The sequence below is a fragment of the Phoca vitulina genome, unplaced genomic scaffold (genome assembly GCF_004348235.1).
Source record: "Phoca vitulina isolate PV1807 unplaced genomic scaffold, GSC_HSeal_1.0 scaffold2, whole genome shotgun sequence".
NCBI lineage: Eukaryota > Metazoa > Chordata > Mammalia > Carnivora > Phocidae > Phoca > Phoca vitulina.
The window spans coordinates 77,152,138-77,213,545 of record NW_022589705.1 but is presented as its reverse complement, the minus strand read 5'-3'; the positions used below and the strand labels follow the sequence as shown (position 1 = coordinate 77,213,545).

Here is a 61,408-nt window from a genome sequence, read left to right as displayed (position 1 = left end):
ATGAAATAAAGAAATGTAGCAGGACTGTCAGATGGTACTAAGGCCTATCTGAGGTCATGACTAAACACAGAGACAGAGTCGGCATGTTCAGTCGCACAAGTGCAGAGAAGGTGGCAGACTGAACTTAACCAAAAATGCAGTTTAGCCAGGCAAGTATAATGAAGCAAGAGATGGGGCAGGGCAATTTGCTGTGTAGCCAAGAGTGAATTTAACAACAGTCCACTGAATCTAAGGTAGGTAATGACCGGGAGGTGGGAAATTTAAAATAGGGAAGAGGACCAATGAACTCTAAGTCACACATGTATTGTATCCGCTTACTCTGTTCTTAACATCTACAGCTCTAACTCCTCTTCCAGACTAAGATCCTCCAAAGTGGGAAGTGTCTTCTCTTCTCATTCTTAGTACCTTAGCAGCTAAGCTTGTTTTCTGAATGGATGGATGGATGCTTACCCTTGGTCTAAGAGAAATTCCCCACACCCCAGTCCTATGATATATAAAGTTCCTCCTTTCTCACTGTTCTCTAAGAGTTTGAGTAAAAAGGTGCAATGCTTCATCAAAATCTATGGTATCAACAAATCCCTTGGAAAGGGACGAGATGCCTAATTCCTACAGTGTTGTGTCCAAGAACTAAACCACAAAACGTACCAGACATATCCCAACTCAAGTTTACCCTTATTGAACACCTGGGTGGCATGAAATCTTTGAACTTCCCAACCTCTAATTATTTCACCTCCTTGCAGTAATTAACAGATCAGGCCTTGAGAATAGCAAGTTTTCTAAGGAGACATAAATGAAATTCAACCTGGGGTGGAGAACGATACACAGACAAAGAGCATGTAAAATAAGTTTTATTGTTCTTTAAAAGGGTTCAGGGTTTGGTTTTAAATCAGGCTGCACACCTTTCATCAGTCTGACATCTCTCTCACCATGTCAAACTGGCTTCAGCTAGCAATACTTCATTAAATCCAAAAGAAAAAAAACTTTTAATTTTGAGGAAGAAAATCCAGTTCTGAGAACAATTAACATTAGTATGTAATTTAAAACAAAATGAGGGATAATGTTTCGTGTCGCTTTATACACCCTTCTCCTCATACGGAACCAGGAATGTAATTCCCCTATCTCAGGCAGGCACTGATACTGCTGGATACCACACACACATACACACACATACACACACACTCCCCACAAACAAAAATCAGAGCATGTCAAAGGGAAAAAGTTTGTTACTGTATTGATCAAAACCCTTGAAGTCAACAGACGTCTGAGTTTAGAGGGTATGCTGTTTTGATCTTGAACCTATGTTAAAGGAATCTCTTGTCATGTTCTGAAAGAATTTTGGAGAGTACCATCATTTTTCACTTTAAAATTCTAGAAACAGTTTCAAAAAGCATTATTTTGTTTTGTTTTCTGGGATGGGAGAGGAGAGAATCTACAGATATTTATTTAGTTAAAAATCAAAACAACTCCGGCATAGGAAAGAGGCAGTTCACACGGCCAGCCAACGTCTGAGGTATCGTCAGTGTGAGACAAGGTCCCAGTCCATTCCTACTGGCCTAGCTGATCCTAAAACAATGGGAAGTTTATGACTCTGCATAGCAAATCCCAGCAAGACAAGATGACCCTAAGCCTTTATTCAAATCCTTAGAAGCAGAGCACTATTAACATTTAGATGTAGAGTGCAAGAGCCCCGATGGTCTCCTTCAACTTGCTTTGTCAATGCAGCCCGGTCACAACTGCCTTCTGCGAAGGAGCAGAACAGCTTCTCTAGATCAGCACATTGAACCTGGCAGAGAATCCGCGAAAGTAACAGTACACCATTTCATTAACAACAGTCTCTTTGCTGCTCACTGGGTTGCTTTACGTCTCTCTTCTACCCCGTATGGCCTGTGGACACATACTCACTAGGCATTGTTGGTTTAGAACCAGCAATTTTTTTTTTTTAATCTCATAAAGAACCTAGTAAGAAAATAACAAGGCAATCAGTGGTTAAACTGAACTGTACATAATGGGGCAGTTTGGAAAATACAAATCACAGGCATTTCTCAAGTCCAAAATATCCTATCTTTGCTGTTATTCCTTTCACCATTCCTGAAAATTCATAGTACAAGTCCTAAATAAAAATTTTAAACTACCAGCATTCTCTGACATCATCAGAGTAATGCTACAAACCCACAATGCTAGAAAGTGTAGAAAGTGTGCTAACTCTCTGCCTGGACACTTCTTTAGTGATGGCCTGGAGTGCTCCCCTTCAGAAAACAGAAGTTTCTGGGATACCCACTTAGCTTCATTGGTTGGAAAAGAGAAAAATTCGACTCTCAGCTAAGTTCTTTGAGAAGAAAGACTATGCTTAAAATGCCATTTCCCCACTAATTTACCGAAATAAAAACCAAAACAAAAGGCTCTTGGCTACTTTGCCTAATGCTGAATAGGGTTTTCAAGAAGAAACTAACATGAACACCCCATCATCAGTAAAGACTAAAAACCACCTGGATCATATAATATATATGCCGCTGCTTTTTTTTTTTTTGGTGTTTTTTGTTTCTTTTTTTTGTTTTGTTTTTTGTTTTTTCTAAAAGTGCCCAGGTGGGCTTAAGGCTGCCAGACTGCACACACACCTACAGCAACAAGAGCTTCTCCTATTCCATCTACACCATGTATTAGGGGAAAAAAGAGGGAAAGGGGAAAGAAGAGCAGAGGGGGAAAGTATCACCCACCACCACTGAAAGAAAGAAAGAAAAGAAAAGAAAGAAAGAAAAAGAAATGAAAAGAAAAAAGAAAACAAAGGAAAGGAAAAGACAAAAGAAAACAAAGGAAAGGAAAAGAAAAGAAAAGAAATCCCACAACAGGGAGATCTATGTGCCAAGCATAATGGAAGAGTGTGCTCCCCAAACAGATGGTTCTGCACAGGCTAATGTTCTGCTGGTTTTCCTCAGAGACCTATTTTGAAAAGTTAAAAAAGACAGGAGATTTTGATATAATTCAGTCCTGGCAGAAATTCAAACTCCAACAATTAGGAGCAAAATCATCCTTCACTGAATTAATCCCTTTTTTCTTTCTCTTTTTCTTTTCTTAAACATTTTATTCATGTTATAGAGGGATTTCTTTTTTGTTTGCTTTTTTCCAATCATTAGGAAAGTGGTTGAGGAGTACTGAATCCATCACTACTTTGGTGACACAGTTAAAGATTCCAGATTCACATTTCCAGGTACCAAGAGTTCCCTCTAAATGTACAATCAAGTCAGCCTTCGTTTACACTTCTTTCTACTGAACACAGCAGTGCCCATTGGTGTCTCTGACGCGCAATCGCATCTTAGGTCGGTATTTCTCCAGGTAAAGCAGCTGTTTGGAATTGAATGCTCCCCTTCTTTTTCTGAAAATACAAGAATGACAAACTTGATCATGTAAAAAAAGAGCTGTCTCACTGAAATGCATTATTTATGGCCTAAGGCATTTCTAACTCCACACAGCTGAAAAAGAGCATTATTTCCTATACCGTATCACTTAAGAGAAAGGGCCGATGGGTGAGCAAGCAGTGTGTGAAGCAGCAGGCACAGATGGCATTCCTTGAACTATGTCACCTTCCTAGAGCTGCTACCATACATTTCATGCCCTCTTATCAGTCTTTTTTTTTTTCTTAAAGAAAAGGTTGAAAGGGAAAGGACAAGATAGTGACTGCCAAAGAATTCTGGACAACAAAATAACATGGCCCATTATTCCAGACTGATGCCAAGATTGTCTGAGCAATACCATCCTGATTTTGTGCCTGAACAGGTCACTTAAGAGGCACAGGTGGTTAACTCCTTCTCTATGGATTCTTCCTTGCCTCTTGGTCATAGCTGCATTTGGAAGGTATTTTAGATATCCATTAAAAGAGTCACTAGATCACTTAGACTACTACCTAGCTATTCATTTTAAAGTTTCCTAGATATTCAAGTCATATACTGGACATATTCTACAGTGTCCAAATTTGCCAGCTAAATTAGCAAATCTTTAAATCTGGGAGCCAACAGTACTATTACGAGTCTCTCTACCACTTGTTCCTTTTGATTTCTTCAATCAATCTTTTAAGCCGACAAATTATTCCATACTACAAAGGGTACTTTCCATAATTCCTTCTTCTTGTATGGTCTTGCTTTATGTGTTTCTGAACATAAAACTTCATACTCACTGTCTTATAAACTGAACTGCATCTTCATACTTCATTCCACATTCAATCAAAGCAAGTGCAACCAGCACAGGTGCCCTACAGAGAGAAACTCATTTGTAAATACCCACAAGTCTTTGGAATTAAAGGATTTTTTTTTTTTAAAGATTTTATTTATTTATTTGAGAGACAGAGTGAGTGAGAGAGGGGTGAGGGGGAAGCAGACTCCCCGCTCAGCAGGGAGGCCGATGCGGGGCTCAATCCCAGAACTCGGGGATTATGACCTGAGCCAAAGGCAGACACCTAACCGACTGAGCCACCCAGGCGCACTGAAAGACTTTTTTTAAAACCCAGGATTACGTATTACCAAAACAATGCAAAGCTTGAGCTTTCCTTTTTTCCCTTATATCAAAATATCTGTTTTCCCTATACAGTAAAAATGTCTGTATCATGATAGTGTCTATGGTGTCATCCACTTTTAGTAAAGCACTAAGTTCTACATCTTCATTAAGAGATCTTTATTCTTGGGGCACCTGGGTGGCTCAGACAGTCAAGTGTCCGACTCTTGATTTCAGCTCACATCATGATCTCAGTGTTGTGAGATCAAGCCCTGTGTGAGGCTCCATACTGCATGAAGCCTGCTTAAGATTCCCTCTCCCTATCCTTCTGCCCCTCCCTGCTCCCCTGCGGGCATGCACTCGCTCTCTAAAAAAAAAAAAGATCTTTATTCTTTAAAACATCACATTATTATCTCAAATTTACACATTTTTTGTCATCAAAAATTCATTGGTCTTTAACCATCATCACACAGTAAGGAAAAAAAAAATGACCAAATGTGTCATCTATATTGAGTATCTCAGAAATTTCATTACAAATCCATTTTAATATCTTTTCCTCATCAAATACTAAAAAGGGGCTAGATTTCTTCAACAGATTATCCTTTCTGTGAGCTAGGAGAGTGTCAGAGAATTGGTCATTAGGAACAGTTCTCTATGTAAGTATGTGGGTTTTGTTTTGTTTTGTTTTTACATCTAACAAGGGACACTGAGGCCTGAGCAGGTCTCAACCTGTCTGTGGTTTGGGAATACTATATGCTTCATAAAGCAAAGTAGAGGGTTTGTCTTCTGGGAAGACAAAGCTGTCTTCTCCTCTGAAAGTCTCCAACATAGTTGGATTTGGCATCTTCTAGGAATAGGAAGGCAGGGATTGAGGCCTCATGAGTCTGGGTTTACAGCTGAGGTAGAGAGAGAAGACAGTGGTTATAACCAGAAAGTCCAGGTGAGCTGTAGTTACCTCCAGGACTCGTCACTATTAACACCCACTCTGGGTTTCAGGACAGTCACAGAAATAGATTCCTTAACAATAAAATAACAGTAATACACACACAGACAAAAATCTAGCAAGGGAAATGATGTTTTAACATGTCCACTACATGGCACCAACTTTGGACTACCTGCTAGGATAGCTACCAGTTACCAAACTGCCCAAGTCAAGTTAGAATACTACCTTCACCCTTCAGAATAAGGACTGGAACTTCTGACCCTGAAGAAGAAACTGTACCATACTAAACTGCACAAAAAGGAAAAGAGCAAACAAAAGGGCTGAGCAGGGGTAATAACCTGAGTCACCACCACCTTGAGGCAACAGCAGCCTGCACTAATGTTCTGAGTCAAAGTGCACATCATAAACTGGCATTTAATCTGCTCTTGATGAGAGTGTTGCAACACCATTCCATGCAATGCTCAAGGAAAAAGGTTTTAAAATCAAAGTTACTTTTCATTCTCCATACATCTCCTTTCAGAAGTTTAAAGTTCAGCCATCTGCTCTGCACCTATTAACTTCCCATTCATCTCAATCGAAAATTAACCACATATAGATTCTTCAGAATCTAAAATTATTTTAATTTTGTTGCCCATTTCAAAGACCTAAGCCTCTGAATATGTGAAATAATAAGGATAAAAACTCACACTGAATTAACCAATTTTTAGCTCAAATATAAGATAATTACATTAAATCAGTTTCAAAACAATTTCTGAGCCATCATCCACTAAATCTATTATGGGCATCAGAATCAGACAACCCACGAAACACAAAAAGCTGTCTTAAGAAACCATTACACCAGCTTCTGCTCTCATTTTCTTTTCCTTCAGGCAATTTAATATTTGGTGTAATAAATACAAACTTCTACCAAAGTTAAATTTTTGATAATGAATTCTGGGACAAAAAGGTAAGAGCTTACCTTCCCAATCCTGCAACACAATGCACTGCAACACAGCAACCTGGCTCCTCACGAAATTTGGTTTTTAACAGGTTTAGCCAATCGTCTACTATCTGATTAGGGGGTGGTGCTCCGTCATCAAATGGCCAATCCTGGAAAGAAAAGATCTTTTACATTAAATTGTTATTTTCTGCAGGATAGTATCTAATGCAGAATAGCTGCATAGAACACAGGGTGGATCTAACTTAACTATATTCTTCTTTTTTTTTTTTTTAGGGGGTGGGTAGAGAGAGGGAGGGAGAGAGAGAGAGAGAGAATCTTAAGCAGACTCCACGCCCAGCACTGAGCCCAATGCAGGGCTCAATCTCACAACCCTGAGATCATGACCTGAGCCAAAATCAAGAGTTGGACACTTAACCGACTGAGCCATCCAGGTGCCCCTACATATCTATTCTTTTTTTTTTTAAGATTTTATTTATTTATTTGAGAGAGAGAGAGCACACAAGCAGGGGGAGGGGCAGAGGGAGAGGGAGAGGGAGCAGCAGACTCCCTGCTGAACAGGGAGCCCGACGCAGGACTAGATCCCAGGACCCTGAGATCATGACCTAAGCCGAAGGCAGATGCTTAACCAACTGAGCCACCCAGGCCCCCCAATATATACCTATTCTTAATAACACAATTCTCATCACTGCTGAAAAGTTTTTTCTAAGATCAAAATCCATGTGTGCCAAGGAACTCAGCCTTCTCAATGACATGTTGTCAGCACTGTAGGCATCTAATTTTATCTTACAGAAATCTCTTATCAGAGTGATAAGAAACTAGTGTTCTTCAAATATTTTATCTGAATAAAGCAATAATTAGACATTATAGAGAAAACTCTAATTAGGGCCTCGGCAAAGTAAGAGAGAATACAACACCTGTCAATATAATTTAAAGGTCCACTCTGGCAAAGAAGCATACCAACTAGTATCTCATTGATCTCTACGAATATTTTGAGGATTATCCCCCAAATAGTTCTAAGCTATGATGCCTTTTCTTTAGAGAAAGGCTCTCTCATAAGAAATCTCCAGTAGTTAGCATATCATAACAGAAATATACTACCATCTTTGTGCTTGTCTATTTTAAAAAAGGGGAGGGGAGCACCTGGGTGGCTCAGTCAGTTAAGCATCTGCCTTCAGCTTGGGTCATGATCCCAGGGTCCTGGGATCAAGCCCCGTGTGTCTGGCTCCCTGCTTGGTGAGGAGTCTACTTCTCCCTCTCCCTCTGCCCCCCCCACTTGTGCACACACTCTAATAAATAAAATCTTTAAAAATAAATAAATAAATAACCAAGTAGTAAATATTTTTAAAGCTCTGCCTAAATTATACAGATCCCATCTAACAAGCACAAGTGCCACATGATAGGGTCCTGAGCAAATGGAGACCATTTTCTCAAATATCCCTTTCTCTTTTTATATTCATCGATTTGTGTATGTTTGTGTTTTTAAGTAATCTCTACCCCCAACGTGGGGCTGAAACTCACAACTCCAAGATCGAGAGTAGCATGTTCTACTGACTGAGCCAGCCAGGCGCCCCTTGGGTTGTTTTTTAATTAAGACCAACCCCATGTGCATATAGGCAGGGTTTATCTTCCTTTCTACCTGGCAAAAGGGCCTAAGAAACCAACATAAATCAGCTTTAAAGAACGAGGGGAAGGGAATTCACATTTTGCATTCCCTCTCTCCCATCTAGCTTCAAGGACAGAAATGCAAAAACGCTGGGAATTTTTTTAAAACATAAGATTATTCTAATGAGATTGGATGAGGACACTTTAAGATGCTAGAGAAAGAAAAGTAACAAAGCACTAAATTGATTCTCCACTCATTATGGGCACCACTAGAACACTTCATGTAGCCCATTAGCCGTGACAACACATTATGTTTGATTTGTCAACTACACCCCATAATTAAAGGGCTGTCAGTGTTATCATTACAAATGTCACTAAGTTTAACTGTAAATAGCAGTAAAACCAGTAAGCAAGTACCTTAGTTGAGAGCTTACTTCCTCTAATACTCCCTAAAATACACCCAGTTAAGTAACAATAATATGAAACATGCTTCACTTACTCATATAAAGCAGTTTCTATCAAAAAAAATCATTAAAGGGGCGCCTGGGTGGCTCAGTCGTTAAGCGTCTGCCTTCGGCTCAGGTCATGATCCCAGGGTCCTGGGATCGAGCCCCGCATCGGGCTCCCTGCTCCGCAGGAAGCCTGCTTCTCCCTCTCCCACTCCCCCTGCTTGTGTTCCTGCTCTTGCTATCTCTCTCTCTGTCAAATAAATAAATAAAATCTTAAAAAAAAAAAAATCATTAAAATAATTATTTAGAACTGTCTGAACTTCAAAGTGACAACTGAAACCACCGTTAGTCTTTTCCAATATGCCTCTGAGTTGCAAGAACATTAGTCAAAAGATTTGTAAGGTCTTATTTTGGGGACAACCTCTTATAAAGTATTCCAGGGGCACCTGGGTGGCTCAGTCAGGTGAGCATCTGACTCTTGGTTCCGGCTCAGGTCATGACCTCAGGGTCATGAGATCAAGCCCCTCATAAGGTTCCCCACTCAGCACAGAGTCTGCCTGAGATTCTTTCTCTCTTCTCCCTCTGCCCCTCCCCCCACACTCGCACTCTCTCTTTCTCACTCTAAAATAAATAAATAAATAAAATCTATAAAGTATTCCAAACCTTCTTCACTTAGCAAAAGTAGATTAACAATCCACTTAAAATCTCTGGAAAAAGCAAAGAAATTCCAAGGTTAATTCTAAATGTCCTTCTTGTTTAAAAGTTTAAGTTAGACCTTTAATTTTATCTGATCACAGCTACTTAAAACGAAAGTGTAGATTTAAAGGTGTAGAATAAATCCCAGATCTACCATTATCTTTGACAAACTGGTTCAAGTTAAAGCTTTAGTTCATTTCTATCTCATAAAGGTGTTTACCAACATTATTAATTCAAACAAACTACAGTCAATCCACAGTTCATTTTCTCACACATGCCATCTGTCAAAACAAACTGATTTCTCATCTGCCCACTGGAGAACATACTCACAATACAGGAAAAAGAACTCGTAGTCAGCCTAGTTTCAGAAGTTAAAATTTTGTTTTTATATTTTTAAACACAGGGTTACGTTTTATACATGTTTATATGTATCCCCAGTGATTTCCAGCCAGGGCACCTTAAAGTCCTTTAGAAATGGGAATGAAAGCAAATTACTACCATACCATTCTATTAAAATACATTTTTAAAAAACATAATGCTTGGCTATTTAGTTTTTTGTTTTCACCAAAATGGAGGTGAGGAAACTTTGTGGATCAGATATGAGACAACTGCCTTACCAACAGGACATTTATTTTCTTTGCATGAACTGCCTTCCCAACTACTGACCAATGCATAAAGACTACAGAACTACCTCTCAATAAAAAATAGGAACATAACCTTGTACCAGTATCTTATTACTTTCTTCCTAAACAACTACTTAAAAACTCTCCAGTTCTCTTCCTACAACACTGTCTTCCCACGATTAAATCAAAGAACTCTAAGACACCTAAGACTACAAGGTCATTTCATTACATGCTCTTGCGGTTTAGACAACTATTTAGGCAAGAAGGTACAAAATTTTACCTAACCTGAGGCTCCTGTTTCCAATAAATGAAATAGTGTATTTAGGGACTAAGGAGGAATTTAAAATAATTCCAATCACTTCATGTTCAAACTGAAAACCTTCTTAGAACCTACCACAAAGTATCAGAAACTATGCCTTCTCCCTCTCCCTTAACCTCTTCTCCAGCCTTTCTGTCCCCTATAGGTTATCCACGAAATAGTAACTAATTAGTACTTGCAAAATCAGACAGAATACAGCCGACCCTCAAACAACACAGGTTTGAACTGTGTGGGTCCACCTACATGCAGATTTTTTTCCAATAAACACAGTATAGTACTATAAATGTATTTTCTCTTATTTTTAAATAAAATTTTCTTTTCTCTAGCTAACTTTATTGTAAGAATATAGTATATAATACATGTAACATACAAAATATGTGTTAATGGCCTGTTTATGCTATTGGTAAGGTTTCTGGTTAACAGTAGGCTATTAGTAGTTAAGTTTTTGGAAAGTCAAAAGTTATATGTGGATTTCTGACTATGTGGGGGTTGGTGTCCCTAACCCCACATTCAAGGGCCAACTGTATTTCCATGTGACTTAAGAATTTCTGATGGAAATTACTTTCAGTTAGATTCAAACCAGTAGCCTAGATACAAAAGCTAAATATTGCAATAATTTCCTAGAGAAAATAAAATACAAATTTCCATTTTCTTGAAATAAGTGTACACTCAATTTTGCTTTTCATTTGTTGAAAATACTCTGCATATATAAACTTCAAGGGCACAAATGGACAAAACTGCCAATCCAAAAATTTTTAAAGATTGTTATCAACACTGTATCTCCTATAAGCTTAAAAAAGCATACTACTGAGTGCCCAGTTTTAAAAATAGTTAAGTTTAAAAGGTACTAGTTGTTTGTAGTGAAAAATTAAAACACTACACACTCACTAGAACGTGGATTCCTTCTTTTTCAACTGGAGCTTTATCATATGTAGCATCACAAACTCGAACCAAAGTTGTCACTCCATACTTCTTAAGTTCCTTTAAAGAAGAATATAAGGGAACATACTTTTAGAATCTGCAACCAAAACTTTGAAAATGTACTATTATAAACTGAAGCAATGAGACATCATTCTTAGACAAAGATAAAAGTCGTTCTCATGGGGCGCCTGGGTGGCTCAGTTGGTTAAGCAACTGCCTTCGGCTCAGGTCATGATCCTGGAGTCCCGGGATCGAGTTCCACATCGGGCTCCCTGCTCAGCAGGGAGTCTGCTTTTCCCTCTCCCGCTCCCCCCTCTTGTGCTCTCTCTCTCTCAAATAAATAAATAAAATCTTTAAAAAAAAAAAAAATCATTCTCATGGTGGCAACATATAGAATGGACACTCAAGCTCTTAGTGGAAGCATCAACACAATTACCTTTATAAAGGACAATTTGGTAACATATCACAAAAACTATAAAAGCACATATAAACTTTGACCTAGAAATTCTACTTCTGAGAATTTATACTAACAAAGTAATTAAAGATATACCCAAAGATTTAGGTACCAGTGTGTTCAGCATGGGCTGTTTGGAATGGTAAAAAGATGGAAACATGAATGGTCCAAAACAGGGGAACAGTTACAGAGTATGGCACATCCATACAGGATACTATGACAGCTATAAAAATAATATTAAAAAGGTTGGGGGAAGATTTTTTTAAAATATAGTGTGATCCTGGGGCGCCTGGATGTCTGTCGTTAAGCATCTGCCTTCGGCTCAGGTCACGATCCCAGGGTCCTGGGATCGAGCCCCGCATCAGGCTCCCTGCTCCATGGGGAGCCTGCTTCTCCCTCTCCCACTCCCCCTGCACGTGTTCCCTCTCTCGCTGTGTCTCTGTCAAATAAATAAATAAAAATCTTTAAAAAATAGAGAGAGAGAGAGAGTGTGATCCTATCTATATATATATATAAATAAATATACACATATATGCAGAGAAAAACATCCAGAAGCCAGGTATTAAGAGTTAAGAATTTTCAAACTGTCTTTTGTTTATGTATCTTCTGATTTTTACACAGTAAGTACTTATTGCTTTTTTAATTTAAAGAAACAAAAGTAGGGCGCCTGGCTGTCTCAGTCAGTGGAGCATGCAACTCTTGATCTTGAGGTTTTAAAGTTCAAGCCCCACAATGGGTGTAGAGGTTACTTAAAAATCTTTAAAAAAATAAGATAAAATGAAAGAAACAAAAGTAATCTTGAAATTAAGATTAAAAAGTGGTATATTACAAAGCCAACAAACATACCATTACAACAGCCAGAAGCCTTGCTCCTTTAAAAATTTTCCTACTGTAATGCCTAATCCAGTGACCACCTATCTTCAATGGGCCACCAACATCTTTTTATAGTTGCAGGACAGTGGCCTCTGCCACTTTTGGAGTCTATGACCAAGGAATCCACAGGCTGAAAATAGTATCACATAATTCAACCAGGCTTAAAGATGACTGAACAACCTAAGGGCACACAGGCCTGGAATCAACTTGTACACTGTGTACACAAAGTTAAGAAGCTCTGGGAATTAGAAGTATAAAGAGCAGGAATAGTGACATCCTACAAGAAGTGTCCATCCATCATTTGATTATCTAAAGAGTAAAGTTATTTTAATTGCTAAAGAACTTTATTTTTCACAGAAAGGCCTTCTTCTAAAACAGACTCAGGAAAGTTGTTAGTATTACATGCAGTCAGTAATTTTAAAACATTTCAAAATACAGATAAAATCCTATTAAAATGAACTCCATAGTTGCCATTCACGGAAAGGTTATAGAAATTTTTATAGTAGGGCGCCTGGGTGGCTCAGTTGGTTAAGCAACTGCCTTCGGCTCAGGTCATGATCCTGGAGTCCCGGGATCGAGTCCCACATCAGGCTCCCTGCTCAGCAGGGAGTCTGCTTCTCCCTCTGACCCTCCTCCCTCTCATGCTCTCTGTCTCTCATTCTCTCTCTCGCAAATAAATAAAATCTTAAAAAAAAAATTTAAAAAAGAAAAAAAGAAATTTTTATAGTAAATATTTGTGTCCTTAAGCAAGTCAAAACCTCTTCTGAACTCAGTTTTGCCATCTGTAAAATGCGAGGGGTAGATTAATAATCCCTAGGAGTTCATTCAGCTAAGTCTACTCCATAAATATAGCAGAGAAAATGAAGGATCTGACATAAAAATGTTACCTATAAAACAATGAATCATGGAACACTACATCAAAAACTAATGATGTAATGTATGGTGATTAACGTAACAATAAAAAAGTTTTTAAAAAATGTTACCTATAATACCTCTCCTCCCTGTAAGGTTCTGACCCTTGTATATGATGTTTACTATTGCTAAGTAGTTCTGGAGTAGGTTTTTATCAAAACTGGCTAGAATATTTGAGGCAGACACGGGTTTTTGAGTCAAGAGACAGTTCTACCATATGCTGTGTACCTTTAGGCAAATTACTAAATTACCAAACTGCCCTGAAACTCAGTTTCCTCATCTGTAGGAGGGAGATAATACCAGTACCTATACCGCATAGGGCTATTTTCAGTAGTAAATGATACAATGCATAAAACTGCTTATTGCAATGTTGGATACATATACTAAGAGTTCAATAAATGTTAATTATTTTTATTATTAAAAATATGAACTGCTAACTATGTAGAAAGGATATAAAAAAAAAACCTACTAGATAATCTCTAAGGTCTCCCCAAATTCCATAAATGTTCTTTTTTAAAAGTCTGTTGTAACTAATTCAACCCAATTCAAACAAAGATTGGTAGGATGACCATCCATATTCCAAACATGAAATAAATGGCCTTGTGTTAAGAGATTTCTTCATAATACTGTTCATTTGTAACTTTACCTATAAATCAATCCAAAAAGTAGACCATACTACAATCTTACCTCTGTGAACTTGTTGAGGGTAGCATTGGTAGGGTTGTGAGTTATCAGAAAACGCATATTCTCATAGGAGATCTCCACAGGGGCTGGACGGTTCATTATGGCAAATAAAAAGTGTGAGCGTGCGTGTGTGGGTGTGATGGGGAAAATGAAAAAAAAAAAAATCAATAAATCTTGAAATGTTTCACAGCAGAAAACATTAAAAAGACCACTAAAATGCCTAATATTGATCAGTGTTTTCTCTATTCAACTTGTTTATTCTTTAAGAAGCTTCTCTCTTCAAGGTAAGCAGAAGTATTTAGAATCCACTTGAATCCAAATTCAACTTGGGCCTCAATGTCTGCAGATGGATACCTTCGGACTCCAAAAAAATCCAACTACATACAAAACTTAAGTAGCCTTTACTACATTTAGGCACTAGTGAGACAAGTTAAAAGTGTAGGTTGCTTTCCACTTTTGTTTACTTGATGCTTAATTTTACTGGAGTCATTAAAAGAAATATGCTTGCAATAAAAAAAAAAAAAAGCCAACTATTTCTGAGGCCAGTCTCGGTGTCCAGAGTCTTCAAGGCAATGTTAATTATGGCACATAGAACCCCCAAGCTCACTTGTCAGCGAAAACGCTGTGCTGAGCCTGGCAGAAGTCTGCCCTCACGCTCAGAATCGCCATAAATGTGCAACGTATATTCCAACGAAAAACCTAGAGGAGAAAAACATACGTAAAATGAACTGGAGATTGACAGCACAGTAAATATGATGCTCAAAGTCAAGAATACGTTCTCTGTGAGTCCAAAGACATCTGAAATGCCACTAATTCTAAATTACTGTCATCTACGAAGACTAGGATAAAAATGTATACCAAGAGTTTTAAGTCAGAAAATTCAAAAGTATGTCTTTCCTTTTTCAAAAGGGGGTTCAACAAAATTTCTGTTAGGTTATTTGTAACTCAAGTCATTTTTTTTTTTAAGATTTTATTTATTCATTTGAGACACAGAGAGAGAGAGAAAGCATGAGCAGGGAGAGAGGCAGAGGGAGAGGGAGAAGCAGGTTCCTCGCTGAGCCAGGAGCCTGATGTAGAGCTCGATCCCAGGACCCTGGGATCATGACCTGAGCCAAAGGCAGGCGCTTAACCATCTGAGCCACCCAGATGCCCCATTCAAGTCATTTTTAAGTGACCTTATTTTTAAATTCATTTAAAAGATTTATTAAAAGATCCTTAAAGAAACCTTCCCTCCACAGACTCTTCATAAAGTTCACAATGATCTTACTCTTCTGCTGTGATGGTTAAGTCCTTCACATATACACTTTGCTTAAGATAAGATACATCTGTAGGGGCGCCTGGATGGCTCAGTCGGTTAAGCGTCTGCCTTCGGCTCAGGTCATGATCCCAGGGTCCTGGGATCGAGCCCCGCGTCAGAGCCTGCTTCTCCCTCTCCCACTGCTGTTTCCCCTGCTTGTGTTCTCTCTCTCTCTCTGTCAAGTAAATAAAATCTTAAGAAAATAAAATAAAATAAGATACATCTGTAAGTAGATGAAGGGTATTTACCAAAATTCCACTTTGAGGATGTAATTCCTTCTATCCAAAGTATATGCATTGGCCCCCAATTATAACACTAGTCCATAAAGTACTTTTCAAAAAATTAATTTATTTCCCTTACAACTCTAAGTAGTTGTTACTACCTACAAGGAATGAGGAAAGAGGATCAGAAAGTGAAGTGACTTGTCTAAGGTGAATGTCTTCTGTTAGTCCAATGTTCTTTCCAATGTACTGTAATGCCTGCTGCCTCAACTAATGCATAAATCCCATCATCTCATTTCTAGTCCAGTTTACCCTTTTTTTTATTTTTTGAGAGAGACAGACAATCTCAAGAAGGCTTTACGCCCAGCACACAGCCTGATGCAGGGCTCAATCTCATGACCCCGAGATCACCAACCTGAGCCGAAATCAAGAGTCAGACACTCAACCAACTGAGCCACCCAGGTGCCCCTAGTCCAGTTTACCTTTTTACTATTTCTCACATCACATCACTATCTCAAGAGTACAAAAGCATCTAAAGGTCACTGATTCACACAACATTCTCCTACCCATACCAAAAACAAGATGAGAAAGAAAAGTGGCAGAATTTTTAATAGTATTTTGGGCTTGCTGTACTGAAACACAGTAATCTTTATAGTTAGCTCAGTCACAGTATCAACATAATCATAAATTGCTCTGGGGGCACCTAGCTGGCTCAGTCAGTAGAGCAAGCGACTCTTGATCTTGTGGTCATGAGTTCAAGCCCCATGTTGGGTGCAGAGATTACATAAATAAATAAATCTTCATAAATAAATAGATAGCTCTGGAAATAGGGACAAGGTCTAAGTTCTTTCACTTGCCTCTTCTCTAATGCACCAATAAATGCTTATTTAGTAGTCTCTGAAAAGATGATTGTGACCAGATAGAAAAAGACATGAAAGATAAGTACCATAGAACCATTTCAGGAGGAAACTAAAATACAATTAAGAAAGAACCAAGGCTTACAAACTTTCAAACCTATTCTATCCACAAGTCTTTTTATGATATTCTTATGGCACTGTATTTTTAAAGTTACATACTTGTGCCAATATTACCATGGACACAAGCACAAAACTCAAACGTTCCTAAAATATGAAAGATACATAAGAAATTCGAAATTCAAAATGGCATTCTAAGAACTTCAAAACCTCAGGAGAAGTTATACACTACAGTAAAATCATGAAACTTCTAATACTCAAACTAAGAAAAATAAAAATATATACCATCACTTTCCTAAATATAACCCCAAAACAGCCACCTTAGATTACACATTTCATAGAGTACTCCCTGTGCAGTCAAGGAATTTTAAAGCTAGGAGAAACTTAGAGACCAAGGACTCTGATCTTTAAAAAGAAAAGAAAAGAAAAAGAAAAAGGAAAAACAAATTGATATTTGTGAGCAAGAGAGGTTAAATGACTTAACTAAGACCACATCACTAATTAATAGCAGATCAAAGACAAGAACCCAGGTCTCCTAACTCTATTCATTTTTTCCTTCAGCTTTGACTATGGAGGTATCCACATATTTTTCAAGTCATAATCTTTTTCATGTAGCTGTAACTTTTCTTCAAATACTTGCTTGGATGTTGATCTGCAACTCTGTGACCTTAAATAAGGGGAGAAAAAATTATTAAAGTAACCACTCAAAGAACAATGGTTTGCATGCAGCGAAAAGCAAAACATAAGGAAATTCTAACCTGTTTGAATCCCTTTGGTTTAATGATGTTATCACAGCTAATATGTGTGTCAGCTGAGTAAAAGCACTGAAAGACCTGCTTTGTAGTGATGGCCAGGTTTGAAAGGTTACAGCTCTAGCATTAAGTTTTCTACCTACTCTCCAGTGTTTGTCCGCTCAGCAAACAGAACAAGTTTTATCCCATCTTTTTCCTCCAACCTCATTTTGGAAGGACCACTTTCAAGGATAAGGATAATTCATTATTAGATTTTCAATTCTTAACACCATACTGAGATCCCCAGCAAAGGAATTTCCGCCAAATGAAACAGTATGTTCTATTAATGTTAACAGATACATGATAAAAACAAGCTTCTGTTCCTTCTCCCATCCCCAAGAGTTCAATTACTCATCAAAAGTTAAATGCTCTTGGGCGCCTGGGTGGCTCAGTTGGTTAAGCGACTGCCTTAGGCTCAGGTCATGATCCTGGAGTCCTGGGATTGAGTCCCACATCGGGCTCCCTGCTCAGCAGGGAGTCTGCTTCTCCCTCTGACCCTCCCCCCTCTCATGCTCTATCTCAGTCTCTCTCTCAAATAAATAAATAAAATCTTTTTAAAAAAAAGTTAAATGCTCTTGCACCTATAAATTCAGATAAACTAATGTTAATTCCTGTAACAGACATAAGAACACAAAGCAAACAGCCTGTAAAAAAATATCATAACCTACCACAGCTGGAAGGTACTCAAAAGTTAAAGCCCTGTGTTTTAGCATAAACTCAGCACCTATACATCTTACAGGAAAACTTTCTTCTAAACCCGTCTCTCTGACATTAAGTAATTTTATCTTTTATAGAACCTAACTTTTAAAATGTTAAATTTTGGACATTCCCATTTCCTATGCAACATTTGCATTTTTAAGCAAAGAAGATAACTTCACTGCAGGATTAGAAAGAATGGCCTGTGACAGAGAAATCCTTTTAAATTAAGAAGGAAAAGAAGGAATGGGAAAGAGGAAAAAGAATGTAAGAGGAGGAGGCTGGAAGAACAAGCGAGCAAGAAGCCAACCAAGCTAAGATAGTGTACTACCACTAAGACTAAGTCAGTAACACAACAGAGACTACTTAAAACTTTGAAGAGAGGTATGTCAGAGTTTAAATGTCCTGTGTCAATACTCTAGTGCTAACATCTAACCTAGATGAGACTCAAAAACGAAATGCATGAAATAATACAATAACCATCATTTAATCATGATATATTCTTAAAGTGGAACATTATGCCGAGGTTAAAAAGAATAAAACAGGGGCGCCTGGGTGGCTCGGTCGTTAGGCGTCTGCCTTCAGCTCAGGTCATGATCCCAGGGTCCTGGGATCGAGCCCCGCGTCGGGCTCCCTGCTCAGTGTGAAGCCTGCTTCTCCCTCTCCCACCCCCCCTGCTTATGTTCCCTCTCTCGCTGTCTCTCTCTCCACCAAATAAATAAATAAAATCTTTTAAAAAAAAACAACAAAAAACCCCCACATCTATATGAAATATGGAAAGATGGCTAAGAGACACTAATAACTGCAAAGAGCACATGAGAGTATGAACAGTATATATAGAAATATTTGTGAGTGTTGTATAGCTTTCATACCCATCAACTACCTGGAAAATTACAAAGAGGTAACTGGTTGTCGGGGTCAAGGGGACTGGAGCTGGAGGCCAGAAACATGATTTACTTTATCATAATACATCCCTTTTGAAATGTTTTGCTTTTCCCATGTACATGTATTACCTTTTTTTTTTTTTTTAATTCTAGGGTGATAAAAAACCCTACAATGATTTACAATTTAACCACATTCTCGAAAGTGCTATAACCATAGGATTATAAAGAGCTAAGTCACTCTTGGTCCCAGGGCAGGACTATACCTACACAAATCCAGACAGTTTTCTTCTTTGTTAAAGGTATTAAATTATTGGGGCGCCTGGGTGGCTCAGTCGTTAAGCGTCTGCCTTCGGCTCAGGTCATGATCCCAGAACCCTGGGATCGAGCCCCGCATCGGGCTCCCTGTTCCATGGGAAGCCTGCTTCTCCCTCTCCCACTCCTCCAGCTTCTGTTCCCTCTCTCACTGTGTCTCTCTCTGTCAAATAAATAAATAAAATCTTTAAAAAAAAAAGATATTAAATTATTGAGTAAAATTCAGGTTCTTCTATGGCAACTGTAATTCTAAGTTTAAATATACAGAGAATTTGAGGGCAACCCAAACTTATTAGGCATCCTTTTAAAAATCCTATCAATCCACTCACATCAAGTTTTCCACTCAGAAATTCTCTATTTCCAAGTTAAAGTAATTGATACAATAAACTCTCTAATTTGATGGGTTATGCCAGGATTCACTAAATTAAAACAATACATTATAATATAAATACACAATAAAGAAGTCTAGATCTAAGAAAAAAGTCTAAAAGCAAAAGTCTGGAAAAACAAGTTGGCATACATTTACTGTTACTTTTCTTACCAGAAGTTCTACAGGAAGTCATGCAAATTTGAGTCAGCTTGGTTTGTACAAACAGGCAACATGAAAGCATTATACTGCATATAAGGCTAAAACCTTGCAACAATTTTTTCCTAAAACAAATTCATCTCACTTTAACAAAGACACCTGCACCTCTCTTAAAATAAGTATGAATAATCTACCAAGAGTAAAGAATTCATTCTCATGAAGAGTTAAGACATGTTCCTTACAATTTGACTAATTAGGAATTTATTAATAATTCAAGTATTTATTAGACACGTACTATGCATCTTTAAAGTGCAGCAAGAGCAGTAAACAAACAAAAATTCTTGTCAGAGTGGATCTCGTATTTTAGTTAAAGGCAGAAAAAGATAAAATATGCCACTGTTATGGAGAAAAATGCAAAGCAGGGGAATCTAGTGCCAGAAAAGAGAGGGCTTCTAATTTTAAATAAGGCTATCAGGAAAGGCCTCACTGAAAAAAATGACATTTTATCCAAGACCTGAGGGTGTGAGCCAAACAGATATTTGAAGGAGCATTCTAGGCAAAGGGATTAGCTGTTGCAAAGGTTATGAGGTGGGGCCATGCTTGGAGTGTTCTAGGAACAGCCCTCTCTCTGACAAATAAATAACATCTTAAAAGGGGGGGGGGCACTCCTGGGTGGCTCAGTCGTTACGTGTCGGCCTTTGGCTCAGGTCATGATCCCAGGGTCCTGGGATCGAGCTCCACATCGGGCTCCCCGCTCTGCAGGAAGCCTGCTTCTCCCTCTCCCACTCCCCCTCCTTGTGTTCCCCTCTCTTGCTGTGTCTCTCTCTGTCAGATCAATAAATAAAATCTTTAAAAAAAAGAAAAAGATACACTTTAAAGTAGATTTGTCCACAGACTGGATGTGGGGCCTGTGAAAAGAGTCAAGGCCCTGAGTAACTGTAAGAACTGTACAAAGCCTAACTTAATACAGAGATTATTCAAACAACAGACCAATAAAATCCTCACAACTATCAAGGAAAAAAAGTAGGAAAATTCGTCTGTAAAATACTACTGTATCTACTGCATTCCGACCATTTGAGGAAAAATGTATCTTAAAGACTTATTAAAGCGAACTTTGCTAATTAATCTTCTAGTTAACTGGTCTCAAACTGAAATCGTACTCATCTTTCATAACCTACTCCCAACTCATCAGAGCCTTGTGGAAATAATAGTTCTACTCTCTCTGCTACTTATCTTTGTTCATCCCTCTAGTTGCATTCATCAAACTAAAACTGTATACATCTGGCTCTTTGAATTTAGACAATTCAAATTAATGTTAGTTCCCCTCCCCTACCATATACAGTCCCAGGGAGCTGATAAGGAAAGAGGTATCATTAAATTCTACACAAATTAGGATCCAAAATATCTGTAAACAAGCTAAAAATAGCTCTTCACTGCTAAAAAAAAGTTTCATAGTTACTCTCTTGGTTATTCCCACTTTTCCACTTCCTCATTTAAGGAGGGAACTTGAGAATCAAGTTCCAGTACAGAAATCAATAATCACTTATATAAAAAGAAATTATGACCTTGATGGTGGGAAAATATCGTAACATTTCAGAACCAGCATGAGATACATGGCCTGCCACTCAGAAAGGAAAGGAAAGCAATTAACCAACAATCGCACCTGCTTCTGAGAACAGTGACCGTTATTTACTGAAGTCCTGTGGGCCCTGTTCCCACTCAAATGAAAAGGGAGTGGTTTTCAAATTTGTGTGTACCCTAGTGATTAGAAGTACTTGTCATTTTCTAGTAATTCCTACCTCTACAAATAACTATATGACAAAAATTGCATTAAATATTTTCATGCCACACTTGAAAGTATTTACTTTTCAATTCTCTACTGTTCCTCTAAAGATTAGCAATTCTCCAGTTGAATTTCTTGTCCAAAAGTATTATTTTTCCTTCCATAAATAAAATTTAAATGAAGGTAACAGGACTATGGCCAATTTTCACTTTTTCTAAAAATTATTCGAATACCAGTAATACCATTAAAAATCCTACCAGCACAATTCTAATATTGGGCATTAATCTTATTGAGTTCAGTGAATTTTTTTAAAAATTAAGCTAAACACTTAGCTCTATTAAATTGATTCTATTTATTCACACTTTTCATTTCCGGGCAAAGATATCGTGGCTATCCCTCTTTATGGGCTTTATGCTTAAAGATTTTAGTTTATGTGCACTTTAAGATTCCCAAGCTTCTTTATTATAAAGTTTAAGTACATTCTTTTCCTAAATAACTGTGGTAACCTCCTTTATACAATGAAAACTCTCAAATTCAGCAGCATTCCCACATAATTAAATTCTAGTATTTGTTTTCTTCTTTTCTTACATCCTTCCTTTAACCTCAAAAGGCTAAGTAATTTTCCTGGAGAACAATTTAAGTCTTAATCATTTTAATTTAGTTTCCAGCATCACTATATATACATTAATCCAGAACCACTAAATTTATTAGTTCATTAATAAAGAAATGTATTTGAGATTCTGAACTTCAACAGTAAAAAAGCAAATTCAGTGGTGAAAATCCAGAAAGAAAGAAAGAACAAAGAAAAGAAAAGAGGAAAGGAAAGGAAAGGAAAGAGGAAAGGAAAGGAAAGGAAAGGAAATCCAAAAGGACACCTGGATTCATCCTGTCAACACCACTTTGAAATACTTTCTAAGCTATATCAGGACAGTTAGAATGACTGTAACAGCTGTGAGTTCCCTGAGGTTGCAAAATAGATACTTGGGAAAAGGTTATTTGAATCACCTTTCAAAATAACCTACAGCACAGGAGCAGCATGCAAAGTAAGAACTTCCCGGCTATTGTTAGCATTATTTAAAATACATGTTTTAGAGCTGAGCAGTTTATGGGTCAGCTTAACTCTTTCATTTCCCCATTTTGTCAAATGCATTGGGCATTATTTAAAAGTCCTGTTCAAATATCCACCACCACCAAGAAGGGAAGGAAGCGCTCTATGTACAGGATACAGAATAAAAACATTCCAAATTACATCTTGTCAGCATAAATTCTTTTGTTTGAGCCCCAGAAATTTTTCTGCTGTTAGGGCATTTTGGTCCAAGTTTCCCCTAAAACCTGTTAAGTTACACGTCACTTCCTCTCCTAAACTTGCTTTTTATAAATCACATTGTACTTCACAGCCATCTCTCTATGTACTGAGTATAATACAAGATAAAGTCAAGAACCACAAATCATTCTATTTGGAGCTGCTGGTGGCCTTTTAAAATATACTGTCTACCCACTAATTGTCCAATAATGGCTTGATGTTTATTTTCGTAAAACACAACATTCACAATCTTTAAAAAACATACAGTGAAAGCAGTTGTTTCACATTAAAACACGGAAGTGAAGTAAAAACGGTGAAATACCTCTATAATGCCATGTCAAGGGATAATTATTCTTTGCTCACCAGCTTAGTTCAACATGGATTCGCCTTCCTTCTCTTCCCACTTAAAGAATACAAAATTTAATCTTTCTTGTCCTCTTCCTCCAAATACTGAGATGGAGGACAATATGTCACCTCTGAATGATACTAAAATGCAGCATATCCAAGCTTACAACAAGCATTGTGGAGCTCTTTGCGCATACCATACAAACACTATCCAGGATCAAGATACTAGGAGAATCCATGTGAGTGAAAAATGTTTGATGAAGGACATTAAAATTTCATACTAATGCTATATACTTTGAAGACACAAAGTATGAGCAGAAATGGAGTAGGGTTAATTAGGACTTCCGAGGAAAGGTAAAACTTTTATAACATGACTGTAGAAACAGTGAAGGGCCGTGGTAGCCTGATAAAGGAAAGGAGTCTTTGGTTAGATAACTCTTAGGAGGCCTTGACCATGCTGAGAATTTCAAACCAATTCAAATGCAATAAAAGCTCTCAGGAATTTAAAAGTATGAGTAGTAGTCAGGGAGCAACTCTCTGCTCAATGAGAGAAAACAAATATGCCACATTGGTGGGCATCTTCTGATCAGCTCCATAATTAACAACAAGCTTCACAAAAATAGACTCTCAACTTACTAACTCCTACCTCATAGGTGAATTATTTTTCCTAGTAAACAAATATGAGTTTAACTAAATTCTACCTGCTGATAACCTCCAAATGAAGATCTCATTTCACTAGAAAAACAATTCAGGGTATAGTCTATGACTTAAATTTGAAGTGTTCCTCATCTAGAACGATCTAAGTTATTTGAATAATTTAAACCAATCACCAAAAGGAAACTTGTTTGTAACCACACGTGTGGAATGAAGAATAATGTCACTAGAATCTATTGTTTCTCCATCATATCCTTCTCAATTTGCTGACAAATCCTGCCGATGACTCATATCCTTCTGCACTAACCAGTCACTCTGTTCCCTCATGATAGGCTTTTCACCAATAACAGAAAGTAGAAAACACATCAATTTGTTTTGCTACTAAAAACAATAAACATCAATGTATGTATATAAATCCAATTTACAGATACTGTGGTGTTACAACCTAGTGAATGTCTCCTGTAAAAGACTAAAAAAAAGTTATGCTCAAATCTCAACTAAAACTAAAAGACTACAAGAAAGCAGACTGAATTTGAATTCCTGTCAAATGATACATTAGTTAAGAGCCAACATTTTTGACCACTGCAGAAATAAAAACACAAAGCAATTTATCTGATCTGCTAAAGCAAATATATCATGTGTTCATTTTATGCCAAAAGAATTAACATTTTCTGAGAAGAATGAAATTTCAACCCAAAAATACTATGAAAGGAATTAAATATCCCTAAAGGTAAAGACCATTCTAATCGTCAAAATATTTTTTCAAAACAGGCTCAACTAGCAAAAAAAGGGTCAGAGAAGAGCTTAAAATTCTCTAGAGTTTAAAAAGGCAATGTTGTGCAATGTAAATATATACTCAAATGATGAGATTTCGTTTCTAGGCCACTGACAATGGAGTTGATGCCGTGTTACAGAGCCTATGGGTAAGAAATCAGTGCAGGCAAACAAAAAACATTTGTATTCAAATCATATAAAAACTGTTGGTATAATCTGTCAACTCCTCATAGTCATTTTTCCAGGAAAGATTCTGTGCCCTGTCAGTCTATGTTGATTGAAGAGATAGTTCGGGGGAAACCACATTAACACGTGCAGAAGGGTAATTTTCTCACCTGGGTCCTGGTAACTCCACAGGGTAACTGTGAAAATGGACAGAGCCTGCAGGGCTGTGCAGCTTCTTTCTGAGAGGTGCTAGAGTAGTGACAGTTTCTGATTTAGCCTAGACCTCTACAACTCCAAGGAGCAAAAAACACAAAACAAAAGAACATATCTACTTGAGCTCTACACCCAGCAATCCTATAGGGCTGCAAGTCCCAAGACAGTGGCCAGTCAAAGGAACTAGAAAATGTGGTTCAGTCAATAAAACAAAACTAGAGAAAGCTACCAGACACCTCTATACATATACTACCCCTAAAGATGAAAATCGATAAAAGGCTCTTCTAACATCCCAGATTAACAGACTCAAATCACCATTTCCCAAGAAAATTATAATTGCTGGTATCCACTCTTCACTAACAAACCCAAGGTATAAAATTATGTGAACTGCAACTTCAGACTCTCACTTTATAAATTTAGAGAATCATCATCAGTTTCTATATAACCCAACTAGTGCCTTAAGAAAAATCTCAAAGCAACGTCCCCAAAAGACCAAAAAAAAGTATGCAAGTAACTGAAGTATCCTTATTAAAAAAAAAACAAAAACAAAAACCCTAAAAAATTAAAAACTAAATTTCAGACAAAAAGGCCAACTTCTTTAATGTCCACTAAACTCCTATATAATGAGCAGAGTTAACTCAAAAATAAAGTTTAGCAAGAGATTTAAGTACCTTAAGCCCCAAAGAGAAGCTTTTTTTATCTACTGCCATCTATTTACTGATATCTTTAACTTCAATTTCAAAACCTGGAATTCAACAATTGATTCTATAAATCAATCTCCTTATCTGTACAACTGAAAGTGCCACTTACTCAAAGGATTATTATGAATTTTAAATAAGATGCTTTATGATTCAGCATTATAAGACTCAAGGAACAGAATGTTGAAACCTAAAGCATAATGCTGGAGTTCATAAGGTGTCCTAAGACCTCAAGATATCTACCACTGCCCTACTCAATAAACATAACTAAGTCTACCATGGTGAAATTTTGGATCTTGATTTCCAGTTGCTCAAAATTTTTAAAGATCCCCAACTTTTATAAGTAGTATAGCTGATTACATAGCACTTGAACAAACTGAGCTAACTTGGGTTTCACTCTAACTTAAGTTTTGCTCTTCCAAGAGCAACAGCTATAAATTTATGTACTGCTCTTCTGCATCTTATTTGTAAATGCTTTTTCTAGAGGCTTCACTGGTTACCAATTCCACATTCCAACAAAAAGGAACAGTACAAACCCTGTTAAGTAAACCTCTACTAAATTTAAACTTTATGTGTCAAAATTCTATAACTACTACATACAGAAATGCCACCTTTAAAAGACAAAATGTTAAATAGAATGAAGAGTTAAATCTTAAGAAAAGTAAGTATTTTACCTTGCTTCACACAAATGTCTTTTCAAGGAAATATAAATATGGGGCTTTCAAACTTTTTAAGAAAGTTGTATCAAAAGCATTCAAACATTTACTCTTCCCTAGTGCCACCACAGTTCAATGATGTTGTAAATGGTTTCTGCTTATAAATTTGGTTAGTTCAAATTAAATATTACTTGACTGACTCATGGAGGGAGTGGCTTGACTTTTGCTGTTCTGAGTCAGAATAGACCCAGTTCAGCAGTTCTAAACAATTTTTCATTTGTATAGGTGTCCTAAACGCTAGCTTTTTCCAGTTACTAAATATAACAAACTGTTGCCTTACTAAGAAGAAAGGTCTTAGTAGTAATAATACTTTGAATCTGTAGTTCAATTTATAATTAACAAAGTGCTTCCACATCTATTTTCTCACTTGATCTTCACAATCTCCCAAGTATCTCATACAGCTGAACAGAAAGACTTTCACATAGGAGTGACAACTTCTAGTTGACTCTTACCCCAATAAATATACTCTTCCTCTTTCCCCCAAAATAAAAAACATAAAAGGCTGCTGGGTTTCTTTAATCAGACTTTCCTCTCCCAGACATATCCCAGGTGCCTCATAAAAATTATGTCTCAAAGCACACACCCTGGGGCCCCAAGAGTTTCAAGGCAGAATCCCCACCCACATAAAAGCCTAGCTTAGGCCCCAAAGAGCCTCAAGTCAGCATCTCCTAAATGATCCCCTTGCCTCCAGCCATCTAGTCTTCTGCATTAAATTCAACATTTCTCATCTGTACGAGCTGCTAGGTCACTGTGTGGTTGAGAAACCTCAAAGTGAGACAACCTATTGCGAGGGTGGTAATGGTATAGTGGAAAAATCAAGGACTTTGGAGTCAGACAGACCTGGGTTTTTAATCCATCTCCAATTCTTATTATCTTGTGACCTAGGAGAAGTTACTCAACCCCTTTTGAGTCTCTATATCTCTTCATCTCATCACTGTAAATCACTGAGGGCTCATCACTGTATCCCAAGTGCCTAGCAAATAGAAACCACTCAATATGTGCCAAATAGATGCAAATGAGGACCCCTACCACCTTTAGAGTGTGAGAATTATATATAAAGGGAGTGTATAAAAATACCTGGTGCATAGTAGGCCCTTAATACTAATTAATTCAGTATCCCACTAAATATTAGTTAACAATACTATTCAGTATTTCTGAAAGCACAAAGCATGCTAATGATTGAGGAAAAGGACACTCTAGGAAAAACATAATTTCTGACTTCTAATTACATATCAATGTTTTGGCCTATAATTCTATTATGCCTACTATCAGCCATCTTTGTTTATCCCTTTGAAAGACTCCCAACTTCTAAGAAACTTCTCATCATTAAAGTGTAAAATCCATTATCAAGGAACTCTTTATCAAGAACCCCTAATTCCACAACACAAGAATCTGGCAAAAGTCCATAATAATATACATTCACTATCCAATATGAAACAACTTTTTAAATGTCAAGATTAGAATACAGGCAAACAATCTTCACCATCTTCACCAACACAATGGCATGCTGGTAAGTAATTCTGAAGCCTTAAAAATGTGTCATTCTGTATACTTAATTTCCTTTTGCACACTGAATAAGGCATAACTTCATTCACTTCCTGTCTGAAACTACTCTGTAATACAGAGCATGGCAGCAAATAACTACCATATTCTAACCCAGCAGTTTGGGGATTCCAAAGAGACAAGCTTGCCTACAGTGCTGCTAGAACTGCTAGACACTTTTTTTGTTTCTTGACAAACTCCAGGGAATAATAAACTAGCCTCTGGTTCTTCTTCATCATCAACGTTACATTATTTTTGTTTAGAGTTCTTCTCCAGAAGGGTAGAAAAGAGCTAATACCTAATAAATTTTTTTTCCATTTACCTAACGATAGAATACCTTTCACCTGAAAAACTAGCAGTACTTTACAAAAGAGTCTATGCTTCTGAACACTCTACAGGCAAGAGCCTAGGATCCTGGGCAATAGACAAGACTGTTTTAGTTAGCTCTCAGAGCGCCGGACGAGGATGGGATGGCGACCACGTCCTTGACAAATTTAGAAATTTACAGTCATAAAACATGGGGGAAAACATTTACCCTCCCCCCGCCCCCGAAAAAGCATGACCTTTCTTTTAAAAATCCCAGAGCCAGAAGACTCTAGTGCCACTGGCATAGACTCCTATACCGTTTCCTCATACTGGAACCCAAGAACCCAGGGACAAGACGCTCTTGGAAAGAACTCCCTCACCGAGGACACCACCGTACACAGCGATCACGATCAACGCGGAGCCTCCAGGATGCCCGCTCACACACTGGACAATCGCAGGCACACCCTTTCCACGCTCCCTCATCTGCCATTCACCCTCTCCCCAGCCTCCCTCTCTCACACTGCACTCATATTCCCCCCACACACTCCCCCACTCTACCCCATACACTCAACGCTCTCCCCTTCCCACCTCCTCACTCTCCCCCATTTACCCTCTCGCCCACGCGCCCTCCTCCCCACACCCCCACTGTCCTCTCCACTCTGCCAGCACTCACACACACACACACTGCCCCCGGACACGGCCCCCAACTATCTCATCCACACTCCCCCCCCCAAACTCCGTCTTCCCTCACCCCACATGCACACCCAGCCCTCTCCCCAACTCACACTGTCCCCCTCAGGCACGCACATTCCCCCCACACACAATCCACATTCTTCCACACGCACGGCCCCCCCTTCCTCACCCACCCTCGTTCTCCACGCTTCCCGGCCGCGCTCCCCCCGCCCCCGGCCCGGCCCGGCCCTCCTTCCGGGGACGTGTCTCGGGCCTGCACTAATGGCTGCGGCGCCTCCCGCCCTCCCCTTCCCCGAGGCCCCGGGAGCCGGCGCGGGGGCCGCCCGGGAGGAGCGCACTCACGCTGGCGAGCTGGGGACTGGGCATTGAAGTCTGGCGGCGGCGGGAGCGAGGAGGCGCCTCTCTCCTCAGTCACCTCGGCGGCGGCGGCGGCGGCGGTAGCGGTGGCGGCGGCGGCGACGACTCCCCCCCAGCCTCGGCGCGCGACACCCGGCCCGGCCCGGCGGCGGCGGCGGCGCGTGTCCACGAGTCCGTCTTGCTGCTGCTGCGGCCGCCGCTGCGTCTCCTGCTGCCGCCGCTGGCCCCGCTGCCGCCGCTGCCCTGTGGCGTCGCCTCGCGCCGTGCCCGGCCGCCGCTGCCGCTCCAGCCGCTACCGGACGGACGACGGTTACAGCCCGGCCGATCGCGCCGCCGCCACCACCGCTGCGCGCGCAGCCGGAACCAGCTCCCGCCGCCGCAACCAGCTCCCGCCGCCGCCCCTCAGGGGGCGCTGCGGGGCGCGGCGCGCGCGCCCACTGGCCCGCCCCCCGCGCCCGCTGACTGGCTGGCGTGCCGGCTCGCGGGGCGGTTGGGCCCGCCCACCTGCCCCGCGGGGCGCTGACCCACTGCCCTCGGCGCCTCCCCCTTCTCCTCCTCGTGGTTCGTTCCTTTCCGCACTCCCGGCTGCGGAAGGCGCGTCCATGTGACCGGGGAAGGGGGCGGAACGTGGCCAGGGGAGTCGTTCGCCCACGCCGCGGCCCCCCCATCCCATCCGCACCTGGGCAGAGGCGAGGGCCAGCGGCCGCGGTGTGACCTGCAAGGTCGAAGGGCTTTTTCCGGCATCCCGAGCCGTGAGGCCTGGGGCCAGATCCTGATGGGACGGGGCGGCGACCGAGCCCTTTGCTCGGGGATTTCCAACTCAGAAGTGACAACCAGGGCAGCTCAGTTCTTGGCTGCCCTTCCTCGAGGCCCCAAATAAATAGCGTGCGTGCGTCTGCAGTTCTGCAATTGCGAAGGATGTTTCTGCGCCTCTCCCGGTCCCATCCCCGCGCGACACACACACACACACACACACAATTCAAACTTTGGGGACCTAGCTTCTTGGGCAAGTTATTTCCTCTTTCTGAGTATTCTAAACTATTAAATGGAAATAGTTTTCAGCTACCTCATGGGGCTCTTTTCACGTATCAATGACATAATGTATGAGAAATGCCTGATAAAGAGAAAATCCTGAATTTAAAGGTTTCCAACCAAATGTCCCCCTTAACGACAGAGATTATCCTAGAGATTCCAGTATTCTCTCTTGCATTTGGAAGGTGACCAGAAATTCTTTAATTCTTTGTCAGACCACGAGTTCTGAGTTTTGGTTTGGAAAATGTGGTCACCGGTGAGTTGGGACACTGGTCTGGGCCACTGGCGGGTCTGACGGCAGCCAGAAAGAGGCTGGAGACTGGCTTGGGAGGAGGAGGGGAGGCTCACCCATGAGAGTTGGGGGTAGGGGGCTCTGTCTTCCCTATCCACCCTAGGAAGTCTTACCTGCCCAGAACCCGCACCTATCTAGAAGGGACTCCTGCCCCTTGGGCTGCTTCCCCTCCGCCATGACCACACACATGTCCATCTGGCCCTGTGGGGAGAAGCAATGGTCAGTAGGCATCATTAGGCTGTCCCCATAAGGTAGACCTGGGGCATTGCTCCTGACCAGAAGGCTTCTATTAGAGCTTAGCAGTAAAAAGAAAGGTCTTATGACTCAGCCACATCAAGCCACAGAACAGAACCCAAGATGTTCACCACCAGCAGGTGGCCCAGGAGAGGGTATTCCAGGGCAAGGCTGGCTGGCAGGACTGCGTGGGAGTTAAGAGGCCCTGAAAGGAGGGGCTGCAGATCAGAATCAAGGCCCTTGGATGAGGAGCAGAGGCTCAGCTGCTGCTTGCATTCTGCCTGCCTCCAGCAGGCAGCATTTTCCACTTCCTGGAAGCACAGACTTGAAACAGAGAACTACCTCCTCCACAAAACTTTTGTTGAGTCTCCCGGTCACTGATTCTTCCACTAAAGTCTCAAAACACCTTCCGCAATCCCCTATCATAGCACTCATTACAGTGTATTGTAAATGCCTATTTTCATGATTCTCCCCTCCTTAGACTGACCTACTTGGGGCAATCTGGTACATGGTTGAACAAATGAATGAGTCTTCCCTCATCTAGCTCTCAGCCGGGCCCTAAAATGTCAGTAAATAATACAATAACAACATAAGGAAAACAATAATGGCCGTGATAGTGGCTACCAATTATTAAGCATCTACTCTATTCTAAGCCTGGGGCGTGCTGTTTTTAAATGTATTATCAAGTTTACTCTTCAAAATAACCTTCCAAATCAGGAAGGTATTATTACCTTCATTTTAAAGGGGATGGGAAATTCAGAGAGATCAAGTGGCAGGCCCAGGATTCAGCACAGCTGTCTGCCTCTGAAGCCCAAATAATTGTAATGTTAGGGCACCTGGGTGGCTCAGTTGGTTAAGCGACTGCCTTCGGCTCAGGTCATGATCCTGGAGTCCTGGGATCGAGTCCCACATCGGACTCCCTGCTCAGCAGGGAGTCTGCTTCTCCCTCTGATCCTCCCCCGTCTCGTGCTCTCTCTCTGTCTCATTCTCTCTCTCAAATAAATAAATAAAATTAAAAAAAATCGTAATGTTAATCTCTGACTGCAATCAATAACTGGTGTCTCTCAGAGTAGGCTGGAACCCTTTCTGAGATGTTGGGAACACCCCCCCACTGAGAGCAAAAGACCTGAGACCATCACACCACCATACCTCCAGGTCAGCGGGGAAATGCTCTAACCCCTGACATGAATGACCTCACCCAAGTGGTTTCCCAGGGAAGGCTGCACACCTCAAAACAGATCAGGAACTGGGCTGCAGGCACGGTGCGAACCAGCCCTTGGCAGTGAGTTTCACACCTAATGAGTGCCCCGAGTCTATCCAGTGCCTTTGCTGAAACCTTCCAATTGCCATTAGCTTATTAATCTTCCCAGTGCCCCTGTGAGGCAAAGCTGGCGGTATTCTGGGCCGATTTTATAGATTTTATAGAGCGTTAGCTTCCAGAGAGCGGGAGCTGTGTGGGCCGGCCAGGAGTTAGAAGAAGAAGTAATTAATGGTGGTGTGGCAAAGAAACGGAGACCCCTGAAGACGTGGTTTTAGACAGAGGTGGGGACACAAACCAGGTGCCTGGCTCCCACCCTGGGACTCTAGACTGTTTCATCTGGCAACCTTACATTTGCCATTAAGTTCCTGGTTAGCCTTGGGAAGTTACAGCCTCTAGTCTCAATTTCCCCATCGGTAAAATGGCAAAGGTAACAGGATGCCTCCAAAGGTTGTTCTGAGCATCACAGGAAGTAGTATATATAACTCAGGTCGAAGCACACTGGACACATAGTAAGTGTTCAATAAATGGTAGCTATTATTACAATTATTAGAATGGTACTTGACACTGTGGAATGCTTCCATGGAATAAGCTTTGCTACTACTGGTTCTACAGAATTTTTTTCTTTTTTTTTTTTTTAAGATTTTATTTATTTATTTGAGACAGAGAGAGCCAGAGAGCAAGCACAAGCAGGGTTGGAAAGGCAGGCAGGGGAGAAGCAGGCTCCCTGCTGAGCAAGGAGCCCAACATGGGGCTCGATCCCAGGACCCCGGGATCATGACCTGAGCCGGAGGCAGCCGCTTAACCTACTGAGCCACCCAGGTGCCCCTACAGAGTTTATCTCAAAGTTGCAGGCTCGGCTACTTACTACTAGCATTGTGACCTTAACTTCATGAATGAACCTGTCTTCGTCTGTGAAATGGGATAGCCCTGAAATGAAGATAATGAAGATCTTGAAAGTGCTTTATAAACTGTGGAGCACTATGTAAACATTAACCCTTGTTTTGTACTATGACTGTACAGGAATCCTAGCTCTGCCCCTTAAATTCCTGACCTCTAAAGTTTCTTTTCTTTTCTTTTTTTTTTTTAAAGATTTTATTTATTTGACAGAGAGAAAGCCAGCCAGAGAGGGAACACAAGCAGGAGGAATGGGATAGGGAGAAGCAGGCTTCCCGCCGAGCAGGGAGCCCGATGTGGGACTCGATCCCAGGACCCCGGGATCACGACCTGAGCCGAAGGCAGACGCCTAACGACTGAGCCACCCAGGCGCCCCTCTAAAGTTTCTTCATGTGTAATATGGTCATGGTGATCACATCTATCTCAGGGGGTTGTTGTGAAAAAAAATCAAATGATTAATGACAATATAACTGCAGTGCCCAGCAGGGTGCAGGTGGACCGTGCGTTACTTCCCTACCCCCTGACAAGTGCTGCTTTCCAATGTCCTGAGCTAAAGGAAGCTGCAGGATGTGGTGGGAAATGCATGAAACCAATAGAGCTGGGATTATTCCTGTTTCCGCCACTGTGAGGCCCTGGGCAAGTTACCTAACCTCTCTGAGCTTTCAGATTCCTTGCCTCTCACAAGAGATAAGGTATGGCTACTTTGCAGTTTCGGGAAGACGAGACTGACCCAGCGCAGACCTTGCCTCAGAGTAAATGGGAGTTACTAACAAATGTACCGACAGACCTACGAGCTACTCTTACGGAAAGGACCCAGTTGGAAGCAAGGACCAAAATTCCCCAGCCCAATACCAGATGGGGTCATGAGCTGCAAAATAAGCGATCCAGGCTCTACAAAGTTCAGCTGAGCTTGGGAGGTTCCCGCCCAGCACTGCCTCGCTCGTCCCGACCCTGTGGACCGGTCAGGAGAAGGCCTAGAGGACCCAACCCCTCCCAAAGTGATAACCGGGGAGGAGGAGGCAGGGGGAGGAAAGAATGTACTGATTCACCGCCCCACCCATCCCCTGCCTCTAATCTCTCTTCCGGAATTTTACAGCCCTCTTGTACTGGGGCGGAGGCGGAGGGGGCAGGGCCCCGGTTACCGCCCGCTGCTGGACCCTCCACCCCCACCCCCTTGCCAATCAGCTGCTGCGGGAAGCCCCGGGGAGTGGTGCACAGACCCCGGCAGTTTGCTCCCAGGCGTGCGTGCTGTTGGGGGGAGCCCTGCGGGGAGTGTGAGGAACTGTGAATTCCGACAGGCGGCCAGGCTCGCTCCCGGGTGGGTCCCTCTCCTCTAGCCGGTAGGAGCTGGAGAGCTGCGGCTGAATCCCGGCTCGGGCCTGAGTGCCCTGGAAGGCCGCGGCCTCCTTGGGGAACCTTCCCGCGGCCAACCAGCTCTCAGGATCCCCATCTCCACCGCAGTCAGGTGTAGCTGGATTTCAGCCAGAAATCCAGTGAGAAAACGACTTCAGGAACTGGCCGCGAGGGAGAGGGAAAGGTTTAGAAACATAGCTCAGCCACCTTATTTTATCTTCCTAAAGATGGGGCAAGTGCAGCAGGACAAGGTTGGGATCGGCTCCAGGTGGTAGGTACCGAGAACCGGCGGTGGACTCCCCAGTACTCTAACCTGCCCTGCCCGCTGGGGTCAGTTCACCGCATTCTCTCATAACCTCGAGACTTAGTTTCCCCGTTTAGCAGTTGGGAAATATAAATCTGTTAATAATTGAAACAAGAGCTGTTGGAGCTGGAACTCCCAACAACGGGATTAGGAGGTAATGATGTTCACAGCTAACATTTATTGAGCACTCACTATGTGCCAAGGACTGTTGTTTTAAGCATTTTATACGAATTAACTAATTTAATTTTCACAATAATGGCAGGACATGTAAATTTTTATTATCCTTGTATGGAAACTGTGATAACAGCAAAGCCACTTGACCGAAGTCACCCAGCCAGTATATGATAGAGGCAGGATCTGAACCCAGGGAGTATTTTACCAGAGCCCCACACCCTCAACCACTATGCCATCTGCCTCTCCTAATGAGAATGTGGTTACAATCTACCCACCTGGACACTGGTTTAACAGTGTAAGCTCTTTTCATTATGGCAACCTCTTTCAGAGTGACTTAGATTATCTGTGTGTGTATAAATGTTTAATATGTGCTCTCTGACTGTGATAATGTTTCTGCACACTGAGACATCAAAGCACCAGGTTAAATGGGACAATCAAGGTCACTATCTGAAATTGAGAAGATTCCTTCCCCAATGGTACACAGTTGTCTTAATTCTGTCAAGTGCTATGGCCAGAATCTTGACTTTCCCTCCATAGTGGGTCCCATTTTACCTAGTGGTAACCTGGAGTACCCATCTCCACACCAGTGATCCTAATTTGACTACTGCTATGTTTTTCAAAAATGTTGCCCTGCCCCCAAAACATATCCCCTACCCTATCCTCAGCTGTGTGCATAAAAACTGCACAATTGGAGGTTTCTTACTTGGTTTCAAGTCAAAATGGTAGTTCATCTTTTGTTAAAATGCAAACATTACAAGAGAGAAAAATAAACTGGATTTCACCAGCCATTTTCGTGTAATGAGAACAAGATTACGAGAGCCTCCCTAAAAATGAGTTTTGGCGGAAGAGAGAGAGGAGGACTATGAACCTCCCTGAATTAATGTCTGAAAGAACAGCAGAAATCATCTAGTGCAATGCCTCCTTTTATAAGCCCAGCTAAAGAAAAGGAATGTCCGAAGCCACTTAGAGATACCGAGATCCTGAGAAGGGGTAGGGGGAACCATTGTGAGGAAGGGAACAGAAATACAGGCAAAGGGACAAAAGACTAGATATTAGCCTCAATGTCAGAAGCCTCTCCTTCCAGGGGTGGTTTCTTTTTTTTTCCAAGCAAGCTCTACGCCCAGTGTGAGGCTTGAACTCAGGACCAAGAGATCAAGAGTGGCATGCTCCATCACCTTGCCAGCCAGCTGCCCCTCCGGTGGTGTTTTAAAAAAATCTGTTCTCGGGGTGCCTGGGTGGCTCAGTCGGTTAAGCGGCTGACTTGGCTCAGGTCATGATCTCAGGGTTCTGGGATCAAACCCCACGTAGGGCTCCCTGCTAGTTCAGTAGAGATTCTGCTTCTCCCTCTCCCTCTGCCCCTTCCCCGCCCCGCCGCTCCTGCTCTCTCTCAAATAAATAAATAAATAGAATCTTTAAAATTTTTAAAAATAAATAAATAATCTGTTCTCCCCACAGCCTTAAAAATAATATATGCATTTTATGGTATGTAAGTTATACTTTAATAAAGCTGTTAAAAAATAAGACATGCTTCTTATAAAAAGTTTTTAATTATAGAGATGAATATTTAATAAAGTAAAAGTCCCCCACAATCATACCCAGAGAGGGAACCACTTTTTTTTTTTAAAGATTTTATTTATTTATTTGACAGAGAGAGACACAGCGAGAGAGGGAACACAAGCAGGCGGATTGGGAGAGGGAGAAGCAGGCTTCCCGCAGGATCCCAGGACCCTGGGATCATGACCCGAGCCGAAGGCAGACGCTTAACGACTGAGCCACCCAGGCGCCCCGTGAGAGGGAACCACTTTTAACAATTTGTATTATATGGTTCCTTTAGATTTTTCTCTGCACATTCATATTTTTTTCAGTGTATTCATTTACACATGCATGCACACACCTGTGCGCATGTGTATGTTTCACAAAAATGGGATAGTTTCTCTTAACAATGTCAGTGTCAATGTCTTTCCATGTCAGTGCATTTAGATCTATTCTATTCTTTGAAAGGCTGCCTACATAGTATGGACGAACTATAATTTACTTAGCAGGTTCCCTAGTGATAGATATTTGGGTTGTTTCCAATATTTTGCTATTACAAGCAGTATTGCCATGGACATTTTTGTACATGCATCTCGGAGCCCTTTTAGGGGAATTCTGTATGATAAATTCCCAGAGAAACCGTTCCTTTTACAACAGCAGGCTTTATAAATTACCATTTTCGTCTTCTTCCAAGGGCCTTGACAGAACAGCCTGTTCCTGATCAAAATCTCATAAAAGTCCTTAGGAAATATTGTACATTATTTTTTTTTAAGATTTTATTTATTTATTTGACAGAGAGATAGAGAGCTCAAGCAGGGGAGTGGCAGGCAGAGGGAGAGGGAGAAGCAGGCTCCCCGCTGAGCAGGGAGCCCGGAATCGGGGCTCGATCCCAGGACTCTGGGATCATGACCTGAGCCGAAGGCAGACACTTAACCAACTGAGCCACCCAGGCGCCCCAGAAATAGTGTACATTAAATAACTGTTGGTTATTTTCATGATTATTATTTCCTTTGTTTCACAAAATCACTGGTCTCGTGGGGAGAAATCCATTCCTTCAGTCAACAGTTCCTGATGAGCTCTGCCCTCAAGACGTTGATAGTCTCATTGTGGAGGGATGTGTCAGCTGGCCATTACAACCCCATGAGGTAAACACTCCAGGGGTGGTAACCACAGGGGAGATAAGGGAGCCTGGAGGAGGGACATTAACCAGTCTTAAGAAGGGAAAGGGATGATGAGAAAGAAGTAACAGCTTCAATTATCCAAAGATGTCAGGTAGCTCGGTCGTTAGGCGTCTGCCTTCGGCTCAGGTCATGATCCCAGGGTCCTGGAATCGAGCCCCGCATCGGGCTCCCCGCTCAGCGGGAAGCCTGCTTCTCCCTCTCCCACTCCCCCTGATTGTGTTCGCTCTCTCGCTGTGTCTCTCTCTGACAAATAAATAAATAAAATCTTAAAAAAAAAAAAAAGACAGTCTTTCGTTCTGAGAGTACACCCTTCCTTTTTTTTTTTGTATTAAAATGTCTTTTCTTTTATGAAGCAGTGGTTGTAGTACATGATAGTTGTTTTTCTTTAATATTCTTGTCTGACTGAACTAAAAGCTGGCAACCACAGCTGGGACACCGTCCTCATTTTTCAAACTTTTGACTATTGATGACATCTAAAAGTCTGGGGACCTCTGAGCCAAGGGACTTCTTTTATCATTATTATTGAGGTATAATTAACATACAGTGTTATAGCTGAGCCAAGTGACTTCTAAGGTTCTTTCCATCCCTGTGGTTAAAAGATCCTCTGCTTGGGGCACCTGGGTGGCTCAGTCGTTAAGCGTCTGCCTTCGGCTCAGGTCATGATCCCAGGGTCCTGGGTTCTAGCCCGCATCAGGCTCCCTGCTCAGTGGAGGGCCTGCTTCTCCCTCTCCCACTCCCCCTGCTTGTATTCCCTCTCTCGCTGTGTCTCTCTCTGTCAAATAAATAAATAAAATCTTTAAAAAAAAAAAAAAAAGATCCTCTGCTCAACAGTGATTAAGTCCCAAAGTTAAATTAAGTTTGGTATCTGTGAACCAAATCTTTTTCAACAGACCCAAGGTAAAAAATAAATACATAAATACCTGAATAAATAAAAGAAAGAAAAACGATTTGGTACCCCCTCAAACATTTTCATTTTTTCCTTCCCAAAGCACATAAGAGTGCCTCAAGTTTTCATCTAGACTGGCTCTCCTATTCCCAGGAAATGCAGCACGAAGAAGAGAAACCACAGAAATAACAGAAGTGATATGGGAAAAATCAATTTGATGCTGTTTTCACAAACCTTTAAAATAGAGCAATTTAGGTGATGATGGGGTTTCTTTTTTTTTTTTTTAAGATTTTATTTATTTATTTGACAGAGAGAGAGAGAGAGCGAGAGAGGGAACACAAGCTGGGGGAGTGGGAGAGGGAGAAGCAGGCTTCCCGCTGAGCAGGGAGCCTGATACGGGCTCGAACCCAGGACCCTGGGATCATGACCTGAACCCAAGGCAGAGGCTCAAGGACTGAGCCACCAGGTGCCCCAGATGATAGGGTTTCATGACCAGTGGCAACAGAGCCTCTGATGGGAAGGCTGGTGTTTTCCTGGCATTTCTCCAAATGGGTTGGAAGGGGAGGAAAATGGGGTTTTTTTCTCCCCTTCCACTTCTAAGAAAACGGAAGCAACGAAAAGCAAAAGTCTCCTGTAATGCCCCCATTAAGAGGAACAAAGGAAATGCAGCTCCCCTGCAGCCAGAAAATGCAAACCCTCAGACAGGCACTGGGCAGGCCCTCCCCGCTGATGCTGCGGGCACGGGCTATGTATTCACCACCACACCTGGCCCTGCTGTTGCCATAGCGACTCCTCACCTTTTGCATTCCTTGACTTGGGGGTGAAAGTGGTTCAGGGCGCACTTGAGCTTTCATGTTTCTCCTTGGCTTCTGGAAAAGGAAAGGGGAGGCAAGGGAAGGATTCTGAGTTAGCTTGGCCTGCCTTGGCTATTTGCTTTTTTTTTTTTAAAGATTTTTATTTATTTGACAGAGAGATACATAGTGAGAGGGGAACACAAGCAGGGGAGTGGGAGAGGGAGAAGCAGGCTTCCCGCTGAGCAGGGAGGCCGATGTGGGGCTCGATCCCAGGACCCTGGGATTAGGACCTGAGCCGAAAGCAGACGCTTAACGACTGAGCCACCCAGGCGCCCCTTGGCTATTTGCTTTTGAGCTTGTGTAACTAGGGCCTCACTAGGTTAGAGAGGCCTGCAGCAAGGGCAAGGAGTGGAAATGGCTCTAGCAGAGCCCAAAAGACCTAAGTTCAAGTCCCAGCTCCTTGATGATTCCGCTCGTTCATTCAAATGAGCCCTCGTCTGCGCCAGCACTAGCAAGTACAGAGAGATGCCTGAACAGCCAGAGTTGGCCCTCAGAGAGGCAACAGTCCAGATGGGGAGCTGAGACAGGAGAGCCAGTATGAGTGACTTCCCAGAAGCAGGTGCCCCCTCTATCACCGCCCAGAGAGATGACCTTCTAGGGAGGGGGGAAACGATATGAAACCCACATGGCATTGAGAAGCACTCTTAGGAACGCTGCAGCCAGGATTGCTTCCCCTTGAGCACGAAGGCATCAGATTAAGGGTGACAAGAACTGAGACTTCCACTATGACCCCAGGCAAATTAATTCATTCTCCTGAGCCTCACTTTCCGCATCTGTAAACCAAAGCTAATGATAACCACCTGACTCTCATTGAGAAAAGTTACAGTCATTAATATATAATGATGAAGCAAAAAGCAGATAGACCCAGATTCAAACCTCGACTCTCCAATGCTCAACTGAGTGACCTTGGATAATTCTGAACTTCCGCCCTTCTGAGCCAGTTTCCTCACCTGTAAAAGTGTAACCATAATCATTCTAATTCATAAGGGTATTGCTAGAATTACATGAGATAACGCATGTAAACCACATAGCATCCGCATGTAGCAAAATGCTGCTTATTTCTCATTACAGAAGTAGAGCTCCTGATCCAGTGCCTGATATGTCCTAAGTCAGATATCATTGTTATTGTTCCATGGCACCTGGTCTGCATTCTGTTTTTCCCAGCCTTTTTGGAGCCTTTTCTCCAGCCGCTCCACATTTGTGCCTTCTCTAGGTTTCCAAAGTGTTGGCTATTTCTCTCCCAGGCCAAGAAGGATACAGCTTGAGGTCTGCATCCCTCCCTCCCCAGCATTCCCTTTTATCAGCTTAGCCTTAGCCTCTCTACAGGGCTGAAGGAAGTGGGGAGGGCCTGGGCCTGCCCCCATGGGGCTCCCCTGAGAGTGAGGTGGGGAGAGGCAGGGAGTACGTCAGCCCTGATGCAATCACAGGCTCATTGCTTGGCCCACTTCCTTCTCTTTGGGTGTTTATGGGAGCCTGGATTCCACAGGAACCCAGGAAGTGTGTGCCGACAGCAGGGGCAAGCAGCACACGAAGTTAAAATTGTGTGACAAAGCCATACTGTGCCCACCTGGGCCTCATGCGCCCTGGCTCAGAGACACAGGAAAGAGATACCAGGTGTGAGTCCTGAGGGAGAGGCAGGGAAGGTAGGCTCCAGGAGGGAGGGACTAATCCCCAGCTGATGCCAGGGCCAGCTTCCAGACCCAGCTCCCTGAGTCCTGATGAATAGGCCCTTTATTCTTGAACTTAGAAGCTGAGAGGGAGAGAGCCACGGAAGGGGGTCTCAGGTGACATGGAGCCTCTGAACAAACTCAGAGGATCCTGTCTCTTCCTTCCCAATAGAAATCCTAGCTGGAAAGAAGCTTGTTTTCCAATCATTTGCGTAGGATGTTTGTTTGGGGGGCCCCTCACCAATCCCTCAGCCTTGCTGGGTCACCTAGAGACATCCTAAGAAGTGCAGGGTTGCAGAGTGGTAAAGAACATGGCTTTGGGGAGTCAATTCTTCAGCTCTTCCAGCTACTGGCTGAATGCCCCAGGCGAGCCACTTCACGTCTACCTCTCAACTTCCTCTTGTCAAATGGGATAATAAGAGTAGTCGACTTCAGAGGCCCACAGAACAGTGCAGGGCAATGGTAAAAGTGCTCAATGACTGTTAGATGTTGTTATTTTTATTCAGACCTTGGGGGGAAGCAGAGACAAAAAGCATCCCAGCATCAGCTTTTTGCTCCAGATCCAAGCCCTAGAATTCTCTAGTGCTTAAAGAGCTTTTCTTTTCTTTCTTTCTTTCTTTTTTTTTTTCTGAAGCTGGGGCCTAATTGTCCTTTCAATATCTAATGACTGTTTCCCGGTTATCAGGAAAGAATCTGACCTCCCCTCCCCCAGAGCTCAGAAACCGAGTAGCAAAACTTGCTCAGGCTCCTGAGTCATTCAGCAAAACCGGCCCAAGGTAATCGGTGGATCAAGGAAACCAGATGCAGAGTGGGGAAAACCCAGCCACAAAGTCGGGGCCTCCTCTTAGGGCAATTCCCTCTGTCGGCCCCTAGGATGAGCTTTCCTTTTGCGCAGCTTCCACAAACAAGACAGCACCTGCCACCTGAGAGCTTCCCGGGGCCCTCTGGTGCCGGAACAAGACATTGGCTGCACCTGGGTCTCCAGCCCATGGCCAGGCCTTCCCACGGAATCTTGTTTGACACAAGATCTTGGACAAACTTTCTCCTCCGTCCCTTCACACCCCAATCCTAGGGAGAGTCGACACCCTGTCCTCCCATCCTCCCCACCCACTCATTTCTCAGCCCCTGAGACTTAACCCAGCCACTCCACTGCCATCACACTCAGCGATGACCTCTTAATTGACAAAGACTATCTCCAGGCCTTTCCTTCCTGCCCTCTCTAAACACCCGGCACTGTTGACCACTCTATTCTGTAAAGTCCCCTTTCTGGGTTTCTCTGAGGCCACAGCTGCCTGGTTCTCCTCCTCGCTCTGCAACCAGCACTTTTTGGTCTGGGTTCTTGGCTGCTCTCCATGCTTTAAAAGTTGCTCCCTGGTTCTGATCTTAGCCCTCTTCCCTCCTAGTCTGCATTCCCCTTCCAGAGTTAACCTGTGCCCAAGTCTTTAACTTCCACCTCTTTGCTAGTGACTTCCCAGTATCTCCAGCTCAGATCTTCCCCCACATGTCACCTGCCTACCAGGCAGCTCTATTTGCATGACTCCAGGCACAGCAAACCCCACAGGCCCCAAAGTGAACTCTTTATCTCCCTCCCCCAAACCTGTTCCTCCTCCTGTGTTCCCCTGATGAATGTGCTCCCTTGATGAATGACACCATCTTTTCACCCTGTTACCCAAGCTAGAGGTTCACACGTCACCCTGGCCCCCCTCCCTGTCCACAAATCACTATGCTCTTAACATCTTCTCATTCTTCCCTATTCCTTTCCATCCCCAGGGTTAATGCTTCTGTTCAGGCCTTCAATAAGACCTGAAGCCTAAATTACTACAGGTCTTATAAGTGGGCTCTAGGCCTTCATTTCTACCCCTTTTGTACTAGACTTGTCTTGGAGTGTCTGCCCAGCTAGAGTCCTTTTCCTGAGGACCCACTGTTGCCCACAGACCTTGCTGAAGAGGTCCCCCTAGGCCCCCATGTTGACCTCACTGAAGCCTGCCCTGCTATCACCAGAGTGTTTTGAACCAGAGGTGCGCATCTGACCCAAGTTGAATTGAATTCTATCTCCTGGGACTGTGGCCTGGGATACAATGACTCTAGTCCAAACACCCCCAAGGGTTGCATCAGTAATAAAAACGAGTGCAACAACCCAAGGCGAGACAATGGGGAATGGGCAATTGTGGCAAATGGGGAGTATGTGCTTGTCTAAAGGTAGCAGCTGCTACTCTGTGCTCACAGACGGTTGCCATGGGAATATAAGCCCGGACTTGTCAGATAGTCTCATTTTCCAGGGTTTTTTTTTAATGTGAAATTTACCAATTTTTGAATTTTGGGCACTAAGTCATTCTTTCAAATGCCACTGGCTAAGCATACCTTGTGCATGATATTTGGCCTACAGGGCTGCCAGTTTATAATCAGCACCAGGGAGTCAGGTTTAGGCACTGGACCCAAAGCTGGGGACAGCCACTTTCTGTCATGGGTATGGAGAAGCAGAGAAAGCCCTCTGCATAGAGAGAACAAAGCCTGTTCCTACTGACTCCTTGTCCCGGGTGTACTACACGCCCACATCTCTTGGCCCAACATCACCTGCCCTTCTTCCCAGGCCAGGCACAATATAATAAAGTTATGGGCTCTGAAGTCAGACAGACCTGGGTTCAAGTTCCAACTCTGTGACTCCTTAGCTGTGTGCCCTTGAGCAAGTCACTTCACCTCTCTGAACCTCAGTTCCTTCCTCTGTGACATGGGGTACATTTTTAATAGTGTTATTAGGTTTGAAGGAGATATTACTCAGGAAGCAGCACAGTGCCTGGCACCTGGTAAGCACTGAATGAACATTAGCCAATATTATTATTCCCGTCAGCAGCAGGAGCATCCTGCCTCAACCCAGCAGCCCTCGCTCTCACTTGTTCGCGTAAGTCTCTGGGCTTTTACCATTTGCTCTTATTACTATTTTATCTGCCTTGGTATATTGTAAATTCCTAGAGGGAAAAAACACATTTTATCTCTCTTTGTATTTTTTTTTAAAGATGTTATTTATTTGACAGAGAGAGACACAGCGAGAGAGGGAACACAAGCAGGGGGAGTGGGAGAGGGAGAAGCAGGCTTCCCGCTGAGCAGGGAGCCTGATACGGGCTCCAACCCAGGACCCTGGGATCATGACCTGAGCCGAAGGCAGACGCTTGACGACTGAGCCACCCAGGCGCCCCATCTCTCTTTGTATTGAGAAGAGAAAGGAAGTGTATGTTTTGTGCATGGTAGGTGCTCAAGAAACGTTTATTTGTTAGTATACTACTGGAATTAGGCTCTGTGAAAGTAGGGACCTTGTCTATCTGATTCACTCCTGTATCCCCTGAGCCTAGCACAATGCTGAGCACATGTAAATAGGGGCGCCTGGGTGGCTCAGTGGGTTAAGCCTCAGACTCTTGATTTCAGCTCAGGTCACGATCACAGGGTCGTGGGATTGAGCCCCATGTCAGGCTCAGCACAGAGTCTGCTTGAGATTCTCTCCCTCTGCTCCTCACCCCCTCCTCATACTCCTTCACTCTCTCTCTAAATAAACAAAATCTTTAAAAAAGAACTCTCAATTAGCATATATTGACTAAAAGAATGAAAGACATCTCTTCGCCCTCCACCAGGATTCTTTAACATGTCCTTGGATGTTACTGGTACAAATCTCAATCTACTGCTTTAAAACAGTACGTTCTAGAATCTCTGTTAATAACACCCCATTTTCCCTTTGGGGAACTGTCCTTCTCCCCTTCCCCCCCCCTTGTGCTGACCCCCCTCAGCTCTAGGGAAGGTCATATGATCAGGGCTAGCCAATCAGAGACAGCTGTCCCCTGACTATTGTGATTGGTTCAGTATGGGCTTATAACTCAATCAAAGCCAATCAGAGCTGAGACTATTGGAAAGGAGAAATTTGCCTTCCACACAGGAAGCTAGGTCATGAGATTATAAGGCGAGAGCTGCTAGTGGTCATATTACCACCGTGAGGAGAAAGCTTACCTAGGAATAACACAGAAAAAGGTCTGAGAAAGGAAAAGAGATAGGTTCCTAACATTATCTTTTGAGCAAGTGGATCTAGCAGTGCCTGAAGCCAAGCCCTTGACTAGTCTGTTAGAGACAGTAAATTCCTCTGTTGTTGCAATCATAATGGACATAGACTTACACCCTTATAGGAGTTTGCCAAGCCCACAAGGATCCCCTTTCTCTAAGAACTGGCCCCTACCCACAGACCAGACTAACCACCATGTTTGTACCATGGAACTCTGACCCCAGGCCACAACTGGTGGGACCCAGAAGTGGACACTATGGCAGCGTAATCAGATCAAATTCTTTTCCTGGGGATTTGGTTTAGAACTGAGAGAGCTGCATGCTTAAACTGAGGGATGTAAAATTGGGAGCTGGGAAAAGGTCACATTCACAGAGCAGCAGAGAAGCTGACCTGCTGAAGGAGAATAAGGCTGCCACAAGCATGGAAGCCAAGGTTGGAGGCCATGTTTTCCCAGAGAGACAGAGCCGGGAAAGAGAGAGAGAGAGCGGCTGCTTCCTCATCCCTCCTGAGACTAATTATTTCTCCTTTTGGGTTCCATGAGATTTCTCAGTGTTCATAATTCTCTCCCCTGCCATCACCTACCCCCCACCTTTTTTTAACTTAAAATAGCTCTTTTTGTGTTTTGTTTTGCTTTTTTTTTTTTAAGATTTATTTATTCATTTGAGACAGAGATACAGAGAGAGAGAACATGAGCAGGGGGAGAAGCAGAGGGAGAGGGAGAAGCAGGCCCCCCGCGGAGCGGGGAGCCCGATGCGGGGCTTGATCCCAGGACCCTGGGATCATGACCTGAACCGAAGGCAGAAGCTTAACCATCTGAGCCACCCAGGCACCTCTGCTTTTTTTTTTTTTAAAAAGATTTTATTTATTGAGAGAGAGAGAACATGAGCAGAGGGAGGGGCAGAGGGAGAAGCAGACTCCCTGCTAAGCCAGGAGCCTGACACGGGGCTTGATCCTAGGACCCTGGGATCATGACCTGAGCCGAAGGCAGACGCTTAACCCACTGAGCCACCCAGGTGTCCCTGTTTTGCTTTGTTTTCACTTGTAACTAAATGGTCCTTAGACAACAATCCCAGGAACAAGTCTGCTGCTAAGTGTCCTGTTCATTAGGCTGACAAAGACCTTAGCTCCCTGAATCAAGACCCCCCTCACATCCAATTACTACCTGTAACTGTGGCCAAAATACCTGGATTCACTGACCTGGCTTCCTCCTCTGTAAAACGGGAATAATAATGCCTACCCTACTGGGTTGGTTGTGAAGACCGAATGGGAGATAAGGTGGAAAGAAGAGCTTAGCACAGTTGGGGGCACCAGGAAGCCACGTAATTGGTGTGAGCTGAATGCAGGAGAGAGACTGGGCGGGAGCCCAGAGCCAGTCCATTGGTGGGTCCCCCTCAGGACCAACAAAGGAGCTTAAAGGTGCAACCTCTCTCCCCATCAGCACCCTTTTCAACTCATTTGTACCAATTTTTCAAAAGCATTGAGGAGGAAAGAAATATCTTTGTTTTTCAACGTGTCCATTCTGGAACTCTATTCTAATCATATAGTCAGACGAGAAAATATATATGCATAAGGATGCTCACTGCAGTGGTGTTTATATTAGAGAAAAACTGGAAGTGACTTAAATGTCCAACACTGTGTTTTGTTTAATAGATGATGGTGCATACATACATACAACAGAATATTATGAAGATTTGGAAGAGAAAAAACAATATTTTTAAATAAAAAGCAAACATGGAGTGGAATTAAAAATGTTTCGGAATTTAGTGCAAAATTTGTCTGAATTTTCAGGTAAAAGCCCAATATGTCAAAGGATTTTCTCCCTCTTTCTTACAATATTCCAGCACTCCAAGCACGGTCTCACACACCAACCACCCAGCAATGCTTTCATTCATCTTCTCTGCCTTTGGGGTAACTTGGGTGGAAAAATTTAAGAAGCGTTTATGTAAGCACAAGTCCTGAGGCCTCTAACATTAAAGGTATTGACAAGGATAGATGTCCACAACGTGTTCCCAGTGAAAAAGACAGGTTACAAAAATATTGCAAAAATTGTGGCTAGTGGTTATCTCTTGCCATAAGATTTCAGGCAGGTTTTTTTTCTTCTTTATGTTCTTATATATTGTTTGAAGTTTTTATAATGTATGTGTATTATATTTATGAGAAAAAAATAAAGCTATTTTCATGGGGCAGGGGAGGTTACCTTGATTTTATTTTCTCCTATATTGTCCTCGACGCACGGTCTACCAGATTTCCTCTAACACATCTTTCTTCATCAAGAGTAGAGAGGTTTACCTGGCTGCTCAGTCCTCCGTGGAGGGGCTCCCAACAGAAGCAACTTGTTATAGGGAAAGGAGCCTAAGCCTAAGCCTTCCAGAAGTCCGGCAGAAGCGCTAGGCAGGTCACTACTGCCCTCTCCTGGTCATAACGGATCAGAGCCTGATGTAGCTGCACCACGCACCCACTGCACCCTCCAAGGTCATTCCCAGGTGTGACTTCTGGCTACCCTTGCAGTCATCAATGTGCTGCCCACAGTATCAGTAGCTCAGCACCTCATCCCAAAACAGACCATGACCTGGGCTTAACCAGGCTTAGCCTAACGACTGCAAACCCATCTGGATAGTGCTGTCCCCTCCAAGCCAGAGGATCCTGGGAGATGCTCTATTCCAACTGCTAGAGCCCGTGATGGAGAGCTTTCCTGTCCACTAGAAAGCACTGATGGGTTTGGGGTTCGAGAAAGTAGAAGACAGCGTTGCAGGAAGACAACTGCAATCATTCCAATCATAAAAGCCCTTATCCTTGTATGGTTCCTTTCGCTTTTTAATGCATTTCCCAAAGCAGTATGGCATGTACAGATAAATTCATGTAAGAATGTCTGCTGCAGAATCGTTAGGAACAACAAGAGGCTGGGACAATCTAAATATCCCTCTGTGTGGGAACATTTGGACAAAATGGAATCATATGCAGCTGTTTTAGAAGTGAGGTGGATCTGGGGGCACCTGGCTGGCTCAGTCGGAAGAGCATGTGACTCTTGATCTCGGGGTCATGGGTTTGAGCCCCACGCTGGGTATAGAGATTACTTTAACATAAATAAATAAATAAATAAATAAATAAATAAATAAACTTTTTTTAAAAATGAGGTGGATCTGTATGTGCTGCTATAGAATGATTTCCAAGATTCATTAAGTTAAAAAAAGAGCAAGATGTGGGGTGTCTGGATGGCTCAGTCAGTTGAGCATCCAACTCTTGATTTTAGCTCAGGTCATGATCTCGGGGTCGTGGGATCAGGTCCCACCTCGGGATCCGTGCTCAGTGGAGTCTGCTGGAGATTCTTCCCTCTCCTTCTCCCTCCCCCTGCTCAAGCTCTCTCTCTCGCTCTCTCTCAAATAAATAAATAAAATCTTAAAAAGAAAAAGCAAGATGTATGAGTCAATAAGTGCGAGTGTATGTGTCTGAAATAAATATCTGTATAATTATAGAAGTAAGTTTTTATATAATCAGAAGGAAACTGCAGAAACTAATACAAATGACTGCCTCTGGGGAAGGAGGGACTGAGGATCACGGCCATAGGAAGGAGAACTACTTCCGCTCTATCTTTTTGTAATGTTAAATTCTTTACTGTGTACGTGTATTACTTTTTCAAGGTAATTTTTTAATTTTAAAATAATATTTTTTGAAAGACAGTTTGATATAATGGCATCAGAAAGACTTAGTTCAAAGCTAGTCTCTGAGATTTGCCAATTGTATGACGTTGAGTAAATCACTTAGCTACTCTGAATTTTTCATATCTACAATGGGATTAGTAACATCAATCTCATGACTTTATTGTGAGGATCAAAGATAAGCATTTAGCATCAGGACAATCTTGTTGCACACCTCAAGGGGGCATTATTCACATTACCTTCTATGTGATGGCTGCCCTCTGGAGATGAACATTGTGATAGCCCTGTTGAATGCGGGGCCTGATATGTAGTAGATACAGGGGGAAAAACTTATAATTTTCATATACAATTTCATTTTAAGTTGTCATTTCTTCAAAGAATTTTGTACCTAAAGAAACAGGAATGGGGGGCGCCTGGGTGGCTCAGATGGTTAAGCATCTGCCTTCAGCTCAGGTCATGATCCCGGGGTCCTGGGATCGAGCCCTGCATCGGGCTCCCTGCTCGGCGGGAAGCCTGCTTCTCCCTCTCCCACTCCCCCTGCTTGTGTTCCCTCTCTCGCTGTGTCTCTCTCTCTCTGTCAAATAAATAAATAAAATCTTAAAAAAAAAAAAGAAAGAAACAGGAATGGATCAGCAGCCAAACTTAGCTTGAAACATAGGTCTCCAAATTCCTACTCCAAATTAAAGCAAAACACTAGGGAGATTAGCCTAAAAGTTATGTGGGAGAAAGAAGACAGGATAAGAGTTGGAGATCAGGCACCTAAATTAGAAGGTAAGAAGTAAAACTATTTCTATTTGCAGATAACATGAACTTATATATAGAACATCCTAAGGAATACACACACACACACACACACATACACACACACTATTAGAACTAATAAATAAGTTCATCAAATTTTCAGGATATAAGATCAATACACAAAAATCAGCTGAATTTCTATACATTAGTGTCTTAGTCCACTCGGGCTGCTATGATAGAATACCATAGACTGGCACAAAAAAACAAAAATTTCTCACAGTTCTGGAGGCTGGAAGTCTGAAATCAGGGTTGGGTCACCATAGTTGGGTTCTGGTGAAAACCCTCTTCCAGGTTGCTGATGGCGATTTTCTCTAGGGTCCCTGATATAGGGGCTCTAAACACATTCATCAGGGTGGAGCCTAATCACCCTCCCAAAGGGTCCTCCTTCCTCACACTGGATCTTAGGATTTCAACATGAATTTTGTAGGGACATAAGCACTCAATCCATAACAATTAGCAATGAACAATCTAAAAATGAAATTGAGAAAATAATTTCATTTACAATAACAACAACAAGAATATGCTTAGGAATAAATTTAACAAAAGAAATACAAGACTTGTATACTGAAAACCACAAAACATTGTTGCAAAAAAAAAAAAAAAACTAGGGGCGCCTGGGTGGCTCAGTCATTTAAGCATTTGACTCTTGATTTCAGCTCAGGTCATGATCTCATGGTTGTGGGATCCAGCCCATGTCAGGCTCCATGCTCAGCGTGGAACCTGCTTAAGATTCTCTCTCTCCTTCTCCCTCTGCCCCTCCCCCCCATTTTAAAAAAGAAAAACTAAATAAATGGGGGAAAATCTCATGTTCATGGATTGGAATAAACAGATGGCATTGTGGGGAATAAGATGGTAATGGCTCCCAAACTGATCTACGTATTCAATGCAATGCCTATCAAAATCTCAGCTGGCTTTTTTTGTAGAAATCGACAAGCTGATCTTAAAATTTGTATGGAAATTCAAGGGACACAGAATAGCCAAAAAAAAAAAATGTTTAAGTTTTTTTTTTTCAAGATTTTGTTTATTTATTTGACAGAGAGAGACACAGCGAGAGAGGGAAAACGAACAGGGGGAGTGGGAGAGGGAGAAGCAGGCTTCCCGCTGAGCAGGGAGCCCGATGTGGGGCTGGATCCCAGGACCCTGGGACCATGACCTGAGCCGAAGGCAGACATTTAATGACTGAGCCACCCAGGCGCCCAAAAAAATTTTTTTAAAGATTTATTTATTTGAGAGAGAGAGCACGCATACTGGTGGGGGGGGAGGGCAGCGAGAGAGGGGGGAGAGAATCTCAAGCGGACTCCATGCTGAGCACGGCGCCCCATGCAGGGCCCAATCCCACGACCCTGAGACCACGACCATGAGCCAAAACCAAGAGTCACTTACCTGACTGCTCCATCCAGGCGCCCCTAGCCAAAAATTTTTTCAAAACTTATTATATAGCCTACTACATAGCTAAAATAATGTGTGGTACTGGTATAAAAATAAGCGTACAGAGTAATGGAATAGAAATGAGGGTCTAGAAATAAACCCTTATATTTATGGTCAATTAATTTTAGACAAAAATGTGAAGACAACTGGATATCCATAAGTAAAACAATGAAGTTGGACCCCTATTCACACCATATAAACAATTTAATTCAAAATGCATCATAGACCTAAATGTAAACGCTAAAACCAAAAACTCTTAAAAGAAGACGGGAGTAAATCCTCATGACATTGGGTCAGGCAATAATTTCTTAAATATGACACCAAAAGAATAAGCAACAGAAGAAAAATAGATAAAATGGACTTTCTACACATTAAAAACTTTTGTGTTTCAAAGGACACCATCTCTTGATGGTGAAAAGATAACCCACAGCAGGGAGAACTTGCAAATCACATACCAAATAAGGGATTTGTATTTAGAATATACAAAGAAGTTTTAAAACTCAACAATAAAAAACAAACAGTTCAATTTAAAAATGGACAAAGAATTTGAAAAGGCATTTCTCCAAAGGAGATATACAAATGTCCAATAAGTACATGAAAAGAAGCTTGAAATCAAAACTACAGTGAGATACCAATTCATACCCACTAAGATGGCAAGAAGTAGAAGACAGACAATAACAAGTGTTGGTAAAGATGTGAAAAAATAGAGCCTTCATATATCTTGGACACTGTTGGTGGAAAAGTAAAATAGTGCAGCCACTTTGGAAAATAATTTGGCAGCTCCTCAAAATGTTATACATAGTTACTGTATGACCCAGCAATTCCACCCCTAAGAATTGAAATCCCCAAGAGAAATGAAATCATATCTACACAAAAATGTGTATATTAATGTTAATAGCAGCAGCATTCATAACAGTCAAAAAGGTGGAAATGACCAAAATGTCCATTAGCTAAAAAAAAAAATAGAATTTTATTTGGCAATAAAAAGGAACAACGTACCGACACATGCTACAAAATGAATGACCTTGAAGACGTGATGCTAAATGAAAGAAGCCAATCACAAAAGTCACGTATTTTATGATTCCATTTATATGAAATGGCCGAATAGTCAAACCCATGGAAATAGAAAGTAGATTAGTGGCTGCCAAGGCTTGGTGGGGATTGGGGAGTGACTGCTAGTAAGTATGGGGTTTCTTTTGGGAGCAACGAAAATATTCTGGAATCAGAGTGTGGTGATGGTTGTACAACTCTGTGAACCTATTAAAAACCAGTGACTTGTATACTTTGGAAGAGTGAATTTTATAGTATGTGAATTATGTATCAGTAAAGCTATTATTACTTTTCTCAAGTTGGGGATTATTACATGGGAAATACTCATGGCCTCCTCCTCATATTTCCCTTCCACGAGAAAGGCATCCATGAGTGTCATACTCTTGGCTTCTCTCTGCCTGCAACTCATTCCTCCCCTAAAGGAGAGAGGTTATTTAATTTTTCTGAGCATTTGAAATAAAGAATGGATATATGCAGCTCTGCACGCTCCTCTCTTCCTGGAGGAGGCATTCTCCTTATTTCTCTATGCCTTAAATTCTGCAACATCAGGCATTGCCTGTGAATGTGTGGTTAAGTTGGTCCAATTCTGGGGTCAAAATTAGGAAACACCTATCCACAGACAAAACTCCAATATCAGCTCTATCAGTACTGAGGTTGCTATTTTGGTCTCCATATGCCTTATTTCCTCATCTTATTTCTCAAATGGCCCAGAACTTTTTGAAGCCCAGAGGGTGCTATTTATTGACTCCCCAAGGACCCCAGCCTGGTTTGAGCACCATCCAATAGCTACTTGTATGTCACAGAGACACTGAGTTTGGAGCGGTAGCATGGAGCAATGGGCTGAGGCAACAGACCTCATTTCTCCCTCTAAATTCACTCATTCATACATTTATTAAACAGATATTTAAGCACTAGTATGTGCCAGCCATTGCTAAAGAAGCTGGAGAGTCAGCAGTGAAAAAAAGTGACCATATATTGGACCATATACTGTTATAATGGAACATATATTTTAGTAGGAAGACTGAAAATAAACCAGGATATGCATTATCTTAGATGATGGTAAATCCTAAGGAGAAAAACAAAAATAACATAGGGAAGGAGAAGAGGAAATATCAGCGTAGGGTGTGAAATTTTGGATACAGTATCCAGGAAAAGCCCCAGCAACAAGGTGGCATTGGAGTAAAGACCTGAAAGAGATCCAGAAGCAAGTCATGTGGTATTTGAGGCAAGAAATTCCCAGGTAGGGTGACCAGCACATGCAAAGGCTGTGAAGTAGGAATGCATGGTCCGAGGAAAATCGAGTGTAGCTGAGTGATGGGGCCGAGGAGAGAGACTGGAAAATGAGGTAAGAGAAAGTCTCAGGAAACCAGCTCAGATACCACCTCGTGGCTTCAGAGTAAGAACTTTGGCTTTCACTCATCAATTTGCTCATTGAAGGGTTTCGAGCAGAGGGCTGACATCTGAATCCACTGAGAATAGATTTAAGAGGGCAAAAGCAGAAGCAGGGAAAACAGTGACTGATGATGATGGGTTGGACCAGAAAGGGAGCAACAGAGATAGTGAGAAGTAGTCAATTCTGTACGTATTTTGAAGGAAGAGCTGACCGAATGTATTGATGGATTAGAGCTAGGCTGTATGAGAAAGAAGTCCAAGATAACTCAAAGTTTTTGCCCTGAGCAGCTGAAAGATGCAGTTGCAATTAGCCTATCAGATGGGAGGGGAGTGGACATCAGGAAGTGAGTCTTGGACATGTTAATTCTCAGATGCCCATTGGACATTCAAATGCATGTGTCCAGTAGGCAGTTGGACACGTAACTCTGGCATTCGGGAGAGAGGTCCATGCTACTTACTAGCTTACCATTCAGCTGTTTGCTAGCCTCGTGACCTTAGACAAGTCACTTAACTTCCCAGAGCCACACCCAACTCTTCGGTAAAACGGGTAAAAACGGCATTTGTAACACAAGGTTGGTGTGAGGATCAAATTTGATGGTCAATCAAGTAACGGGTTCACGGGACGCTCTGAATCACTGGTCACTATTGTTTACTTGAACTAAACATGCAGAAGTTGCTGGAAACAGAAAAAAATGAAAGATCCAGCCCCCAGCCTCAATCCCAATGGAGGAAACTCAGCAGATGCTCTGAACAACCTCTCAGGTGATAACAGTCCTGTGGGGGGGATCGTCAGGTCCTGGCACCTGGCCAGACAAAGAGAATAAAGGAAGAGCCAAAGATAATGTACAACTAGCCCCAGGAAAGAAGCGGTCCAGGGGATGGGAGAGCAATCTCAGAATGCCTGTCTGGTCCCCACACCAGCTAGCCTGGAAAAGCTGAACTCACCAGGCCTCTCCCTCTCACTTCCCTGATGGGGTAAACCCCAGTCCCCCAGGGGAGTGTCTAAAGCTGCTCAGGGGGAAAACACTGATGCAGTGATGCTCATCACGTCACATCCCCATGTCTGTTCTCCCTCCTACTCTCCTCTGATTGGGCCCCTTTCAGGATTTCTCCGGTATCTTGACAGCCCTGAGCCTGGTTCTTCTCAGCTTCTGAGCAACAGGGGAAACAGCTCAGAGACCCTGCACAACATTAAAGAACTAAGAATGGCAAACACAGAGGAGCTACTTGAACAAACATGAAAAGAAAAGGCAGGGAGTTTAAGGAGACAGAAGCCACACCCGAGTTCCCACTGGGCCTGGGCTGTGCTAGGTGCCTTCAGGACTGAGGGATCTGTGGCAAGAATTAAATAGGAGTCTGTGTAGAGCGTTTGGCTCAGGGCCGGGCACATAGTAAGGGCGCAATCAATGTTGGTTACGTTATTTTTATTACATCTCTTTGAATCCTCACAACAACCCGGCAAGCTGTGCTCCACATTGAGAGGCAGATTGTTATAATGGTGCACGCTCTTGTCAGACAAATCCGGGTTCAAAGTCCAGCTCCGTCCAGACTTTAGTGAGCCTGGGAAGGCTACTTCACTTTTCTGAGCCTTGGTTTGCTCTTCTGTTAAGTGGGGAAGATAATGGTACCTGCCAAACAAAGATTCATCTAAAACCCTTAGTCCAGAGTCTTATCTCCAGTAACTGCTCAGTTATCGTTAGCTATTCTCAGTGCTCTTGGAGGAGGACACCAAAGTTCCAGAGGTTGGGTAGCTTCTCCAAATTTACACTGCCAAGCAGAAGAGACTCTGGTAGTTTTGCCCTACTTGGCATCCGCGCCTACTTTTTTGGTTAGAGTACCTTCACTTTCTTTTGGAAACAGCCCTCCCCCACACTCAAGCCATGCGATTTGGGTGGGGTTGACACCTCTATTTCAAGCTCCAGGGGCAGGTATGTGACCCCTGTCTGGCCAGTTCCTTATTCCATCCCTCTGATCCCAGGGACTGGTTTGAGAGTGGACTTGTAACCTATGCTGAGTCTGGGAAAATGCTGGAACTTTATTGAATCCATTGAGAAAGAGATGAGCCTGCCTTTGGACTTGACATAGGGAGAAGATAAGCTTGGAACTGCTGTGGGTTGCTAGGTGGAGAAATGCCTGCATGCAAAGCAAATCCAAAGGAGATAGGGCTGAAGGGTGGAATAAGGCTGAAGCCTGCACGCTCTGAGCTCTTGCCTAAACACTTGAACACATATGTATAAAGTCTATACCTCAAGTTTCAGGCACATAAGGCAATAATTCACATTCTCTCTCTCCCCCTAGAGTCAACCAAAAGAATCCTTATTTGGCAAATGTATCCATCAGGGTCCCAACTGAAAACACACGGCACGATCAAGTAATGTGAAGAGGGTTCATTTATAACTGTATAGATGGTAGAGGAAAACCACAAGAGATAGCATGGTGACCGGGGGCTAGTAACAGCTGAGGACCTAACGCTCCCCTAGGCCTGAGGGGACAGAGGAGAGATAGTCACCTGAACCAGGAGAGAGGGAGCTTTGGAAAAGGGAGCCTTGTAAGAAGAGCAGGGACTCTCAATCACACTACCAGCCAGTGGAGGGAGTCGGGGGAATAAATACGCCGACCTCTGTCTCTGCCTGTCTCTTACCCACAAACTCACCACTGGCTGAGCCCCGCCAGAGGCCGATGCATCAAAACAAGTCAGACCCAGAATAGAGTGAAGTGTGGATCTGGAGGGGCAGAGGGGAGATAGGGGGCCTGACAGGAAAGCAGCACAGCCAGTTCTGGCTGTCCCTCCCACGGTCCCACGATGACCTTTTGGAAGCTCAGACCAGCGTTAAAACTCTCATCATTTGCTTTGGTCTTTCCTGTAGAATGCTCTCCCAGCTTGCGTAAAGAGGACCCCAAACGATGGTGTACAGGAGATAGGCGCCCTGAGCATCTGGGAAGAAGCCACCGAACTAGACCTTCTAACTTGGGAGGGAGAAAAAAGCCTCCAGCCCAGCTGCCCACATGGCCAGAAAGTCCTGAGCTGACCCTCGAGCCCATACCCTGCCATCCCCCTTGCCCCCCCAGAAATCTGTCTGCTGGCCGGTCTGGCCCCAGTATCAGGAAGCACCGGACAGCAGCTCTGTGCCTTCCCTTTCTCTCCATAGGAGACGTCTGTTTCCTTCTGCAGCCAAGCCTGAGAAGCTTCTAGGATTCCCTGCCCCTGGCAGGGGCCCAACAGTGCCCTGAGGACAGGGCTGAGCTGCATCCAAGTATCTCAGTTTGGTCACACAGACACCTGTTCCCTCTTCTTCCTTCCCGAAACACTCACCCTAATCTTCTTCACCAAAATAGATTCCTCCCTACCTCTCAAATCCAGTTAAAACCTCCGAATCTCCTCAGAAACTTTTCACATTAATCTGCCTGACTCTGCCTTCTTCCGCTATTATGATGATGATCAGAAGCACGTCTGCATGTACTATAACTAATGATGGCATCTCATACATCTACTGAGTGTGTTCTCTGTGCCCATCGCTGAGCTAACTACCATCCAGGAGCCATCTCACGCCATCCTCACAACCCCCTTATACAGTGGGTGCGACCAATAGAGAATATGTTGTGATGGGCACCCCTTGGACTGTGCCATGAGGCAGCCCGAGGAGCAATTACTTTATCCATTTCTACAGAAGAGAGCACTGAGGCTCAGAGAGGACGAATCACTACTTTAAGTTCACACAAGCAAGCAAAAGGCAGAGACAGGACCTAAACCCAGGTGTGGCCAATGGCAAAGCCCGAGCTCCCAACACTGCACTGTTTTACCGTGTCCCGGAGGTAGGCGGCGGCTGGAGGAGTTCCTGAATCTTCTCTGGGACATGGATGCATACGGGCTGGTATCAGAGTCAGTGAACCTCACTTACTACGTACAGGAGATCCATACCCTGTACAGTGTAAACAATGCGATCTCCCAAGATTTTGCAGCAAACACCACCATCATCTCTTTACGGTCAGCCCACTTGGCTACCATTCTGACTCTCGAGCCTCGGTGAGATACCAAACACTTGAAATAATTTCATTAGTAATGTCAGTGTGAGATTAAGAACGAAGCACAGGCGGGGGCGCCTGGGTGGCTCAGCCGGTGAAGCATCTGCCTTTGGCTCAGGGCGTGATCTCAGGGTCCTGGGATCAAGCCTCACGTGGAGCTCCGTGCTCAGCGGGGAGCCTGCTTCTCCCTCTCCCTCTCCCCCTCCCTACCCCCTCTCGTGCTCGCGTGCTCTCTCGTGCTCTCCCTGCCTCTCTCTCAAATAAATAAACAAAATCTTTTTTAAAAACAAAACAAAAAGAACCCATTACGGGTGACATACAGAACGCAAAGGAACTCACTCGAGGTTACTGGTCAGGTGTTAGCCCGCTGCATTTCCCGCCACCAATAAAGCCATCTTTAGTCACTTGGAAACCTGGCCTTGCTTTCACTTCCTTTGTGAAATGTCCCATGTGGTATTTCCCTCTCTGCCCGGTGAAAACAAGTGTTTTTACATTAATCGATTCATTTAATTCTCACAGCAACAGTATAAAGTACTATTCCTGTTTCCATTTTATGTATGAGGAAAGTGAGGCACAGAGAGGTTAAGTCACTTCCTCAGAGTCACACAGCTGGTATGGAAGTGCTGGGATTTGAACCCTTGAGTCAGCCTCCTGAACTTGTGCTTTTAGCAACTGCAACTCCTTACTGAATGAAAAGAATTAGGAAATCCATCAAAAATGCAAAAAGGGCTGTGGAGGGGTGCTTTTTTATAGAATCTATGTGTGCCAGTAACATGGAGGACAGCTATCCTACCTAGAATGTGTGACTGGTTGGATTGATTAAGAAAGAAAATCCAGAAAACAGTGAGCTAAAGAACAACCATTAGAGCCTTTAGTGGGGCAGGCAGGTGTGCTTAAAGAAGAATCAGGGAGGGCGCCTGGGTGGCTCAGTCATTAAGTCTCTGCCTTCGGCTCAGATCATGATCCCGGGGTCCTGGGATCGAGCCCCACATCGGGCTCCTTGCTCAGCGGGAAACCTGCTTCTCCCTCTCCCACTCCCCCTGCTTGTGTTCCCTCTCTCTCTGTCTCTCTCTCTGTCAGAAAATAAATAAAATCTTTAAAAAAAAAAAAGAGGAACCAGGGAGCAGAGATCCATGGCTAAGAATGTGCGAACAGACCTCAGACCAGCAAGGGTACACCTGAGGACGCTGGGCTGGAGCATCAGCTGGCAGGGGCAGTCGGGAGGAAGGACCTAGCAAAGTGGAAAGGAGGAGCTCTTCCATGGTTCCTTCCTTAAACCCCTATTGCTGAATTCCTATTAAGCGCCAGGCACTCCTGCCTTTACAAAGTTTGCGGTCTAGTACGGGACTATATTAGTCAGCACATTTTCAGTTGCAAGTGACTGAAACCAATTCAAATCGGCTGAAGCAAAAGGGAATTTATTGGCTCACTTACCTGAAAAGTCAACTGGTAGGATGGGCTTCAGGCTGACTGATCTAGGGGCTCAAAATTGTCAGTGGGATTCACTTCTCTTCCCACCCTGACCTTGTTCTCTGGGTTTCCTCCATTCCCAGGCAGGCATTCTCCTTGTGGGGCATGATGGCTGCCGCTGGCCCCAGGCTTTCCTCTTGGCCTATCAGGAACCCCCTCAGGAAAAGAATGTTTCTTTCCCAGTTGTTCCAGTAAGGATCCTAAGATTGACTCCCATCAACTACCTGGATTCCATGTTAAGACCCACTTATGGGCCTGGAGGATGGAACATGCTGACTAGCCCGGCCCAGGGGATAAGCACACCTCTCTGTGCAGCCCCACCTGGACCCCAGGGACTGAGAATGGAGGGATGGTTCACAGGCCCCTGGAGCCCTAGGAAGCAGGGTAAGCAAAAACAACAGATGTCTGATCCAGAGATTCAGGCAATGATTCTAGTAATTACAACACCGTGTGGTAAATGACATAAAGGGAAGGAACTGGCGCTGGAGGGGCGTGTAGGATAACACCTCACCCAGAGGAAGTGGCATGCAAGGGGAGACTTGAGAGGAGTTCGCAGGGCCGGAGGGGCGTGGGGTGGGGAAAGGAAACAGGTCATGCAAATCTCACATGCTATGTGAGATTGTGGCCTGAACCTCAACGGGGACAGTGAGAATGAAGATGATGGGCCAGACCATGAGTGCGCCTGAGCATAAAGAAAGGAACATAGATTTGGGGCTAAAGAGGAGATTTTGGTTTGGGATGCTGATCTTGAGGGGCAGGTGGGTCACCCTATTAGAGATATCAAGGAGCCAGCTAGATAGGTGAGTGTGGAGTTTAGGAGCACGATCTCTGGAGACAGCACAAGCATGGGACCCGCACAAGGATGGTCGTTGACCCCAGCCTGAGACATCTCTGGGTGAGAGGATCAAGGCTGAACAGAATCTTGGGAAAGGACATCCAACTGGCCAATAAACATATGAAAAGGCCATAAGCAAATGAAGTAAGCATATGAAAACAGCATCATCACTTATTAAGGTAAACACAAGAAAACAGTGAGATGTCGCCACACATCAACCAGAATAACGGAAATTAAAAGGACTGACAATATCAAGTACTAGCAAGGACATAGAACAAATGGAACTCCCATACACCACTGACAGGAGTGCAAATGGCAAACCACTTTGGAAAACTGGCAGTGTTCACTAAAATGAAACATATGTATCCTCTAAGACCTAGCAATTCTACTCCCATATACTATATAGCCAAGAGAAATAAGTGATTAGTTCCACCAAAAATGTGTAAAAAATGTTCATAACAGCATTTTTCAGGAGAGCCAAAAGCTTGGAAACAAAGCAAATGTCCACTGATATACATTCATTCAATAGAATACTACACCACACATACAAAAGAATTAAGTACTGACATAGATGAATCTTACAGGTATAATGTTGAATAAAAAAAGCCAGACCTAAAAAAATACATACTGTGTGATTCCATTTATAAAAAGGGCACAACCAGGTCTGAGTAGTTGATGGTGCTACAAGTCAAAAATAGTGGTTTCTATTGTGGGAGGGGGTATCCCTGGAAGGGAGCCAAGGGAGCCTGCTGGGGTGCTGGAAATGCTTTTGTATCTTGATCTGGGTAGTAGTATAAAAATTCTTCCAGTTGTTTATTTAAGATTTGTGCACATTACTATATCTATTGTGTACCTAACGTGGGAGGGGGGAGCTTATCCCCTGCCCCAAAAGACAAAAGAACCAAAGACAGCACTGATCCAGGGACTATCAATATTTTAGTTTTATGATACGACATTTCAAGAGGCCCAGCTTGATGGTGAAGTTTCCTGAGGCCAGAAGTCTTGTTTTGATTTTTCTCTCTCCTGTTCCAAAGCATACTGGGGTTCAGATCACAGCCCACAGTGATGGGCCCACAGCCGCCATACTCCAGCCCTTGAGTGTCAACTCATTGCTCATTTCCGGCGCATCTGCCCTGTGCCAGACCCTGTGCTGAGAGCTGGGACCATGAAGACAGATAAAACACCATCCCTGCACTTCAAAGCTGCCAAATCCGCTCCAACCAAGAGGAGGGTGCTGCAGGAAAAAGGAGGGGTTCCTGCAGCAGCCAACTCATCCATCAGCACATGTAAAATAATGATAGTAACAAACAACCACCATTTATGAACTGCCAGGTGCTTTATGTGTGTAACAGATTTCTTTCCCTCTTAATTGCTATTTAAAAGCACAACAGCTACTTTTGTCTGTGAGGGGAATGGCATAATTTTTCTCTGGGTAGATGGCTCTTTGTTTAGGAAAATACTTAGTAAGTTGCTTTGGCATGAAGAATGAACATCCCCAGGGCTAGGGCAAGACAAAGGGAGCTGAATTGCTTTGCAAATTAGAGCGGGGAAAGGTGGCAGTATGGAGAGGGAGGGGGGCCCGAAAACAGGAGGACCGGAGCAGGTAAGAGGAATAGTTCAGGAGATCTGTGGCGTTTTTCCTTCGCCCGGACTCTGCTCCTTAGAGAACCACTCCCTTGCCTCCCTAATCTCACTCGTTCTCCAGGTTTTACTTTTCAAGCATCACTTCCTCATACCACACACAGCCTTCAAAAAGAATGAGGCAAAGCTCTCTCTAGGAAAAAAGCCCCGGATATATGGTGAAATAAAAAAAGTCACCAGCAGAATAGGTGCATAAATACAATCCCCTTTTTTAAAAGGAGTGCCATCGATATGTATTTACACTCGGCTACATATGG

General features: G+C 42.9%; 1 protein-coding gene across 2 annotated transcripts; it reads right to left on the bottom strand.

The window, feature by feature from the left end:
• Positions 1–838: 838 nt before the first annotated feature.
• On the bottom strand, positions 839–29,483 carry PTP4A2 (protein tyrosine phosphatase 4A2). Of its 2 annotated transcripts, none has more exons than XM_032389140.1 (6): positions 29,134–29,483; positions 13,902–14,597; positions 10,943–11,035; positions 6,384–6,514; positions 4,169–4,243; positions 839–3,370 (listed from the first exon to the last, which is right to left on the bottom strand). In XM_032389140.1, the coding sequence occupies exons 2-6, from the start codon at positions 13,995–13,997 to the stop codon at positions 3,262–3,264; spliced, it is 504 nt and encodes a 167-aa protein (XP_032245031.1). In that variant the 5' UTR covers positions 13,998–14,597; positions 29,134–29,483; the 3' UTR covers positions 839–3,261. The 2 variants fall into 2 exon arrangements, with proteins under 2 accessions (XP_032245031.1, XP_032245040.1); XM_032389149.1 differs by lacking the exon at positions 29,134–29,483 and adding an exon at positions 28,479–28,723.
• Between the last annotated feature and the right edge of the window lie 31,925 nt (positions 29,484–61,408).

What these genes read in the sequence shown, in the direction of transcription:
- PTP4A2 (XM_032389140.1), bottom strand. Translation starts at nt 13,997, where the DNA reads ATGAACCGTCCAGCCCCTGTGGAGATCTCCTATGAGAATATGCGTTTT. An exon ending in AAGAAGGAATCCACGTTCTA is followed by an intron (nt 6,515 to 10,942) that starts GTGAGTGTGTAG and finishes TTTTCTTTCCAG; the next exon opens with GATTGGCCATTTGATGACGG. An exon ending in TGTGTTGCAGGATTGGGAAG is followed by an intron (nt 4,244 to 6,383) that starts GTAAGCTCTTAC and finishes TTCTCTCTGTAG; the next exon opens with GGCACCTGTGCTGGTTGCAC.